Below are 72,089 nucleotides of genomic sequence, written 5' to 3'. Positions count from 1 at the left end.
GTTTAGATTTTTGGAAGCGAATCATTAACCGACTCACCACATAATTGAAATTTTTCAACTTCACTTAGACCATTAATTTCCCTCCAGGCAAGACCATTATTTTCCACCCTTATCACGCTTCTCTTGAGGACACCTAAATTTTGCTCAACCAAACTTGCTGTATTATCCAGAATTGAATCGATCGCGTTTTGACTGAGTTGGTTTTCTTCTTTAGTTTTTAAAACGAATAAAGCTATAAATCTGGTCATTTTTTCAATATCATTTTCATCATTGACATCGCGTCCAAGTCCTTCATCCTCATCATCATCGGATGCATTGCCATTGGAATCTTCATTCGTGTTGGTATCTGGCTCAGGAAACATGTCTTCGAGTACTTGGACGTCTTCATTATCTATGCCTTGTTCGTTGATATCATGCTTTCGTCTTAGATGTGACTTAAAAGATGAAAACTTTTTAAAATACTGACTACAATATTCGCATGAAATTTGAAAATGTGACGAAATATTATCCCCCCAAGGGAAGATATATCCCGAGGGCTTTGCCCGCTGCAGCAGGGTATTCAACTTTTATAGCATAATGTGAAAAAATTCGATGGAACTCCATGATTAATTTACTGATCACGTGGTACAAGTCGAGCTTTCTGATTGGATGATTTACAGTTGAGATATAATATATATGTATATATACTGCCATGTTGATATAAAAGCAAAAAGATATATCCTAATAAATTGTATACACTATATTTACAAAATTTTTGAGAGTGCTGATTAGTAATTTCATAACTGTGGATTCATCCATTCCTTGTCTCTACAGCAAAATATATAATACGTAGACCTGATACAGACAGCCATTATTCTCCTAATTAGGTATTTCTTATATGCTTTGAGCGAATGCAAATCAACGAGAAACGAGAAAAGCCGTACATGACGTGTGTACTATCACTAGAAAGGATTACACCTACCCTAGACCGCGCTTGAAATCGCGTCCATCTTTTGAATCTGGCGTATTTGTTAGGTCTATTAAGAAATCCTCTAGTTGATTTTGACGAGAAGGTACAATTTCGGAATTATCATCTCGCGGGTTCGTGGGAATGGCTGTTGGCGGCTGATCAACTGCGTTGTTTTGTGTGTGCGTTTTTTCCGATAATATATCCAGAGATCTAAACGATTGAATCATGAAATAATATAAAATTAAATTACTCCTAAGATTCTTATACACATTTAAACTTTACACAAAAGACTGAAGTCAGTTTGTTCGATGTATCCCAACAAAAGACAAAATTCTTTTTGTTAACTTTTCATATACGTATCGTGGAAATTATAGTCATGCGGAAGTTCTATAAAAAAAACTAATTAACTATCGCTATAGCTTATTTAAAAAGAAAAAGTACAACGAACCATTCCTCCATGTTAGGTCTTTCAGAATTTGCATCGTTTTCATTCTCGGTAATAAGTTTCCTAAATTCATTGGTAATTTCTGTTGCTGTTGGTCGGGAGAGCTGGGGTCTAAAACTTTTTGGGGAGAAAAATTTTTGCTGGTATAAGGAAATTATTAATACTTTTCTTTTCATTCTTGTGTTAATTTTTTGACATACTCTGTATTCAAACCAGCTGTGGCGGTCGATTGTTCAGTCGATTTAACTGACAATGTCATTGTCAAATGTCTCATTACCATATTACATTATACTTTCTTTGCTTGACGATGCATTTACTTTAATTAGTGTGTTTTAAATTGATCTATATTATTTGTTTTACATTAAACCACTGACTGTCATCACTAATTAACGACTGGTTTTCGACATTCTTTGCGCACTTTGCCCGCTTCACGATCTTTAGCATCGTGGCCTTCTTGTTGACATTTCCGACAGGTGCGTCTCTGGCTCTGGTACGATACCCTTACGCGGTATTTTCCAGCGTAAATATGAAGGTCGGGATGTTCTCCTTAAGGCTCTTGAACTGCGAAATTTTTATGCCCGTTTTGATTTGTGGTTGTCCATCCATGTTGTCCACTAAGGACCCTAGATCGCCGTATATCTCCATGGTCTGCTGTAAAAAGGAACTATTACAGTCAAAGGAGTAGCCGAAGATCCCGACCCATATGTATTTCACTCGTTTGATATCCGTCCTGACTAGTTGGTAGTGTTTGTCGTATAGCGTTATTTGCCGATTTTCAGCCCTTTCTTTCTGCTGGCGTGTTTTCAATGCCACGTACCATAACACTTTGCTAAAGCGCTTGATACCTTCTGTTGTTGCATATCGATACCTGCTTCGCTTAGGCTGTTGTAGATTTTTTTCCGAAGGACATTTGGTTCACCTACGGTGGGCTCAGCTTGTAAACCCTCCAGGTTAAGGTAGAGAAAGTGCGGTTGTTGCATATTGATGCGCGCGCATCTCCGTAACCGTGATAATTCATAATTTTCTCCTATAAATTCCAAAGCTGAATAATCTGAATAATTTGTTAAACGCAGATATGTTAGCGCTCGTAGCTTTAAAATAACTGACCGATCGTCGTGTAACACATACCAGAATAACGAAAAAGTTGTGCCGATTCCGTTGATACTATATAGAGCGTCCACGGCCCAATATTTGCGATATGCCGATTTGTCATCGCGCGACCAATTATAGACGCTTATAGTTTCGTCGAAACTCGATCGACGAAATTTTAACACTTGATCTTAGCCAAAAAGCCGAGAAGCGATAGCTTTTCATTATTATTATTATTATTATTATTATTATTATTATTGAAAAATTACACATCAAATAGCTATTCTAAAAAGCTAAATTGCGATGCATATTACAATGTTATGCTAAATTGCGATGCATATTACAAAAATACTATAAGCTAAGTATTGCAGTTAAAATTTGTCCTATCATATCTTATATCTATAAAAATTGGTATATTATATATTAAGATCGTAAAGTATTAAAAAGTTATTATATCATACATTAAAAGAGCTATTAATAGAAATATTTAAAATTTTATATCATATATTAAGAGAATTATTAAAAAGTTCGATTGAGGAAACAATTGGGCTGTTCCTAAAACGTTCAGTTTTGCAATAGTAATTATAAAACAAATCACCATTCTGCCTTGTGTCCCTTTGCCGTGTCTGGCAAAGTTTATTTGGGAGAAGATGATGCAATTTGTGTTGAGGATTACACATTTTAGTAATAAGATCAATGCACATCGCACTTCGACGCTCCTGAAGTGTTTCCAGCCCAGCTTTTAGCAATGTTCTTTCATAGTTCTTTTCGGAGTAGATTATCCTCAAGGCTCTTACTTGTATTCTTTCGATACGACTACTTTGTGCTTTAGTAAGTCCCCCGTGCCAAACTTGCGCCCCTTATTCGAGTGTGGGCCTGATGGCTGAGGTGTAAAATCTTTTCATATCTTTGATGTCCGCGCCGTATTTCTTTAAAACCTTTAATAGAAAAAGTCTTTTTGATGCCTTCCTTGTTATGTAGTCAGTATTTGTGTCCCACTTTAAATTATCATTCACCCATAAACCAAGTAATTTGAAAGTAGAGACCCTCTCCAAAGTTATATTATTAAATGTAAGTGCTGGGATGACCGTCTTATTCTTACGAAAGTCAAACTGCATTTCTTTGCATTTCTTAAGGTTTGATTCCATTTTTTGAGACGAAGCAAAATCCATGATTTTTCTAACATTATCATACGCACTACCAACTTGTGATCCCGAGACATGGTCGCTGACGTTTTCGTTTAAATTAGCCCCACCTTTTCTGTGCGAACTGTTTGATAATTGAAGATATACTCGTTGGCAACTGGGCCTTTATAAAGCTTGAGAAAATTGGCTTGACTGCTGTAAAACTTCACTTAGACCATTAATTTCCCTCCAGGCAAGACCATTATTTTCCACCCTTATCACGATATGAAAACATGCTCCTACTACATGAAACACTAACAACTGGTAGGTTATCTACAGATAAAAATTGGACACCTGGGTCTAGACCTATTAAGCCACTATTTATAGCACTAAGGTACATTTTGTCTCCTTGCAGTAACGCATTATTAAATGTAATTTTTGTCCAATCTACAATTGGGATATTCTGGGCTGTTAAAATTGCCGATAAACTCATGAAAGCACATTGCTTACCTCTAGATTGAACACTGAAATGTTCATCACCTTGATGTAGATTACTAGCAATATGTAATTTAGCCATATTTTTTTGCAATTTATATTAAATCTTTCGACTTTTTATAAGCACATGGAAGGGGAAACGGAACAAAATCTTGCTTGACAGTCACTCCCCTTCATTCCGTAAAAATCCCCCCCCCGAAATGTTGACCGACAGACAGACACAAATCGAGATCTCGGCAACATATAGATCGCGCGTAAGAATGTGCCCGAAGTACCAGTGAACTGGGAACGTCAAGAATAGTGTGCTGCCACGCTGGTGCGTGGTACGCTGTGCACTTTCTTTTTCTTTATCGTGAACTTTATAATGTATTGCGTTGCTTGACTCAAAGGAATCACATGTACGAATCGAGTACTCGATCTTCTATTATGTTAATATTACATGAAGTTATATTAAATTTAAATTATATGGATTAAAATTAAATATGTGTAAAAAGTACGGCTTGTAACTTTCAATCTCCATCCTTCAAATTGACATCACCAGTAATAAACATACACGAGGCATCAAACCAATCATGGTATTCAATCCAAAATTACAAACGTCAGTAAATCATTTCTTGCAATTCTTTGTCCCGGACGAATGCTATTGTTTAGGTTGCGCAGCTGTTTCTGAACGATTTCTTCGTTTTGGTAAAAGTCCATCAGATAGTTAAAGGCTATGTGGACTTCCATTTGCTGTTGCCCAGCACTTCGTAACCGCCTCGCATTCTTCCGAAAGTTTTGCGACTCTTGAATGCTGGTTTTTAACGTGTTCCTACCACTTGCCAAGTTCACATCGTGGTACAAACAAAGAGGAGACTTGTGAGGGTTCACAGAGTTGTAAAATTTGTCGCCAAGGACAAAGTGGTTGTCGGATTTGTTGACTGGATGCTGAAAGCGTTTTAAGACGTTGTAATCCTGATGGTAACTTTCAGCTTGGAACTCTGGGATGATAAATTCTGGAATAGATTGTCCCTTTAAAACAAAGTAAAAGTTTATTTAACGTATGTGGAAACATAGTGCAAAGTAATTATAGTTGATATAGTTAACTTTATAGTTAATTATATTTTAGAACATCCAAAAGAAATACATGAAAAACTATACAATATACTCACAGATGTTCGCTGTTTGTCATAAGTAGGTGTTTCAAAGCAACCTTCTTTGTTTCCCCATAGTTCATCTGCAACATCTAGACAACGGACATGTCTGACAAAGCCACAAGGAGTGTCACAAACAAATACTGTTGGCTTGTACTTCATTGACATGTACAAGTCTGCAGCATCCCGAACGCATTCACTCAGACAGAGGAATTTGGATGCATATAGGTACACTAAAATCAAATGTATACCATACATTATTACATGTACCTGCAAGGAAGCCTTAACAATCACATGTGTTTGCTTAACTTTAATCTTTAACACTTTTAGTGATTGCTTAGAAACAATTACCCCATGTCTGCATACAATATGATAAAATCCTCTTGTGCGGCCTGGAATCTTTGAAAATCCATGGCATGGGCTGTTTCCTATCAAAATACTCAAATACAGCATTTGCAGGTTTCCAATCATTAGTTCCTAAAACACAATTGACGGCAATTTTCATTACCTGGGCAGTATTTCTCGGGCCAACCACTAGTGATTCCAACCATGGAGCAAGCGTCCTGCTGCATTATATGACGTAACATCGTGCGTGGAACATTGTAATCATATTTAGCTTCTACCTGCGCCAGATGGATTGTTGAAACCCTGCCCTGCGGCTCCTCTTCACAATCATCGCCATTGGGCACAGCTGGTCTTTCGTCTGTTGTCGTAACCTCATGATCTTGATCATGCACATTAATAGCAGAAAAGAGGATGTGTTCGTGTAAGCAAATTGCTTTGGTCCGTGCATGTTTTCCCTTAGACGAAATCCCGTTGCACTCCTTGCCGCAACATACAAACGAACTCCTTTTCTCAAAAAAATATATGTAACAGTAGTCAACTGTGTTACTTGCCGTGGGACGACCGTAAACACAATACATGTTGCACGACACTTTCGCCACAATTGGGTAAAAATTTGCAGCCATATCAAGTACAGCTGCAATTTCATCTTTCACTTGCTGGCTACATGGATATTTATCCAGGCTTAAATTAAGGAACGGTTTTGTTTGCACTTCTCGGAAAGCACATCCACATTTCGCCATCTTTGCACACCAAACATCGATCCCCTGGTTACTGGTGCGCACAGAAAGAATATTTTCCGTAATTAACACGGCATCTGGTACGCTTTTTCTTGGTTTTTCAGCCCCTTCAAAGCTTCCACCAAGGTCATATTCAAAATTAGGGCATTTTGGAGGTTTTTGTCTGTTGACATAAGTAAATCTCTTACATGAGGGGCAAGTGCCAGTACCGCGATTTGACCACTTTTTGCCTTCCATGATCAAGGCTGCTACAATATTCCATAAAAAACAGAATAGTATAGTACGTTCATAATGCTGATTTATAATCACCAATGATTAGAAAGGTTATAGATAAACTAAGGATAATTGCAACAATCTAATTATTTTGCTTCGAGCCTTGACTTATCACTGTTATCATCTCATGTCATCATTAGTAAACATATTGACATATTATGAGTACTTTAAGGACTTACCATAAAATATCTTTTAGTGTGACAGTGCCCAAGCCTTTTGATGTAAGTTTTTTGGATGTTTTATTGACCTTTACTGATGTGCCGTTTAGACGCAGACAAAGAGATTATGCTAGATGCACAACTACACGGATTCTTTTTCTTCTTATATAGCTAAAAAGTTCGTTGCGCGCTTTGTTTATACCGATTGGAGGATTTGTTTATGGATCATACTCCTATACATTACTATTTATGACAAATATTTTGATTTTCTACAAATGACATCCCAACGAAACACTTCATGTATATGCGCTATACACGCTGAGATTGTTGGATTCATTAACTTCTCAAATTACAAGTGACATCCCAACGAAACGCTTTATGTATATGCGCTATGTATATCGCTGAGAACTTCTATGTATGTAGCTGAGAAGTTCGTTGTTCGCTTTGTTTATCACAATTATATCGATTCGATCATTGTAGAAGTACGAGACAGCGTATATTTTGCATTTTTCATTGCGTGATTTTACAGCGCGGGCATTGTAGGAGCCACCTCAACCAATCACAATCTTGCAACTCTTCGCAACGCTTAATTACACTTTGGCCAATCAGATGCATCGTTCTTCAAGCTGAAGGTCTACTGCACCTTTTTGATCTATCTAAACTTTTGTACCTGAACACCTTTGTCATCCTTCAGAAAAGGATAATCCTGTAGATTATTCCAGACATTTGTATTATGCAAGACAATTTCTTGTCTTCTCTTTGCATAAGTGTTATCCATTAGGTGTTTCATTAGGCTGTAATCTTCACTGCCTTTTTGATAAATTCCCTGGAATTTTCTTCTTTGCTGCTCCATAGTGCTTTCAGTTTCACCATCAGGAATGGCTGGCACATTGGAGCACTCTCTTTCCTCTTCTTTCGCCTTAGTTTTCCTTTAGGCCATCAATTTCTTCATCAAGCAATCTTTTTGTCTCTTGCTTTGGCAATCTTTTCTCGACACTGGCAAAGCCTTCATGAATCCCAGCAATAGGATATGTCCTCTCAAAAGGGCTGACGCTCGGACTACGGTCTTGTGGAGAATTAGGGTTGGTGTCATCTGATTGATAGTCATCCCTGCATTTTGACTTTGCTTGATTTTTAGTTCTGTTTCATCACTATTATTATTATTATTATTTTGTAGCAACTCTTTCGCAAACCTGGATTTCAGAAAACCTAGATTCAATAGTCAACCAATATATCCGTAAATGGCTTGAAATACCTATTTCTGGAACATTGAGTAATGTGCATTTAACAACCAACAAATTTCGTCTTAACATCATTCCACCATCAACAAAATTTATACAGTGTCAAACAACGATTCGAGCAGCATTAAAAGCATCACCTAATGAATCAATAAAGCACCTCTGGAAAATGACGAATAACCACACTAACATACAATATGAACAATACAGCTCGACAAAGGAAGTAATCAAATCATTTCATGAAAATCATGAACACAAACTACGAACTCAATTAATCTGTCAAGGATCATTCTTCTCCAGTATCTCGAAATTCTCTTTATATAGGACGATTACAAGATTACAAGATTGATATAGGACGGTAATTGTCCTTTCGAGATTTATCGCCTCCTTTAAACAATGCCGAAACCCTTGCTGATTTCCATATCTTAGGGAAAATCCCATCTGAGAACGATTTATTTATCAACTCTGTAAAGACTAGAGAGATAACATCGGAGGCAACCTTTAATAAGCGGGCGCTCAGCTTCTCCAAACCAACGGCTTTATTCATTTTTATTGATTTTAAGGCGTCCCTAACAAAATCGTCGGAGACATTATTCAGATTAAAATTAATGGACGGTGAGCAAACAACAGAATTCACACGGGTCATACGACCAAAGGCCTTTGATAGTGTTTTACCAATAGACACAAAGATATCATTCATAATTTTTGCAACAGATTGTTCGTCAGTGTGCAATCTTTCTTCAACAAAAACAGAAAATACAGCTGACCCTTTATTACTTGGAAGTATTTTTTTGATTACTCGCCACATTCTGCTGCCATCTTCCTTCGCGTCTTCGATCAGCTGACAGTAATATTTTAATTTCAGGTTCTTTTCTTCACGGTTGGAAAGGTTTTGCAACTTTTTGTACATATTCCAATGATACCTACTATTCGAACAGCGGGCTATTTAATGGTGATAGTCTCGATCACGCTTTATTTCTGTAAGTTTAGGTGTGTGCCGAGCTCTTCTCATCTTCATCTCTGGTCAGATCGAAAGCAATGGCCGAGTTCTCTTCTCTTGCTGCATGTTGTAACATTATTGACATCAGTATTAACAACAATGACGACAGAGCCAATTATCAGGTAAATTAATAGATATGCTGTATAAAGTTTTCGGAAGATGGAAAATTATTGACGGACCCATTGGCATTGTATTAAAAGAATTAACTTGAACGATGATCAAGAAGTAACTTGAACGAGAGAGTTGCCAGCCTTAGGATAATCATATACATAAGACAGTACGCGGTGCCCGCATTGACCGCGCTGCCTGTAGTTTTTCCTTGACAACTTGGTGAGCGTCGCCTAGTAACATTATTAGATGACGTCACAAACATTGCTTTCAAACTACAAAACTTAACGAACAAACTTTCGCAATTCCACGCTCAACTGGAAATCGCAGTATCAATCTCCCTCACTTTCTTTTTGCTCGAATGCTCTTGCTTTATGAAATCATAGATGACACTTGCTTTCTCTTCAATGCCACGATCCAAATTAACCAGGAGATTGAATCCCATAAGCTATTTTAAATCTCATGTTATTATAATTAATTATTCATGTCTTTAGAAATTTATTTTTTTCATATATTAGCTTAGCGGGACAGAACGTCAGGCTGGCTACGCCACTGAACCAAGCGAATTAGCTATCGCGCAATCATCCACGTACAAAAGGAGGGCAATAGATCTTCCATTTGAAAGAAGACATGCCCACGACAGAGTTACCGATCGTGGAAATCTCGCATAATACAATCTCTACTGGGTTGATGTGCTTTTCAGTAACTCATTCAAAGGGGTGTACTGGAATGTCGCATTTCTAGCTACCTGGTAAACATGATTAGTGCCCGGGTTGTGAAATTTCTCAATTGACATTGTCGAACACAGTTTGGCATTTCTTTATCTAATTTTTTGAGCTTGTAAAAGTAGAAATGTGGAAATACTTCTGAATAAAAGGCTAATATTATATTTTTAACGTCGCCATGTTGTTTTGTGTTGTTCTGCTAATATATTACGCCATTAGTTACCAGGAACCATAGTGCGTCGCTAGACGGGGAGTGACATGTCAGGTTTGATACAAACTTAAGAACAAATCAGGTAAAATATTACATATAACTCACGTCGAAAGATTGTATCATTTTCTCCTCATCTTTGTCAAAATATGCGAGATGTAGAAGGCAGATACCACGTGCAGTCGTTCTAGCAGCTTTAGGCTATCGGAATTCCACAGCATTCTTGATCAGTTTCTCTGAATCTTTAACTTTCTTTCTGGACACCTGCTTTATATAATCCTAAATCTTTAGCCTTTCGTTCAATAGTTTCCATCCATCACAAATAATTCTCACCATTTCTCTGTGGTCGCTTGGTTTTGAACGAACCTTTGCTTACATGCTTACATTCTTTCTACCCGCCAGGGTCGAATGCCTTTTTACATCCATCACAAATAATTCTCACCATTTCTCTGTGGTCGCTTGGTTTTGAACGAACCTTTGCTTACATGCTAGAAGTAATGTCTCTGGCATTTTAGACCATGCAATTTAGAAATCTCGAACCCTGTGTTTTCCATGAATATTGGAGTGTTCTTATTAACCAGAGTTGAAGGACTATCTACCTCCCTAGAGCTTGATGAAGTACTGGACCCTTAGGTAATTTACTGTAACATTACAAGACAAAATCGACACATGTGATCCACAAATCTTTCTCAACTCCTAAACATCATCTTTGAGTGCTGCATGTTAAGACACCCTTACATCTAAGCGCTGTATTTCTTTAATAACCCCGCTCGGATCTTTCTTCACATATAGAAAAGACACTTTCGAAAGCCGTTGTGTTTACACGATCCTATGTCGTCACACTTGATGTCGTCAGGGTGCTCCAAATAATTCGTGGTGAATTCAGGAAAGAAACGTTGTGGGAGATGTTAATAGGCTGAGATGCGGATGTTTCATCCAGTTTATATTCATTTATACTATACCAACAAGTTCCTGACTTGAATAGACTGTTAAAAAAAATTCTGTTGTCTTACAGTAAAGAATACTGGCAGCTTGAACGCCAGAGAAAGTACTGTAAATTAACGGAAACTGTTAAATTAAAAATCACTGTAATTTTACAGTAAATCTACTGTTTATTTTAACAGAAAAAGACTGGGTTTTGAGGTGAAACTGTTTTTTACAGTTTTTTGTAATTTTACCGGCAACCCTGCAGCGAAATACAGGCAATCGTGCTGCGAAAATAGCATGTACATAGCAAACTGCAGAAATATGTGTGTGCAGTTTTATGAAATTTCGTTTCTGAAAAAGGAAATCTGATCAATTTTCTCCAATAAACGTTGGTGAAGGTTTTCTAAAACATATAGATTTCGTTTCTGAATGACCCACATTTCACACAACTACCTATACCCTAGAGTTAAGCAAAAGAGGGCAATAAAGGCTGTTTTCGAGTGTTGAAAAAATTACAAATGACTATAAATAACAGATAATCAACCAATCAGCCAACAATGTCTAACTTTTACAGTAACGTTGTGCGCAATATTGTGTGTAAAATACAATATCATGGATATTCAGAGTGGTGGAGCAATATTGGGAAATCTAGCTGAGGACACATCATACAACAAAATAAGCCATGATTGATTTAAAACAAGCAACACCACAAATATACGGTTTATTGGGCCGTTAAACAAACGTGAGTTTTTACTTTTACATACGTTTTAACTATATATATTAATTGAGATCAACTAGTAGAGTAGCAGGGAGCAAATGTCTGTCCATGTGAACTCATGGTGAACTCATGACTGCAGAGTTTGAGAAAAGTTGTCGCAAATACACGTACTCCTACAATTACATATTAAAGCTCTGACACCAAAAATTTTTATTGATTATATCAGTTCAGTATAGGCTAATAAAACGAAAAGATTAGATATTCATGCTTCCAAGTTTCAAAATTGACAACATTTCTTTTGTTTAGCTAGGACTTCATTACGTGACATATTCTCCCCAACGAAGTGTGAGGAAACTGAGAATTTTACTCTATACTTTAAGCCACAACTTTGGAATGGACAGGTTATTTCATTTCCCTCCATTATGTGACTTTTCAAATGTTAAAGTAACTCAAATACGTTATCAACTTGCTTAGCACAAAAATGGAATGAGACACTGCATGCTGACATTCTCGCCTAAATTCATTAAAGTCTTACTCATGCTCGAGTGATCCCGAGTCACATGAAAATTGAACGCTATATGCCTAACATACGAACGTAAAGAAGCTGTCCTGTGTTGACACGATTTACATGAATGCATATTGGCTATTGAGTTATATAACCAAATTAATAAACATTGTTTGTTTTTTTATTTAAACATATTTAAATTCTCAACATTTTCTCCAAGAGCTAGGCTCATCGAGGGAGATCATGTTGAATTATTTAGAACTAAGGAGTACATCGTGTTTAAATAAAAGATACACAAATATAGGATGATTAATAAAGAGAAAGAATATAGTTAGCTCTGAGAAGAGATTTCAAAATCTAGAGATAAATTATTGCATATTAATATTCAATTAAACTGGTGAATCTCTTGGTTTGAAGGATATACAGTTGAACATTCCGCATCAAAATTTGATTTTCTTCATAACCAAGCGTTTCTGAACCAAATAGTAATGTTTCAACTATCTGATCCTCCGATAAACTTAACCAGGTGGCGTGGAGCAACTGTGCAGACGAGGAAAGTAAGCATTGTCGCTGAGCAGCATATCGAGGACAGTGCAGAAAGAAATGTTTAATTGATTCAACTATTCCCCATCTACATTTACAATATGGAGAAATTGCATAATTAATACTATAAAAATAGGAATTCAACGCACAGTGACCTAGACGAAGTCTGCTATGTAATATTGAACTGAATCGATTTAACGAGGTATTATAGAGAGTGTTATATTGCATTCCATGAAATGTATTACGTAGTTTACTTTTGAATAGTGATAATGGTTCCACATTGCACACGTTTTTATCAAGCCCGTTCCAGGCTGCAGTTGCTGACGGGAAAAAAGATTTTTTAAAATATTCGGTACTAGTAGGAATATAAGTAAAATTTTCATTAGATCTAAGATGATAATCAGATCTCTGATGGACTTATGGAGGTAAAAGATCGCGAAGGTAGGGTGGAGTGAGGCAGTTTATTATTTTATAAAGCAACGATAATTTATGTAAAAATCTTCTAGTTTTTAGATCTTCCCAACATAATTCGTTCAATAATCGTACCCTATTTGTTCCTTTCATTGCTCCTGTAACTATACGAGCCGATTCGTTCTGTATTCCTTCTAAAAGATTTGCTTCGCTTTCAGTACATCCGTCCCAAATAACGTCAGCATATTCCATCAGAGGTCTAATAAGACTTTTATATAATGATATAAGGGTTGATCTATGAAGCTTATATTTTACACTTTTTAAGAGATTTATCATCTTGCTAGCTTTTTTGTGTATACTTTGAATATGGTAATTCCATGTAAAATTTGACGTAAATTTCAGCCCTAGATGAGTATGAGAATTAACTTCTCGTAAACTTCCCATTTAAATATAGTGTGGGATGTACTTGTCCATAAAGTTTTTTTGAAAATGTAATACTTTCACATTTAGAAGGATTCATCTCCATTAGCCACTGTTTACACCACTGGCTAATTTTATTAAGATCCGAATTTAATTTTAAGGAAGAACTTATTGGGTCGTCAGTTATGTCAAATAGAGATGTGTCGTCAGCGTAAAGAAAACAGTTGGATACAATATTATTATTATTATTATTATTATTATACATAAAACATACTCCCAATAGGGCTTTTCAGTATGTACTAACAAGGCTAAAAATAGGTATATTTCTATCTACAATTACGTTATTGACTATGCTATGTTTATAAAATATGTTTACAATTAAGAGAAATCCTAGTTGTATAGTTATACTAAGATTTTAATACTTTAACTAAGATAGGTTTCCGTTAACGTTATTTGTTAACATATTTTTCTTTAAGTGCTTCTTAAATGTTTTAAAAGGTAGTTTTTTAAAATCTTTATCTAGAATGTTCCAGATTTTTATTGCTCTATAGCAAAAACTTCTTTGACCTGATGTTGTTTTGCATGGGGGAATGTCAAGGTCGTCTTTATTCCGGGTGTTCTTGTTGTGAACTGCATTTCGTTTTAAAAACTGGTCGCATAAGTACGGCGGTGCAAGTTCGTTCATGCATTTATAAGCCATTAGTGTATCTCTGTACTGTAAATGTTCCTTGACTGGGAGCCAACCGATCGCCTGTAGTACTGGTGTTATGTGGTCGTATTTCCTTGTATTTGTTATAATCCTACAAGCAAAATTTTGTACTTTTTCGAGTTTTTTTATGTTTGTTGCCGATGTATTCGACCACACCGTAGAGCAGTAATACAATCTGCTCATCACTAGGGCATTGACAATCGTGTGGAGGGTTTCGCTATCGAAGCTGTCCTTTACTCTATTTATTTGGTACAGTTTTGCCATTGAAGATGATATGACGTGTCGTATATGATGATCATAACTTAAATAACTGTCCATGAATAGCCCTAGGTCTTTGGCGTAAGAGGAAGGTGTGATCTCTTTTCCTAGGAACGAGATAACCAGTCCTTCAGTAAGGTTTCCGATTAACTGTCGAGTGCCTATTAGCATTAATTTTGTCTTTTCAGGGTTAATTAACAGCTTATTTGTGAAACACCATGTTGCAATCCTCTTAAGATCCTCTTCTATGTTACTTTTTGCATCGATTATATTCGTGATTGGAAAGGACATGAATATTTTCGAATCATCCACAAATGATTCTAACTTAGCTGTTTTTGGTGCTGTTGGAAGGTCGTTTATATAGATGCAAAATAACAGAGGTGACAATATTGCCCCTTGTGGGACGCCATGAGTGATTGAAAGAGTTTCTGATACTGAAGAGCCAATGCGTACGTATTGCTTTCTGTCTGAAAGGTAGCTTCTAAACCAATTTAGAGCCTTACGAGATACTCCAATATTGCTTAGTTTTTGAAGCAATATTGTGTGGTCGATGCTATCGAAGGCTTTTGACAGATCTAACAGAATAAGGGCAGATAGCTCTTTGTTATCCATTGCGTTCAGGAAAAAATCGTTTACTAATATATTGAGGGTTTCCGTTGAATGGTACTTTCTGTTTCCACTCTGGTGTGCCGTAAGGTGGCCGGTCCGATTTAAAAAACTCGTGAATTGATTTAAGGCCGCTTTCTCACATACCTTCGAGATTACATTGAGCATTGAGAGGGGACGGTTGTTGGAGGCTATTTCGTGATCCCCTTCTTTTAATATTGGTATGATTTCTGCTATTTTCCAGGCTTCTGGAAACGTATTAGTTGTAAATGAACTGTTGATGATATCCGTCAGGGGGCCTAAGATTACTTATCTACAATACCTAATATCTACACCAATATCGTTAATATATATAAGAAAAAGTAATGGCCCGAGCACTGATCCCTGTGGGACACCAGCTTCAGTGTTTAACCAACCTGAAGTCTGCCCATCGATAACAACTCTTTGTTTTCGGTCTGTTAAATAACTACGAAACCAACTTAGAAGAGGGTCTTTCAGCCCAAGAGTTTGCAATTTGTAGAGTAAACCCTTATGCCATACCCGATCAAATGCTTTAGTGAAATCAAGAAAAACCATACGTACTTCTTTCCCCATATCCAAGGCTTGGTAAATTACATGAACAATATGAGTTAATTGGTTAACAGTACTATCCCCAGGTCTGAATCCAGACTGAAAATCGCTAAGGAAATGTATTTCTAATAAAAATTCATACAGCCTTGCAAATACGATTTTTTCTGATATTTTTGAAATAGATGGAAGAAGAGATATGGGACGGTAATTCTCTTTATATTGGCTGTCGTCTTTTTTGTATATAGGACTTACATTAGCTCTTTTCTATTCAGTAGGATATTCTCCTTTTTGAAAGCTTAGATTAAGAAAATTTGTAAATGATTTATGAATGCCACTACTGCATAGTTTGAGGATCTTGTTTCCAATACCGTCAGGACCACAAGCTTTTGTAATATCGACCCTCTCCAGTAACATCAGAACTTCTTGTTCTGTTGTATGAATTATTGATAATGTTTTATCAGACTGGAAATAAGTTAATAACGGTAACTGACAATTGTTGAGTAAACAACTTACCCAATCAGTATTCTTTATTTTTTTATCACGTTGTTAATATAACAAACCGAACGCCAATTTCCAAAAGACAGACGTCTACAACACAGTTAAAATTTGTTCTGCTCGTGTTGAATAAATCTGCCAGGCTGTATATAACGGTGTCACGCGTAATGTGCCAAGAACACCTACAGTTGCAAGAAAACCAGGGAAAAATAAAAGAATAAAAATTATAACACGAACAAAGTTATCTAGTAAAATCCCTGGGGATCTATTGCATAATGCATGTTGTGTATAGCGCCGTAAAGTATATATATGCCATATCAATATATATTCGACTGCATGTATGAGTAACTAATTTTTTATTACTCTTGCGTGAGCGACGGAGTTGAAAATTCTCTTTGCCCTTGATTTTGTTTTTTGGTTTTGGTTTTGTTTTTTTGTTTTTTTTATTTTTCGTCGTCGCAATTGTGTTTTGGCGCGAAATCTACTAGTATTTGAAATGTGTCTGTGACCGTATTGATCTGCGACCCCCAATAGTTGTGGTGCACAGCTTTGGCTGATTTTTCGATGCGCGATTCGATTTCGCTCGCATGATAACGCAATTCCTGCAAGAAGAACAAATAAACGGTTCTTTTGATGTTTTTTAAGTACGATGTGCTTCTGAGTTTCGCGATCGAGCAACATTTAGGTTAGCAAGGCATCTAAATGAGTATGAACTGTATATATTGTTTATGTTCAGAAGCTTTATATTGAAGACTGGCACGTGCGCAGCACGCCGGAGTTAACGGGCGTCTTGTTGTATATAATATTTAGCTGTAATCATGTTTTTTTATTCTACCGTCTCTTTTATTTTACTTTATTGAAACTTACTTTATTGGTACCTCTCTAGTGGCACATGGTGTGGTGCACACTGTAAAAAGAAGAAAAGAAAGAAACTTATACCGGATTCACTCTTCGTCTATATAATGTAATTTTTTAGATATTTAATCTATTTTTTTTTCAGTGCTCGCCCCATTACTGAAATATTTTTTTCAAAATTTCTTTAACAAATCCATTTACTATTGTTTCTAAATAAAGTAACTTGACTACAATAAAATAATAGCGAGCTTAAGATGCGAGAACGCGCGCTGACGATGCGGCTGCATTAACGGAGAAAAGGCTGGGGAGAGCAACGGCGGCGTCACAACAACAAAAGTAGTTAAGATTTCAAATTGTGACAACGCGCCATCAAATTACATCAATGTAAACATTAAATTGCAACGCGCAGTGGTTTTCAAAGGTTTTTATATGCTTTGAGCAATCTCTTTGTTGCAATTGTTGCACATCAATGCTTGCTTTTGTGTTGTCAAAATACCTTTATACGTTCTCTCCGGTGTGGTTTCTTTTTATATGTGATGCAAGGGAACCAACCTTTTCTCTTCATTATTCTCTATCTCCAAAGACTCTGTTATAGTCATTACATCCGGAGCGTCCATTTCATTACTGAACAAACTGGAAATAGTCATATTTGAATGAAAAAATCTTTGAACAAAATAGTACCTGGAAGACTCGTCATTTAGGCTTTCTGACTTTCATGTAGGAATGAAAACTGCAGTAAAACATTTGTGGCATTTGTACTAGAAATAATCCAAGTACAATTCGTGTTGCGTGCATGAGTATCGTAAGGATAAAAAGGACTTGTGAGTCTGCCAGGGGTATACCGATAGGTTTTTCCACATGAACCTGAATAAGAAAAAGAAATTACTTAGAACGGATAAAACTTCAGTTGCTGCAAGTATTGAGTTATATTGTAAGGTAAGTTGTTAATTTTTTTTATGAAAAGACGATGTTTTCAAAACCTCAAAATAAGATATTCGTTTATTGTCAGTATTTCTTTCTGCAGTTTTATTCACAGCAATAACATAATCACTGTACATTAATTATTGTAGAAGGAAAACGACATGATGCAGGCATGCTTGCAGAGTCTGGCTTACTCAATGATCTGGAGGAGCATGCCTTTTCACCAACAGAACAACCCATGTGTCTTTATGGAGATCTAGCGTATCCACTAAGAGTCCACCTACAAGCTCCATTCAGAGAGACTTCCATCACCCCGGAAATGGCAGGTTACAACCAGAGTATGAGCAGTGTGCGAGTGTCTGTGGAGTGGATCTTCGGAGACATTATTAATTATTTCAAGTTCATGGACTTTTAAAAAAAATCTGAAGATTGGCCTTAGTCAAGTAGGCAAAATGTATATAGTCTCTGCAATTCTACGAAATGCACTTACATGTGTCTATGGCAACACAACCTCAACATTCTTTGGATTAGAGCTTCCAACATTGGAGGAATATTTCTCTTGAACTCCATGTTGATAATGACTTATATATTTATATAAAAATATATATACTGTACAGCTTTATTTATTTCAAAATATTTTTTTCTAATAATTTTGTAAAAATAACACTGATAACAATCTTTATAAATTTCAAATTAACCATTAAAATTATATGATTGACAAGTGCCATTATACACATATTTTCAATTTTTAATTAATTTAAAAAATGTACCTTTTTATAAATAAATCAGATATACAATTAAGCATTGTTGGAGGCAAAACAAATGTTTCAAACAACAAGGAACATTATTGAGTTAAAGGTTATAGAATGAAATATAAATATCATAGCAATGTGTGGACTTGTTAAACACTTAGACATTCTTTCTTAGATAGTTGAAACTGAATTTTACAAAATGCTAGGGTATTTTACATGGATACCTACAGATTGTTGAGTTTTTCAAAAAGAGCCACCAATGCCTGATTTTGTTCCGCTGTTGCTTGCTTTTCTCCAAATCAACTTCTGCTTTCTTCACTTCCATTTCCTCTCTTCTTATCTCCATTTCTGCCTTCTGACGTAAATATGCCACTGCATCATCTCCACTTCTTCGTCCACGAAAAGTTGGCTGCCTTATGACATATAATTTATCAGCAATCGACTCTCAAACTTTGCCCCTTTCAGTGGATGATTTTCTTGTGCTGAAAAGGTTTGACACAAGTATTTCTCGGCAGAGGATTAAATCTTTATCCGATGTCCATGACATAAACGGAGGTTTCGCAACCCTATACAAATATACAAGGACAAAATGTGATGAAAATGCTATGACTATGTAGATATTTAAAACGCTATTTTAGCAATACACATAAAAAGAAAACATAAAGAGATAAAGGCCTTTTAATAATATCTCATTTTCCGGGCTAAGTTCCGTCTGTGCTTTAACGACAAGAAAATTTATAAATAAGAAAGTAAAAAACTGCCGCAAGTTTATCGATATACGAGCAAACCAAAATGTAAGCAATGTTTATGTTTATTGAATACTGATCAGATACAGATCACAAACTTCCGGGTAACCTTACTAGCTCTCTACTTCCGTTTTGAATAAAAAATTAACGAGTAGTTTTTCAGATTGCATATAAGTGAATAATTATTTACTTACTTCTTGCTTGTTCAAGGTACAAGTTCAGCCATATCAACAAAAATTACCAGAATCTAAATAAAAATTTACGACGCCGTGAAATCTGTAAAAGTACGTCGCCAACAAGGTGACGACGCGCTTGTTTTGCAGGATATTTATGCGCACTCAGCAAAAATTGGAAAATTTACTTCCGGTCGGCCGCGTCGTCAGCGTGCGTTGTCGCATCTTAAGCTCGCTAATGTTAAAAAGTTACCGCGCGTTATGTTTGTGGTGTTACCTGTAACAAAAAAGGTCAGTTTAATTTAAACGTCTTATCATTAGATTTTCGGACCTGTGGCCTAGATCCCTTCAGGCACAAAGGACATCTTCAACATTTGTGTATAGCTAGCTACAGTTTGATGTTGGTGAACTTTCAACTCTGTTCTTCAAGAGTAGTGACCGTAAAGCATATTTGAATTGTAATGCATTTGGATTATTATTCCAGCCAAGTCGTCCTCTTATTTTACTGAAAAACATTTCTAGAGGGTCTTGTGAGAACCGGTATGTCAAGACAATGTCATATGTGTTGCTCTTTCTGAACGGTATAGATCTTTACTAATGGCGAGAATTGATTTTGCGGAGATTGCAGAGATTGCAAAGCCCAAAACAAATGTTTTCCTTTGACCACTGATAATTTTCAAATTTCAACTTCAACAAATTTCAAATTTTGCTTTTAAAATTTCAACCCCTTCTGTTAAAATATGCTGAAACTTGGTAATAATTTTCTTTGGTTATGGGTGTTTTGTTTTATTTACTTTTAACTTAATTTTAAAGTTGAGGTCAAAAAGGTTGTTCATTAGCAAAAGAAAGTCACTTTTCTGGAAGTTTGAAGCATTGATATTTCGTAAAAAAGTAATAGCAGCAGACACAGATGTGTCTGAGCAGCAATAGAAACTTTCATTTTGTGTTTGTGCCATTGAATGCGCTTTGTTCTTAATTTATTGCCTATATGCTAAATATCATCTTGTTGGATATTGTACACAGCTTCAAAATGTGCCCATGAAATTTTTTCCCCAATTGATCTCAAAAAGACCTTCATATCCCCTAAAGCATTCCGTTCTAATTTTAACATGTTGCATGTATACAGTTAAATCAAGTCACTAATTTTGCAACCAAGTTTTCTGGCGGTTGCAATTTTGCAATTTTTTTTTGCGGCCCATCAAGAGTTATAGATCTGACAATGATACTTTCTTTGTATAGAAGCTTTATAGTTTCTTCAATAAGGTTGGCTTGTATCTCACTATTTGTTTTACTTGTCAGGAAATAGGCGATTGGCCATTGCCAAGGCAATTTTAGGCCGACTGCCATAATTACTAAAACATTTGTTGCAATATTTTCAGATTCTTCAGCTATAGTATTGCCATAGTTAACGTTGCCAACAAATTTAGATTGCTTTTGCCCCATTGCGTTTCTTTCCGGATGGACATTTCGACATTCCTTACTATTTTTCAATTTTTCAGATAGAGTGTAAACGTGTTATTCACAAAACCAGGCTCGCACGTAACGTTGAACGCGAGGTCGGAAAATCCAAGTCTGTAATCCAAGTCACAATAACCTTCGTAACTGATTTTGTGAAAGGATTATTTCAATTGAGTACTCATTAAATAACATTTTTCAGACGATTCCACTTTTCTTATAATGTACTTTACACACAAGACTGTCTCATTTATACCAAACCTTTCCGAATGTGAAAAAAGTCGTTAATAGAATGAGCAGTTCATGTACAATACTTGGATTACCTTTTTTTATACACCCGGTTGTTAGAAAAGTCAGATCCACTGTTATGTGGGTGATCTCAGTAGAATAACTGCAGGTATGGAACCGTCGAGTCAGCTTTTTTTTTTAAGGAGCTCTTACCCCTGTCAATTAGTTTCCAGGTCGGCCGTGTGAGGGATATGCGTGCGCATGTTAATTGAATACGTCACAAATGGGAAATGATTGATTGAGAAAGGATGTATATTAATTGAAATATGTCGCAAATTGAAATATCTGGTTGAGAGCGGGTTTATGTTATCATGATAGATATATTTTATCTTTGATAACAATTCGAAGTCAAAATCCGTACAATTTTACCTTGATTGTGCCTTTCGGTTTAGGTGAAGTTATATTTTTGAAGAATATATTTTGAAATGACCATGTTTAAACAATTTTGAGAAGAATGTTTTAACTCTGTGGACAACATACGTTCTGTGTGTACTCTTTGAACATTTGAACAAGACTGATATTCAAAACGATAGCTTACAGTTGAAGGGATTAGATAATAACATGCTAATGAGTTTTTTATTAACAACTAGGGATTAATGTAACATTTCCCCTGTGTAGGTGTTTATTATTTCCCCCTTGTTTAAATCACTTTGAGTACATTAATTATATTAGTTTGTCCTGTACTATCATTTGTACATAATACAATTTCCCCTTGTGAAGCAACGACCGAGTAATTAGTTCTTTTTTCGTGAGAGAAAATCGTAACGGTTTTTTCAATCTGTTCCAATACCATATTCTGAAACGTATATGTCTAACCGGTTTTCAATTTGAAGATATAAAAGAGCATTCATTTAATTTTACTTTACACTTATCAGAACTTCAAAACCATGAAATGTTTACACGGAGAGCCCGCGTCTTGTTCACAAACGTCCAATGGACTTTTTTTTAATGTGGTCAAAGTCCCAAGTTGTAATTTCTTTTGCCCACAGAGTGATTGTAGCTACTTTCAAAATGCTATATATCTGTGGAAAATTTCAAAATGTCCTCAGCCGCAATGTCATGAGCATAAGAGGTTGTGTAAAATGAAAGTCGTGAAAGATATTTTAAAACCTAACTTTGGTCGACCATTTTTTATTTGTTCGGTGAAGGGAAGTCGTTGTTCATTCTGGCAATGGGGTGATGTTTTGAAACCTAATTGTTATCATGGTATCCAATGTTTTGTGCGAAAAGTTAAAAAGGACGGACCTAACCATGGTCGTCTGTTTTACTCCTGTTCAATGGGAAAAGATGAATCGTGCGATTTTTTTGAATGGGTACCCGAGAAGAGGGACTCACTCGACACGTACCCTTCAATCTGTAATTCAGGTTACTTTTAAAAACCTGGACAACCTGTAAATCAGGGTATGTTAATTACGAAGTTGAGATATGTAAACACTCATTCGAACCTATAGAGTTTATCAGTGTTGCTTTGATTGTTGAACAGACAGGGTGTGTTTTAAAATGTCTTCAAGAAAAACTTTGCCAAAATTACTTACTCCATATGACATTGGTGATGAAGAGATGTATTACAGTCATCGTCAAAGTCTCATTGAAGAAAAATTGCTCAAGTGTTACGTTGATGAAATTGTCTCTATCATATCTAACCTTGTTGTTGAGAATTGTTACGGTTGTGAAATTCAACATTGTAGCCAACGCCAACACAATTGTGTGATGATGGAATCGGATGAGAGAATTTGTATGTACTTTGACGAAGCATTAGAGAGAGTTTGTGAAGCGACGATCGCTGAAAACTTTATGAAAAGCTTACAAGACATCAAACCAAAAGTGAACGGACGTGAACTTTTGAAATATACATGCAAGGACTGGCGAATATTATTTTGTATCAAACATAGACAGTTGTTAAAAAAGAAAACACGACTAGAATTTCAGTAATATTTTTTTTTTTGTAAATGGAAGGGGTGTGTTAGTTGATTAGACAGCTGTTAAAAAGAAAACACGACTAGAACTTCAGTAATACTTTTTTTGTAAATGGAAGGGGTGTGTTAGTTGATTTGAAATAAATGAATTTTTTTGTCAGATTTTGTATGGCTTATACTATTAGGTTTCCCTTAGAATTATTAGAGGCGACACATGATATTTTATTGAAATAAATTTATTATGTTTCAACAAGAAATGCTGAGGCGTTGATCATTCTATAGGGAGAATAAAAGGAAAAGCAATAAGTTAAAGGGGAAAAAAAAAGGTCAATACAAATAAGGTAGCCTGGAATTTTCTATACTTACTCCAACATTGCCATCCAAAATATGACGTCATTCGCCCAACGAATGGTTTCATTACCCACATTTTTTCTACAAAAATAATAATATTAATGAGGTCATCTGACATGAAACAGTGGTGTGATTGGTAATAAACACTAAACTACATATGAGTGTTTTCACATACCGACATATTGGGCACACGAAGGGTATGCCTTCCAGGAGATGTATTTTTGAGATGTGGGGTTTGCAGCCGCATTCCAGGTTACATGTATATTTTTGACACTGTCCGCAGATGTCTACAAAACAGTAATATACATTCATTTTAAGTCAACCCAGCGACAAAAAATAAAAACAATTAGAAATAACGACATTTGAAAGCTATTGTATTATAACGTTAACTAAGTACAATATCAAACTAATAAAGCGAACTCATTATGTTTTACAACAATTTTATTGTTTGTTCATTGGGTCGTTGTACTTAGCTAGACTATAAAAAGGGCTAGGTACGTGCTGAGTTTTAACAGATTGAGACGTGCGCAACAATGACAGGAAACCTAGATGAACGAATCGAGAGGCTTAGAACGAGAGCCATTCGAAAAAACGTACTAGCACGTCGATTATTGAAAAAGATAGACAGAGAATTGACTAAAAAGAGAAGCGATCTTTCAAAAGTTCTATCTTGGCAAAAGAAGGCTACTAAGCTTTTAAATCAAGGTTTAAACAATGTTAAGAAGCGAGAATACTTAAACCGCTTTCGCGCAACAGACACTAAACCTATTAATTTCAATCTGGAGAGAGTTTCAGAACGTTATGTTTTGAAATATGGTGCTTCTTCTTGCGTTTTCCGAGCAAAGATGCAAAGTCCCGAAAATCCCGGTACAGTCCATGTCAGAGACATCACAGACAAGCTTAACTCAGTCTTTGATGATGCCATAAAACAGGTAATTTCTCGTAAAAATGCGGTTCATTATTTGATCTAGGATTTGTTATTAAGCATAGTTTTCCTAATTTTGTAGGTGAAACGTCAGTGTGACCTACAAAAACCTTTAGAAGATAAAATGCGTGTTATGGTCAGATCTGATTAAAAGCACCTATCAGTACCAAGTTGGTTCCAATGATTCAAATGAATTCGGACAGAGTTCTCAGCGAAGTAACCAAAGTTCTTCAAAGCAATGAAAATTTACCCCTAGACCAATCTTTTGTCATAGACATCATACCGGTGCGACAGCCGAAAGAGTACAGTACATCTTTTAAGGTACTGGATTATAGCTTAGACAGTTTAGCTAAAAAAATTTTTATCACTCAGAAATAAGAATAATTTATGCTGTGCTCGATCCATAGCTACTGGTCAAGCGATTGCAGATAGTCACCCGAAATTGAAGCAATTTAAAAATGGAAAACTTATTCAAAAAAGGTTAGCACTTGAACTGTACAGAAAAGCTAATATTTCATCTGGTCCGTGCGGGCTTCGCGAAATAAACAAATTTCAGGGGGTCCTAACTGGATATCAAATTATTGTCATAGATTTTAATGCGAGAAACACAGTTATTTTTGAAGGCCCCCGGGGAGATAAAAAGATCGTTTTGTACAGGCGTGGCGATCATTACAATGTTATTAATCCAAAGAAACTCCCGGCTTTCCATGGCAAACGATTTTTCTGGGAAAAATGTAAGTCTTTTTTTCAAGACTTTTTTGGTCATCCCTGTAACGATCCATGTCATACTTCACTTGCACAAAGAATGCAATTGGGTCTCTAGCGAAAAACGAACATGTCTAGACTGTTTTAAGATTTGTCGTTCGTTTAAATGTTTTGAGCATCATAAAAAAACCCGTAGATTGAATGGTGTCAATCTTCCTTCGAAATGTGAAACATCATTTAAATGTCGAACGTGTTTTTCAACAGTTCAACGAAAACGTCAAAATGAACACAGATGCGGCGAACGCGTCTGTCACATATGTAACGAGTTTGTTTTGTCGGACCATTTGTGTTATATGCAAAAGGAGTCACCAAAGGAGCCTAACGAAAATCTCATATTTTACGACTTTGAAACGGATTTTTCTTCAGGTGAACATATTGTGAATTTTGCAGTAGCTCAGTATTTTGATGGATCAGAGATTATTTTCAAAGGTTACTCTGCATTGAATGAGTTTTGTGAGTTTTTGTTCTCCATGAAACATAAAGGCTTTACGGCAATAGCTCATAATGCAAAAGGTTTTGATGCGATTTTGATTCAGAGATGGTTGATAAAACACAGACCAACTTCGGACATGTATGTTATTCATTCTGGTCAAAAAATTATGCAACTCACTTTAAATGATTATAGGATCAGACTTATCGACTCGTTGAATTTTCTTCAAATGCCACTTTCAAAATTTCCGGTGACGTTTGGTTTGGATCCCAACAAATTTTCAAAGGGCGATTTTCCTTTTAAATTTAACACGTTTGAAAATCAGAATTATATTGGTCAAATACCCGATATTGAATATTATAGCCCGGACATAAAATCAGAAAAAGAACGAACTAGATTAATCGCATGGCATCAGGAAGTAATGACGAATGATTATGTATTCGACTTTCAAAAAGAAATGTATAAGTATTGTTCACAGGATGTCACAATTTTACGTCTATGTTTAGAATTTTGCGATTTGTTTTTGTCTGAAACGAAAGTTGATCCATTTTGCTATTGTACAATTGCATCTTCAGTTATGAGCGTTTATCGATCGAATTATCTGAAAGAAAGTACGATTGGCATTATTCCAAAAACATGTATCGTAATAGCAATAAGCCATATTCTAAAAGTTCGATTGAATGGCTTGAATTTGTGGCAGCCCAAACAAACTCAAAAATCCAACATTCGTGTAACGGTGGAGAAAAAGTTAAACGAATACGGTATATGAATTTCATGGTTGCGTTTTCCATTCATGTCCTTTGTGTTTTTACGGTGATAATAAACACCCTTATCACAACGAACGTAAGATGTCTGAAGTTTACAGTGAAACAGTTGAACGGGAACAACGAATCCGTGAACTCGGTTACCAGGTAAAATCTATCTGGGAACATGACTACAGACAACTTAGGGAAACGAAAGAGATGAAAACATTTCTGGACACGTTCGAAATTGTTACTGATCTTGAGGCTCGCGATGCTTTCTTCGGAGGTCGAGTGAATGGATTTAAGTTATTCAAAGATGCTTTGCCCGGTAAAAAGATAGAATATATCGATATTTGTTCTCTCTATCCTTTCGTTAATAAGAATCGCCGTTATCCCATAGGCCACCCGACTATAATTCGCGAAAACTTTCAAGATATTTCGAATTATTTTGGTTTGATAAAATGTCAAGTTTTAGCACCGGGTAAATTATATCATGGAGTTTTACCTGTCCGAGTTAAGGGTAAGTTATTTTTTCCATTGTGCAAGCAGTGTGTCTTGGATGCCTGTTCAGAATGCCGGCATTCTGAAGAGGAACGTTCTTTTGGGGAACCTTTACTACGATAGAAGTTCAAAAAGCTATCGAAAAGGGATACAAAATCATTAAAATTCATGAGATTTGGCACTTTGAAAATTCATCCAGTGATTTGTTCAGCGAATATGTTAATAATTTTCTTAGGGTAAAACAGGAGAGCTCGGGGTTTCCTGATTGGGTACAGACACCCGAGGACCAGTTAAATATGTGAACGATTACTATGAACACGAGGGAATTCGATTAAGAATAGATAAGATTGAATATAACCCAGGGTTGAGAGCTCTTGCTAAATTATGTTTAAATAGTTTGTGGGGGAAATTTTGCCAGAAAGACGATCGATTAAATAGTGAGTTTATTAGCGATCCTCTGCAATTCTATAAGCGTCTTAATGGGGCCGATATAGAAATGCACGATCTTTGTATTTTAAACGATGATTTAGTTGAAATAGTCTATAAGCGAAGGCATGAATATGCAAAGGAGAACAAACTAACAAACCTATTTATAGGCATTTTTACTACAGCATGGGCTAGATTAGAACTTTACAAGACAATGGATATCTTAGGAGAAAATGTATTATTGCTGCGGAGCGAGCGAGCCTGAAGCGAGCGAGCGTAGCAGCAGTCTAATTTGTGCAGAGAGGGGGTTCTGAACTAAATTTTATTTAGCGCAAGGAATTGTGGTCGTGCGCGTTTTTTATGCGTAGAACACACATTTTAAACTCGCTCATATACAGGATCTTCAAATTTTTGTTAAATTTCAAAGCTTCTGTTCTATTTTGACTATTCAAGGTAAAATATTTTCATCTTTCGTTCATATAGTACGTTTACAGTTGTTTACAATTCTAACTGGTATATTTATGAAACGCTAAAAGCATACAATCGATCACAGCTAGATTCATGCTGTATATATATACGAACTATATAAATCATTCTAGAATATTAAGATGTACTATCCAATTTGCTAATTCGCTTTACTTTAGCAGTTGAGCTGTCAGAGCTGTGAAGCAAATCAAGTCTTACATACAGATGCTTTAAAGTCTTTTTTATCCATTGACATTTGTATTCTTTTGCTGATTTCCATATTTTGACATATTTTGCATCAAATGATGTTTTTAGGTATGCGGCTTGACGCTTGCGAGTCGTGTTTAATAACATGACACAGTCGCAGATAAAATATGCAATTGAATTGATCATCTAAATTGCCTGACTGAATCGCTCAGATTCGTGAAATGTTTGACTTATTTAAAATTAGGTTACTGTAAGCATAGGCATATGTTTTTATTCCTATTTTACAATGAGCTAAATGTTTTCGTTATTTAGTGCTTTTACCGGATCTTCACGTGGTTTCTGATTACACGTCTCCTCGAGCGCGTTCAAAGTTCAAAGTATTAAGTAATGTTTTGTTACTCTTCACATGAAGCGAAACATTTACATGGACACAACAAAGACAAATAGCATATTTAAAAAACAAATATCCATGTTACCAAAAAATGTTCTATTTTGTTAAACATGTGCTACTGGGCCTGTATTTTCGCTTTGTTGTGGGGAAAATGTCGCTACGCGCGCAAAATTCTACCTAATATTACTCTTAGTGTTAATACTCCTGTTGTGATTCGTATGTTAAAATATTTTTAAAACTAGCTGCTTCTAAAGACTTTGATTAAACGAGCTGCAACTCGCAAGACAGCATTGATATAGCATATATTGAACTAAATATTGACGTCATTGACAGTGTTCTCGCTAATAATGACAAGATATTCAGCTCCGGGTTCGTGGCTCCGGGTTCGCGAACCCGGAGCTGGCTCCGGATTCGAGCGAACCCGGAGCTGGAGTGGCTAGTTTTCATACAAACCGATGTGGCCGCTTCGCTTTTGATGGGAATCGAAAAATTTAAAAAGGCCATTTTTCTTTGTTATATTATCAAGAACATGGCCTAAAATGAGAGTTTTATTTTATTTGCTTTGCTCGCAATAGCTCCGTGAAAATGGCCATTTTTTTCGCAAAGTTGACTGGTCAGCGGCACGGGAGACCGCCAGGCTTTATAAAAGTTCGATTTACTAGCTTTACGACGAGTTTTTGTAAAAACTAAAAGATGGCCATTCGAGAGAAAGCTTATGAGAATATCCTTATAGTTCTAACCTTCTTCTAGCTTGCGAAACCACGACAGGCAACTTCTGTAAAGTCTAGCTGTCTGATTTAAACCACGCACCCGTGGCATAAATTTAATCCCTTCGCAAAGGCAACTAACCCGGTTTCTGCAAATTTTCGTTTTTCCACATTGGTTTATTGAACTGTAAATGTCATATAATCAATGCTAACAATTATTCGAATACTCTAAGCAAAAAAGATCTCTTCTACCTGTAATATGCTACGGAAACAACACCGTCAAACAAGTGTACACAAAGCGGCTCAAATCGACAAACGGCCATTGCATGTTAAGTACGCTTTTCATCGCCGAGATTTTTTCGCTGATTTCTTCGCTAATTTGACTTTAAATAAAATTCTAAAAGATGGCCATTTGAGATATACATTCATACTCTTCCACCACAAAGATTTGAGGTTCTAGGATTCGTATCCAGTGAGCAAAACTCCTGAGAGTGCAAGCCGTCAGAATTCTGTCACGACCCGACATCATTCACATTACAACCCGGTGGACACAACCGCCGTGTTTAAAGCAAATTCGCGCTGTAGCGGACAACGCTGGTAAACCATAAACCCCATATTATTATTGTTAGCCATTATTCGAATGCTTTACGTTAAAAATATCTTTACTTCTTGTACTACACGGCGCAAACAGCGTCGCTAAACGATGGTCTTAAAAACGGCTCAAGTTCTCAAACGCCAGAAATATGTCAAGTAAGCTGAACATCACTCGGACTGTTTCGCAAATTTCGTCGCTGTTTTGACTTCATATAAAATTCTAAAAGATGGCCATTTGAGATTTATATTCATACTACACCATGAAAGTTTTATAGGGCTTCGGGATTCATATTCAGCGCCAAAAACTCACGAGAATACAAATTTTGTTGACAACAAACTCTCAGGCGATGATAATTAACATTGTCATTGTTTTGATCTCAGGGAAAACCCATCAGGAAGATCGGGTGATTATTTAATTCTGTACTCGGGTAGTAGACGTTTTTAACCGCGTGCTTTTGCGTTTAATAATTTTTAAATTTGATTTTAAACATCGAAAAAATCCGATTTATTTGTATTGGTCAGATTCATTCTAATACGATCATACGAGTGCTTCTATCTAAACATAAAAACTTGGAACGCTTGCCGGTTATGAGCATGAAAACAGCAATCACAGAGAGAAAACCGCGTTCAAGAAAGGTTAGTGATAATCAGTTTAAAGGTCTAAGCTTAAGTGGTAAAGTAAAAGCGCTGCTACCCGAGTACAGAATTAAATAATCACCCGATCTTCCTGATGGGTTTTCCCTGAGATCAAAACAATGACAATGTTAATTATCATCGCCCGAGAGTTTGTTGTCAACAAAATTTGTATTCTCGTGAGTTTTTGGCGCTGAATATGAATCCCGAAGCCCTATAAAACTTTCATGGTGTAGTATGAATATAAATCTCAAATGTCCATCTTTTAGAATTTTATATGAAGTCGAAACAGCGACGAAATCTGCGAAACAATCCGAGTGATGTTCAGCTTATTTGACATATTTCTGACGTTTGAGAACTTGAGCCGTTTTTAACACCATGGTTTAGCGATGCTGTTTGCGCCGTGTAGTAAGAGAAGTAAAGATATTTTTAGCGTAAAGCATTCGAATGATGGCTAACAATAATAATATGGGGTTTATGGTTTACCAGCGTTGTCCGCTAAAGCGTGAATTTGCTCTAAACACGGCGGTTGTGTCCATCGGGTTGTAATGTTAATGATGTCGGGTCGTGACAGAATTCTGACGGCATGTACTCTCAGGAGTTTTGCTCACTGGATACGAATCCTAGAACCTCAAATCTTTGTGGTGGAAGAGTATGAATGTATATCTCAAATGGCCATCTTTTAGAATTTTATTTAAAGTCAAATTAGCGAAGAAATCAGCGAAAAAATCTCGGCGATGAAAAGCGTACTTAACATGCAATGGCCGTTTGTCGATTTGAGCCGCTTTGTGTACACTTGTTTGACGGTGTTGTTTCCGTAGCATATTACAGGTAGAAGAGATCTTTTTTTGCTTAGAGTATTCGAATAATTGTTAGCATTGATTATATGACATTTACAGTTCAATAAACCAATGTGGAAAAACGAAAATTTGCAGAAACCGGGTTAGTTGCCTTTGCGAAGGGATTAAATTTATGCCACGGGTGCGTGGTTTAAATCAGACAGCTAGACTTTACAGAAGTTGCCTGTCGTGGTTTCGCAAGCTAGAAGAAGGTTAGAACTATAAGGATATTCTCATAAGCTTTCTCTCGAATGGCCATCTTTTAGTTTTTACAAAAACTCGTCGTAAAGCTAGTAAATCGAACTTTTATAAAGCCTGGCGGTCTCCCGTGCCGCTGACCAGTCAACTTTGCGAAAAAAATGGCCATTTTCACGGAGCTATTGCGAGCAAAGTAAATAAAATAAAACTCTCATTTTAGGCCATGTTCTTGATAATATAACAAAGAAAAATGGCCTTTTTAAATTTTTCGATTCCCATCAAAAGCGAAGCGGCCACATCGGTTTGTATGAAAACTAGCCACTCCAGCTCCGGGTTCGCTCGAATCCGGAGCCAGCTCCGCCTCCGGGTTCGCGAACCCCGAGCCACGAACCCGGAGCTGAATATCTTGTCATTCGCTAATAGGTGTTAATTCATGTACAGCCCCAGCGAGTTAACGCTCAATAGAGGTTCACTTTGCGTTTTTTAAACCTGCTATTGCTATTAGTTAAAACGGATTTAGTTTACTAACATTTCATATAACAATTCACTTGGACTCTAAAATGCTCGCAGCAATCTCTACCTTGCAGGTAACCTAGTATGTTGATACAGATAGCGTTATATACGTTAGCAGGCCAGGGCAACCCAAACCACGACTTGGAGATTTTCTGGGAGATTGGACTGACGAAATCAGACCAACTCATGGGGAAAATAGCTACATCACCAGGTTTGCATGTGGTGGGCCAAAAAATTATGCATATGTTGTAAATAATGGTAAAAAACATTGCAAAATACGTGGATTCACGTTAAATTTTAGGAATAGCCAAATTTTGAATTTTGACTCAATGAGAAATATCATTTTCAAATTTGTAAATAGAACAGTTCGTAACGATGAGAAAAATTACGTTCCCCACATCTCACAATATGGCAAATGAAATAAATATTCCATTTCGAGTAAATCGTAGAACATTTTTTTTTGGACATATGAGAAAATATCATCACAAAAATCAAGCAAACCTATGTTTTAATCAAGTATATGAAAGTGTAAATTTTAGAGTTGCTTTTGACAGCATCACCTATAGGCAGAACAATAATTACTTCAATCATTTTCACATCATCATCTCCCCCACAGCTTTTTTCTCAGTTGTTTTCTTCCATTATAAACTTAGAAACGACGTTAATCAGTAAGCAAACACATGTGATCGAAGCATATATAAAGAGCGACATACATTAAACTCGCAAAGAGAACAAATAGTTGCAAAATGGTGAAGACACCAGTGTTAGGTATGTATATATAATATAGTTAGACCTATTCTTGTTACTGTGGAACATAGTTTTTGTCGCTGGGTTGACTTAAAATGAATGTATATTACTTTTTTGTAGACATCTGCGGACAGTGTCAAAAATATACATGTAACCTGGAATGCAGGTGCAAACCCCACATCTCAAAAATACCTCTCCTGGAAGGCATACCCTTCGTGTGCCCAATATGTCGGTATGTGAAAACACTCATATGTAGTTTAGTGTTTATTACCAATCACACCACTGTTTCATGTGAGATGACCTCATTAATATTTTTATTTTTGTAGAAAAAATGTGGGTAATGAAACCATTCGTTGGGCGAATGACGTCCAATTTTGGATGGCAATGTTGAAGTAAGTATAGAAAATTCCAGGCTACCTTATTTGTATTGACCTTTTTTTTCCCCTTTAACTTATTGCTTTTCCTTTTATTTTCCCTATAGAATGATCAACGCCTCAGCATTTCTTGTTGAAACATAATAAATTTATTTCAATAAAATATCATGTGTCGCCTCTAATATTTCTAAGGGAAACCTAATAGTATAAGCCATACAAAATCTGACAAAAAAATTCATTTATTTCAAATCAACTAACACACCCCTTCCATTTACAAAAAAAAATATTACTGAAGTTCTAGTCGTGCTTTCTTTTTAACAGCTGTCTAATCAACTAACACACCCCTTCCATTTACAAAAAAAAAATATATTACTGAAGTTCTAGTCGTGTTTTCTTTTTTAACAACTGTCTATGTTTGATACAAAATAATATTCGCCAGTCCTTGCATGTATATTTCAAAAGTTCAAGTCCGTTCACTTTTGGTTTGATGTCTTGTAAGCTTTTCATAAAGTTTTCAGCGATCGTCGCTTCACAAACTCTCTCTAATGCTTCGTCAAAGTACATACAAATTCTCTCATCCGATTCCATCATCACACAATCGTGTTGGCGTTGGCTACAATGTTGAATTTCACAACCGTAACAATTCTCAACAACAAGGTTAGATATGATATAGACAATTTCATCAACGTAACACTTGAGCAAATTTTTCTTCCATGAGACTTTGACGATGACTGTAATACATCTCTTCATCACCAATGTCATATGGTGTAAGTAATTTTGGCAAAGTTTTTCTTGAAGACATTTTAAAACACACCCTGTCTGTCCAACAATCAAAGGAACACTGATAAACTCTATAGGTTCGAATGAGTGTTTACATATCTCAACTTCGTAATTAACATACCCTGATTTACAGGTTGTCCAGGTTTTTAAAAATAACCTGAATTACAGATTGAAGAGTACGTGTCGAGTGAGTCCCTCTTCTCGGGTACCCATTCAAAAAAATTGCACGATTCATCTTTTCCCATTGAACAGGAGTAAAACAGACGACCATGGTTAGGTCCGTCCTTTTTAACTTTTCGCACAAAACATTGGATACCATGATAACAATTAGGTTTCAAAACATCACCCCATTGCCAGAATGAACAACGACTTCCCTTCACCGAACAAATAAAAAATGGTCGACCAAAGTTAGGTTTTAAAATATCTTTCACGACGTTCATTTTACACAACCTCTTATGCTCATGACATTGCGGCTGAGGACATTTTGAAATTTTCCACAGATTTATAGCATTTTGAAACTAGCTACAATCACTCTGTGGGCAAAAGAAATTACAACTTGGACTTTGACCACAGTAAAAAAAAAGTCCATTGGACGTTTGTGAACAAGACGCGGGCTCTCCGTGTAAACATTCCATGGTTTTGAAGTTCTGATCAGTGTAAAGTAAAATTCAATGAATGCTCTTTTATATCTTCAAATTGAAAACCGGTTAGACATATACGTTTCAGGTTCAGAATATGGTATTGGAACAGGTTGAAAAAACCGTTACGATTTTCTCTCACGCAAAAAGAACTAATTACTCGGTCGTTGCTTCACAAGGGGAAATTGTATTAGGTACAAATGATAGTACAGGACGCACTAATATAATTAATGTCCTCAAAGTGATTTAAACAAGGGGGAAATAATAAACACCTACACAGGGGAAATGTTACATTAATCCCTAGTTGTTAATAAAAAACTCATTAGCATGTTATTATCTAATCCCTTCAACTGTAAGCTATCGTTTTGAATATCAGTCTTGTTCAAGAATTTCGTCCTGCCTAAAACCGCACATATTGTTAGAATGAATATATTCATTCTATATCCTCAAGATATTACTTACTATAACCGCTACATGCCCGAGATGAACAGATTGAAGCGCTACCGGATGAGAAGCAAAGAGAAGGAAGAAGAGAGAAACCCGGAGCTTGAGAGGCTCGGCGAGTTCTACCAGTATGTCTTTGAGAGACATGCTGAAATACAGATAGAATTCAACAATCAGCAGCTACCTGAAATGGATGAAGAAGATCTGATCCGTGACATTTGAAAAGAAATGTTATAGAAGTCAAAAACAGAATTCAAAAACGGTTCTTTTAAGAACCATCAAATTCAAGGAAAGAATACGAGCGAAAATCTTGCATAATGTGTGTATATGTGCTGGTGTGCGTGTACGTGTGTGTGCCTATGATTTTGTTTTGCTTGTTATCTTGATTTTAGCAGAATGTTTTTACATTTGTCTCTCCAATCATAACCCATACGCTTCTACTTCAAGTTTAAAACAATGCTGATCGTTGATCTTTTAAAAATTGCAATATGTTGTATGTTTCTCTTTGAAAAGCCCTTCACACATCCAGAGCTTTAGGGACTAAAAAAGTCCCGCAAGGGACAAGCAGTCCCGCAATATGTTGTATGTTTCTCTTTGTATGCTCCTTTCTTCTATTAACCTTCAAAACGACGCTCATTAGTATGCAAGCACATGTAGGCAAAGCATACTAAAAAGGGTCTTTCTAAAGTCAAAAGTATAGATGTTGTTGAACAGAACAAACATGGAATTAAAGCTTGGTATGTGCTCTTATTTTTTTCTTCTTTTTCTTACAAATTAACCCATTCTTATTTCTATGGTTGTTAACCTAAGTCCCTATGAATGAACGTTTCTTGGTTTTTTCTTTGCAGAAACATGCGATGAATGCAAATTCTTTAAAACAAAATTGAAATGTGGGTGCAAGGCCCACATTTCAGAATTTCCTATTCTACTGGGCATAACATTTAAATGTCCATACTGTGGGTATGTAAAATCTATGTCTATATCTTTATAAATCTTATCGTTATTGTTATTTGCATCACTGATTCTTTATGATCTTACTATTATTATCTCTGCAGAACGCCAGCTGATGAAAAAGCTCTGAAATGGTGCAATGATGCACAATTTGGGTTGGGGATGTTGGAGTAAGTAGAACAATTTCAACTACCTTTCATTTGTATATTAAGGTGGCTCGATACAATTTTTCGAAATTTTTAGATGCACATTTTAAACAGGGATATTAAGCACCTAAATATTTCACTATAAGGCTAAAAGTTAATATACTTTGCAGGAGACATATCTAGAGCGGAAATATTCTCAGAATTTTTGCCTGGCACCCGTTACCATGGCAACAGAGACGTTTCAAAATGGCCGCCAAACAGGGTTTAATCGTGTTTATATCGCAAACGAGTTCGGTGACCCCCAATTTTTTTTTCATTAAACGTTTACGCCATAAATGCTTTATCTATAAAAAAGTTTTAAAAAAATTCTAACATGGGGAATTTTTTCTATTTACAAAAACATCATTTTTGCTTATTAAAAAATTCCCCCATGTTGGAATTTTTTTAAAACTTTTTCATAGATAAATAATCTATAGTGTAAACGTTTAATGCAAAAAAAAGTGGGGGTCACCGAACTCGTTTGTGATATAAACACGATAAAACCTTGTTTGGCGGCCATTTGAAACGTCTCTGTTTCCATGGTAACGGGTGCCAGGCAAAAGTTCTGAGAATATTCCCGCTCTATATATGTTTCCTGCAAAGTATATTAACTTTTAGCCTTATAGTGAAATATTTAGGTGCTTAATATCCCTGTTTAAAATGAGCCCAAAAAAAATTCGAGAAACTGTATCGAGCCACCTTAACCACACGTTCAATATTCTTGCAATTGTTAAATGGTACAATACTACAAAATTTTGGATGGGCATGTTGGAGTAATTATAAATTAAGCAGAAAAATTTAGATCACCTTTTATATGCATATTAACCACACGTTCAATATTCTTTTCGTTTCCCTTTATACTTATAGTACCTTTCTCTTTTTTTCCCTGTAGTGTGATCAGTGCTTCAGCATATTTAGTAGAAAAAATTAAAAAAAGAATTTATTACTAAAATATCGTGTATCGTCTTTATGATTTCTAAGGGGAAAACGTAATATTAAACAACCCAAAATCTTACAAAATCCATTTTATTTCAAATCAACTATCAAACAATTACCCATACAAAAATAATACTGAAGTTCTAAAAATATTACTGAAGTTCTAGTCATGTTTTCTTCTATAACAACTGCCTATTTTTGACACAAAATAATTGTGTTTTAATTATTGTATGGTAACCACACGTTCAATATGCGCTACGGTGCGCGCTACACCTACGCGTAATTATCAACTGTCGGCGTTTTCGTGTTGCGCTATACCATTTATGCTACACCTATGCGCAGTTATCAACAGTTAGAGTGTCGCTAATATGTTTTGATGATCGCCTCGAAACACATGAACACACAAAGAATTTCATCCTGCCTGTTAGAATGAATATATTCATTCTATATTTCATTCTATATCCTCAAGATATTACTCACTATAACCGCTACATGCCCGAGATGAACAGATTGAAGCGCTACCGGATGAGAAGCAAAGAGAAGGAAGAAGAGAGAAACCCGGAGCTTGAGAGGCTCGGCGAGTTCTACCAGTATGTCTTTGAGAGACATGCTGAAATACTGATAGAATTCAACAATCAGCAGCTACCTGAAATGGATGAAGAAGATCTGATCCGTGACATTTGAAAAGAAATGTTATAGAAGTCAAAAACAGAATTCAAAAACGGTTCTTTTAAGAACCATCAAATTCAAGGAAAGAATACGAGCGAAAATCTTGCATAATGTGTGTATATGTGCTGGTGCGCGTGTACGTGTGTGTGCCTATGATTTTGTTTTGCTTGTTATCTTGATTTTAGCAGAATGTTTTTACATTTGTCTCTCCAATCATAACCCATACGCTTCTACTTCAAGTTTAAAACAATGCTGATCGTTGATCTTTTAAAAATTGCAATATGTTTTATGTTTCTCTTTGAAAAGCCCTTCACACATCCAGAGCTTTAGGGACTAAAAAAGTCCCGCAAGGGACAAGCAGTCCCGCAATATGTTGTATGTTTCTCTTTGTATGCTCCTTTCTTCTATTAACCTTCAAAACGACGCTCATTAGTATGCAAGCACATGTAGGCAAAGCATACTAAAAAGGGTCTTTCTAAAGTCAAAAGTATAGATGTTGTTGAACAGAACAAACATGGAATTAAAGCTTGGTATGTGCTCTTATTTTTTTCTTCTTTTTTTTTACAAATTAACCCAGTCTTATTTCTATGGTTGTTAACCTAAGTCCCTATGAATGAACGTTTCTTGGTTTTTTCTTTGCAGAAACATGCAATGAATGCAAATTCTTTAAAACAAAATTGAAATGTGGGTGCAAAGCCCACATTTCAGAATTGCCTATTTTACTGGGCATAACATTTAAATGTCCATACTGTGGGTATGTAAAATCTATGTCCATATCTGTATAAATCTTATCGTTATTGTTATTTGCATCAATGATTCTTTATGATCTTACTATTATTATCTCTGCAGAACGCCAGCTGATGAAAAAGCTCTGAAATGGTGCAATGATGCACAATTTTGGTTGGGGATGTTGGAGTAAGTAGAACAATTTCAACTACCTTTCATTTGTATATTAACCACACGTTCAATATTCTTGCAATTGTTAAATGGTACAATACTACAAAATTTTGGATGGGCATGTTGGAGTAATTATAAATTAAGCAGAAAAATTTAGATCACCTTTTATATGCATATTAACCACACGTTCAATATTCTTTTCGTTTCCCTTTATACTTATAGTACCTTTCTCTTTTTTTCCCTGTAGTGTGATCAGTGCTTCAGCATATTTAGTAGAAAAAATTAAAAAAAGAATTTATTACTAAAATATCGTGTATCGTCTCTATGATTTCTAAGAGGAAAACGTAATATTAAACAACCCAAAATCTTACAAAATCCATTTTATTTCAAATCAACTATCAAACAATTACCCATACAAAAATATTAATGAAGTTCTAAAAATATTACTGAAGTTCTAGTTGCGTTTTCTTCTTTAACAACTGCCTTTTTTTGACACAAAATAATTGTGTTTTAATTATTGTATATTAACCACACGTTGAATATGCGCTACGGTGCGCGCTACACCTACGCGTAATTATCAACTGTCGGCGTTTTCGTGTTGCGCTACCACTTATGCTACACCTATGCGCAGTTATTAACAGTCGGAATGTCGCTAATATGTTTTGGTGATCGCCTCGGAACACATGCGCACACATAGAATTTTGTCCTGCCTAAAACCGCACGATCAACGAAGTTTTGAATCATTTCAAATGAATCCAGCTATTTCATTAGATGAGCCGAGGGATGATTCCTCTTCGTCCATAGAAATTTACACACCCTTGTTTCTTTCTTCTATTAACCTTCAAAACGACGCTCATCAGCATGCAAACACATGTGGGCAAAGCAGACAAAAGGGGGGTCTTTCTAAAGTCAAAAGTATAGAAGTATATTGTTGTTGGACAGAACAGACATGGAATCAAAGTTTGGTATGTACTCTTATTTTTTTCTTTTTCTTTTTACGAATTAACCTAGTTTTATTTTTATGATTGTTAACCTAAGCCCCTATAAATGAACGTTTCTTGTTTGTTTTTTCTTTGCAGAAACGTGCAACGGCTGTAAAACGTTCACAGTAAAAATGAAATGTGGATGTAAGGTCGACCTTTAAGAGTTAACCATTTTATTGGACATTCCTTTTGTATGTTCAATTTGTCTGTATGTAAAAAAATACTCATTTGTTGATAACTGTAGATCATCTCTTTGTTACCAAAGTCACTTGGTATATACATAATATATACAAATTAATGTTTCATTTTTATTATTCACATCAATGATTCTTCATGATCTTACAATTATTATCTCTGCAGAACGCCTGCTGATAATGAAACATTAAATTGGTGCAATGATGCACAATTTTGGATAGAAATGATGGAGTAAGTAGAAAAAAAATTAAACCACCTTTTATTTGTTTATTAATCATACGCTCAAAATTCTTTTCCTTTTCGTTTCCTCTTTGTACTTATAATACCTTTCTTTTTTATCCCCTGTAGTGCTGTAGTGCTGGTCAGTGCTTCAGCATTTTTAGTTGGAAAAAAATTAGAGTAAATTATTTTTTAATAAAATATCGTGTGTCGTTTAGGAAAAGAGAGAAGGAAGAAACGCTGAGCTGGAGAGGCTCCGCGACTTCTACCAGTATATCTTTGAGAGACATGTTGAAATACTTGTAGAATTCAACAATCAGCATCTACCTGAAATTGATGAAGAAGATCTGATCCGTGACATTTTAAAAGAAATGTCATAGAAGTCAAAAACAGAATTTAAAAACGCTTCTTTTAAGAACCATCAAATTCAAGAAAAGAATATGAGCGAAAATCTTGCATAATGTGTGTATATGTGCTGGTGCGCGTGTACGTGTGTGTGCCTATGATTTTGTTTTGCTTGTTATCATGATTTTAGCAGAATGTTTTTACATTTGTCTCTCCAATCATCATAACCCATACGCTTCTACTTCAACTTTACAACAATGCTGATCGTTGATCTTTTAAAAATGGCAATATGTTGTATGTTTCTTTTTGAAAAGCCCTTTTGAGCGCTTTTGGACAAATAATAAGATGATCACCTAAGAATAATTAGCATGATCATTTTTAAATAATTTTGCCTCATTAAAAAATGATATGTCTCATTATTATGCGCATAAAAGGGATGTATTAAGCCCATGATATTACCACTAACTCGTGTAAACCAATGTACATGCAAATCAAGTATGAATGTCAGAAGCACTTTTCTAAAACAGTATAACAATTAACTCAAGTAAAAGAAAACAAAACAATCTAGTCTTATTACCATCGTTCATAACTTTAGATCCCTATGGGGATTTTTTGCACAAACGTGTGATCAGTGACAAATGTTCTCCGTTACATTAAAATGTTGGTGCGAAGCCGGCATTTCAGATTTGCCAATCTTACTGGGAATCAACTTTGTTTACCTCATTTTTGTTTGGTGTGTAGCGTAAATTGATGTTTATAATCGTTATATTATATATTTCGATGATTCTTCATGTAAGATAAACTTAGGATTACTCTTATCCCTGCAGAAAACACGTTGATTACGAAACATTAATGTGTGCTAATGACGCCCAATTTTTGCTCGCCATTATAGAGTAAGTGGGAAGAAATATAAACAAACCTAATAGAAATTCAAATAGAAATACAAACAAACTTAATATGGAACTAATGTTTGCTATGTGGTTGTTAATTTTTCAAAAATTATCACTCTCGTTCGTAACCTTTTCATATTATTCTACATCCTTAGAAATGAGTATTACCTTCTTTTTTTGCATATACGTGCATGTGACCAGTGCGAAACTTTCTTGGTGAAATTAAAATGTGAGTGGAAAATCCAAGAATTTTTAAAAATCCCAATTTTTGAGGCAAACAAAATGCACACGCTTATATACCATTATGCTTTACAAGTGTAGATTCTTTCGCTCCTAATCAAGCTAACTGTTTTCTAGAGATTAAATTCAGACTCATATTCAAACATTCGTTCAATCGCATATATGCAGATTAGCAGAAAACTGAAGAAATTTATAAGCAGGTAAACTGGACAATAGATGTATAAAAAAGGGCAAGGTAAGAAAAAAAAACCTGGAGCCTCATATTCGAAATGAACCACGCACTAAATGTGGAGAAGCCACACGAACCTTATAATTGCTCAGAGTTAAGCACAAGGTCTAGAACTTCACAATTTAGCATTAAGATAGGGGAACGTTCTACAGTGTGACTTGAGGCCAGACGCCGAGAGACAGAGGAAGCACTTTCTGGGATTGCCTGAATCACAAGTTAAACAATGTGTGTTAGGAGTGTGCTGTGACAATTCCAACATTCAGTTGCTCAAATGTCTTTCGTATTATCAATCGCCATTCCCTATAAGACGTCAAAATTTGGGATCTTCATCATCATTGTTTACATATTAACCAGTGTCTATAAGGATGAATACTGTTTTGGACGAACTTAACTGAACACATCTTTTTACTGCGTTATCATTTCAGACATCTTGGGTACATCATTATCATCACATTCGAAATCCAAAATATACCAACATATTTTAGCTTTACCCCAAATTACATCCAAAATCTGTCTTTATATATGTTCGTATACACAAGAATACACATTGTCGATCGGCGATGGATAATCTGAAAAGCTGGAAATTGCTGATGATGTTTTTAACATTAAGGGAGGAAGTCAATGTTGATCGGAATAAGCACTTTAGGTCGATGAAGTGTTCGATGGTGACGTTTTTCTTGCCGTGGGTTGAAAAACTTTCAGTTTATTGTTACTATATAGCCAAAGCGTTGAATCTTTCTCAACAAGTTTCTAGGGAGGATAGATCACCCGTTGATTTAGCAGAGGGTTGTGTCATTGAGTGACATATATCTTTCCGTTCAGAAATTTCTCTTGTTAAGAGTGAATGTCACTTGAACTCTAAGATTTCTTGACTATTTAATATTGTTTGATTCATCAACATATCTCCGCGACGTGGTGTCTCAGGGCCAGTCTTTTAGTTGGGTATAATCTTTTTGAGGTTTAATAAACAGATAAACTGGGTTATCATAGAATTTGATTGACGTTTTCTTCTAGTTGGCTTCCAATTCGTTTTGTTAGGTGTTTCAGAAACACCAAGCGTTCTAAATCAGTGTTTTTTAAGATGGTCGCAAAATCTTTCCACTTTACTATGAACTCTTTGCAATCCTGATGGTTTGTAGGGATATTTATTCCCTTTTCTTTATTTACTAACAGTGTAATCAGAAACTGCAATAATGCGATACGATTTCTCCAACCTTTTTCTACGACAGGATGTATAATAGTTTCTTTCATTCTCAACGTTATTATAAGAATGTTTTATAGGCCACGAAGTATTGAGCATTTCCTCCAACACAATTTAGGTTACAAACATTTGTCTTCTTAAGACAGATACTACCACAGTTCTTTGTCAAACACACACTTGTTACAGGACAAGAGAGGAAGGGACCCGAGTCAAGCAGAAGTTTCAGATATTGATACACAAACAAATATCCTGACAAATTGAATATAGGCGTGTACCAAAGGATGGACAAACAATACAATACGAATGTTAGTTACTAAAAGATAAACACACCAATTATTTGATCTTAACGAAAGCAACGCACACAACATATAGTGGAAAAGAAAGTTATGCTCCGGGAAGGTTTATTTCCTAACAGATATTCAGGGAAAGACGAAACTAGAACTAATCAGATTTTTTATTTTTTTCATGAAACTGTTTTGTTTTCAAAACACAATTTTGAAATTAAGAATCCTGCACGAAAGTATCTACAATTGTAACGCAAAATATCGGTTGCATAATTTCATGGTTATCGGATTTGTTTTCTCAAAAAGGTTATAAATATCTTTGTTTACATTGAGATGAATATTTCTGATGGATTAATCTAAATGAAAATGAATATCTGAGTCATCAAAGTCTCTAATAATTATTCGTTTATAGCTAATTTTAGCTTTCTATTAATTTGACTTTAACTTTAAGCATACCTCTGAGGCGCATAAATATAATACACATAATTTCTTTCTAAACCGAACAGGAATCACGACAAGCTTACTTTCACTTATTTGGAAGGATAAGGACTGGAATACGCTCCCTCAGGAGATGACTTTAAGAATTTCAAATTGAGACTTAAGAAATTCTTGTTTGTCTGATTTCCTTATATTGCATGTCTTTTTAATTTTCTACCTTAAACGTAGTTTAACATTCTAACTTTCACTCTATATATTTGTACATGTTTGTACTTTATTTTAATCCAGGACCCCGCTGAAAATCACTTTTTGAGTCGAGCGCCCAGAAAAAATATTGTCTTAATAATAACAATAATAATAATAAACAAGGCAGGTTTCACTATAAATAAACTAGTGGTTGTAATGTCACAATTTTGCTGCTTAACAAATATCGCATATCTGATGAAGACAACTTTAGACAAGTCTCTCATTTCTGATGGTACCATTCGTTAAAAAGTCAGTTATGCTTTAAAAAAAAATAAAATGTTCTTTCTTAGATTAATTCGAAGTTAGGAGTAATTCGCCTTTTTAAAAAAGATTTACACTTTATATATAAAACCTGAAATTGATAATCTTTTTTACCTTTATTGTGATATGAAGTCATCAATGGGGATATGGCTTAATCCCATGATGATGGGACCCTGCATGGTTGACATTAATTTCTCCGCTATTCAAAATCATGCTTTAAGACAAGTTATCACAAAATCACATCATGCAGCACGTACGATATTCCTAGCAATACCAAGCAGTGTTTTTGTTCCAAAGGATTAGGCAGGCTGCATGTGAGAGAAAAATATATGAAATTCTGAATACAAGCGATCTGCTGAGCTCACCCTGATGTCTGAGCTTAATACCAATAGTATATGTATATAATGTGAGGAATTTTGCCGGATATTAATCGTTATGTTTTGGGTTGATTAATCGTTATTTCGCAGTAATATGTATCGACAAGAGATATAAGTAATATTCCAAATAGTAAAAGTCTACCCTCGAAAAAAAAGGGTTTTGTGGTTGCTACCACACGGACATAAATTCATTTGAAAATGATTGGAACCAATTGTTCCAATCATATCGTCTCACAACACAACAGTTTAAGAAACCAATTACTTTTAGTTTCAGTTCAAACCAAAAGCTTTGCGCTGCCCTAGGTCTATCGTATGCAGTTTTTAACTATTTGAAATCGTATTCGGCTTGACTTTGGACAAGTCCCTATCATAACACAGTCAATAGCTAGTTGCATGTAAAGGTAGTTAACGTCTAGAACTATACACACTTTTTACACAGTCATGCAATTGATTCAGTATTCAAAATCGAGAATTTTGGAGTTAACTATAGATATGCGATTTGACTATATACGCAAAATATAGTTAAACGTTTTATGCAACTTCCCCCAAAGCCAAAGGTTTAACGACTTTATAACTAGATATTTGCGCCGAATGCTACTGTGAATTAAGCAGTACAATTAAAAAATGAATAAAAAACAAATTACTTAACCATGACGCTAGATTTATCATCCCAAATATCGCAGCATGTTGTTCTACGTCACGATCTGCCTCACCTAAAATTGCATATTTTTATTGTTGAATTCCAAGTTTTAACATGTCCATCAAATCGCACTTAAAAAAATTGTCCCAAGTTTATTATCCTTGATTGCATTATTATATAGCCAATATACAGAGAGTAGAATGAAAGAGATGAAAACTGCGTGAATTAGGAAAACTTTACCGATGCGCACATATTTGACACGTGCAGGGCCATAGCCAGATTAACTATCAATTTTTTAACACGTTTATATGTATATATACATTAAATAAAACTTACCCAACTCAGTGGCTTTCTTCCTTTTATTAGGCTTTCAACGTCGATGCTAATATTATCACTCTACGACATTAAGCCAATGACAGTCGCAGCACCAAAGGTACGATTTCGGTCAAATTGTCGGTCAATACGAATCCACGACCGTTTGCCACGACTACATGGCTGAGAATGCTCAAATGTTGACAACTGCGGCACAGTATAAAGATCATTCCAGTAGCCCACTCATATCGTAAACTTTTCACCCCCACGCATACCGGATTACAGGCTTTTGTCCGCCTCCATTTTGGCCAACCATTAGCAGTCAATGATATGTTAATTGTTTTTTTAATATACGTCAGTAGCGTCCTCACTTTATCCTAGACCTAGAAGATTACTTAAAAGCATATCCGGAATTAACAGAAATTAATAATTAACGACTGATTTCAACCACAAACTCATCATGCCGTTTCTTTCTCGCAGAGTTCATTCACGAATTAATTCACTTAGATTTGTTCTTAGAAAAATCTGCATAACAAGGATTTTGAAAAACCAAATTTTTTTAAAAAAACTTTTACCCAAACGCGTTGTGTTTCGTAACGTATGGAACAGAAAAGGACGAGGCGGCTTGAGCCGCGCTTGTTACCAAACCTTTTTAACTCGTCTTCTCTAGCCACGTAGTGAACCGTGAACTCTCTATTAAGCCTGTTTTCCACTAGGCGGAATTTTGCTCGCGGAGCGGAATTTTTCTTTGTTTTTCTCACATTAGTTCTGCGTGAAAGCGCGCAGACAATTATTCCGCCTAGTGGAAAACAGGCTTAAGGTGAGCTGAGCGTCATTCCTGAATGTTGGCGTAAGCAAGTCCTTCTAGTGTACGATGGCGTTTTGGGTGGAACAACATTTGCATTTCTGCTTATGCTCGTGTGAACCAGGCTTAATTAAATGTTTGACTTGAGCAATTTTATTCGTAATGACATGCATTTAACAATTATTGGATGAGGTTATTGTATTGAGTGTGATATCGCGAGTTATCAAGCTGAGGCTAACGCAAACTGAGGCTTGATAATTCTCGATATCATGCGAAAACCGATTCAATAATTGTTTTATTATGTATTTCCTTTTTAGAGAGGAAGCCTGCGCCATTATTGACAACAAACTAGAGGATGATTTTCAATGTCGCGTAGGTGGCAAGACATTGAGAATTATCTGTGGGTTTTTAGCCAATCACAGTCGAGATTGCATTAGTAATGCATAATAATAAAATTTGTTTGTGCCCACGAATGATTTTTTCAAATAATATTTACAATTTACAAATATGGATAACCATATTTAAATTTACAAAACAAGCGCCATGGCCATCGACATATCCCTCTTTTCTAGCAAATTTTAAATTTTGTATTTAGCATTTTAAAAGTCATTCAAATTGAAACAATAGGTGATTGCACTAGTTTCAACTTTTTAGGATACCCAGTGTATGTGGTATTTTCATCTGATATCTAACCTAAAATAAATATTAGATTTCTAGTATCAACCAGCGGGGATCAATCGGCTATCTTTAAAGCTAATTATTTTTGGACCAGGAACTGGTCCCCACACGCGGCTAATCTTCTTGTTGTTGTTGTTGTTGTTGTTGTTGTTGTTGTTGTTAGGGGGTGACGCTCTTTAAAAAAGCCTAAGGCTCCGTCAATTCGCATCAGATCGCAATAAAACTTCGCACAACTATTCTTAGCGATATTCCCCATCGATTGACGGAGTTATAATTTTGATTTTTTTATTTTAAAGAAATTTAGAAGCAACTCAAAATTGTAGCGTAGTAATGCGTATAGATTATATTCAATATTAGTATGCATAACTGAAGCAAGTTCGAATGGCTAAGGCTCCGTCATTTCGCACCAGATCGTGATAAAACTTCACACAACTATCTTAAAGGTTATTCTCTATCGACTTACGGAGTTAAATTGTTTGTGCTTGTATTCTGCAGAAGATTTGCAAGCCATGTCAGATTGTAGCGGGAGGCAAATTTTGATATTATTAATATTCATATCCTATGAGTTCAAGCTAGAAGGTCGTGTATTTTCGTTGTTTTGTACACAATATATATTCATGACTATAGGACCATTGCGTTAAATGCGTTTCTCTCTAGGCCATTTCTTATTTTTTATTTATTTGTTTAGGGTTTGCCCAGCATACATATACATAAAAAACGACTATAATGACAGTGGCACGGTGCACGCAACGCTAGCTTCTCGCCAGCTACAGCGGCATAGATTAGGACATAGATGTGCAACTCGGCATATTTTAAATGTCTTTGAAAAGGCAGATGAAAACTGTAGAAAAGCGATAATTTTAACATAACTGCAAGATTGCCTAGGTTCATAGATATTTGAAATTTCATCCTGGAGAGAAAGATTGAATCTATACTTCACCAGTTCCTGGTCCAATAGTACGATCGTACTTGTTCCACTAGGCATTATTTTTCGCGCAAGCGACTTTATGCCTTTGTATTTGTGTAATGTGTTCCAGGTGGAACAGGGAACTGGGAACGAGGAACCATTAATTAGAATTAACAGACCTTAGCAGTACCATTTACTCATTTTAATTCAATGGCCTCATTTCATTAAAAAATAAATTATTTCAAGGTTTGAAGCTCAACTTGCATTTTTCTTATAACCAATCTTTACCTTATATGAGGCAGTTACACCTTATATTTGGCACAACCCACTAAGCGTTTTCTGCGACAAATATTTTAATACAAAGTGATGTGGAATTTCTCTAATAAAACACACAGGGCTAGATCCAGTTATTACCTATACATATTACATACACAATACACTTGATTCATTTCATAGTTCATACTGGTCAGCTCTTATTAATGTGATCAATACTTAAATTCTTGCATAAGACAATTTTAACTAAACTGATTTATAGGACAGACAGTGACCATTATTTTAAAACCTATTCCTTTCGAATTTATTAATTGCAATCTGCTTCTATAAAATGCCATTGTCCATGGAAATCCTTTTAAAGAAGTAATGATATCAAACGCATCTTCTAATTTTTCAACCGCTAAAAAAAAATGCGAGGTGTATGTGACTTTTTCCTCGACGAATCCGACAAATCATGCATGTGTTGGATCTGGAAGAAATTGCTTCCGGATCTGTTTAATAAGAAATTCGCATCTGAAATATGTCTACGACTGTTTTACATAGCTATATTTATCTCTGTCGCACTAAAACCGTCGTCGAAAATACTGAAATATTTGTTTCCGATTAAGTTCATTTGAATGTAAAACAGGCCCCCAATGCAGTGGCGTCGCCAGCTTGATAAGTGGGGAGGATTTATTCATATATTTGTGTTTTACATTATTCATTTCTTTTCAAATTGATTGATTTAACGGTCTGTGAATATGGATATATGAATATGTCTACCCCACTTATCGATGCTGGCGACGCCACTGCCCCAATGTTCTTGAATGTGTGCTTTTGTTTTAAATGGTATGTTTGATTTCATAGCCCTCTATCTCGTGACAACAAGACAAAAACAGTGGAAAATATCACATTTTCGCTATAGTTCACTCCTCAAGGTCGTCAAGGTCGTCACAGTCATAGAGATTATAAATAACACTAGAGGAGGCGTTGGTGTCGAAAACATCAGTTGAAAAAGGGCGCACGATAAATGGGGGGCAAATTCAAGTCCCGGATGCAAAGCCAAGCGCTGGTTGGCTAGATCAATGCCTCCTTAGCACTGATCTGAAATAAGACTGGATAAGGCATCTATAGAAGGCAAAAGTGAAGCCGGAAGTGATCGGCCGCCACCCGATTCAAAGGCCCCACTTTCGTATCATTTAATATAGATTTCTATTACAGAACCGGAGTTTTTTGCGTTTTTTTACCTTTTCCACGTTTCTGCCCGGGCCAATTTTACAATCACAAACATAGAAGCATACGAGAAGAAATTTGAGCAAAAAATTTGGAATATTTTGGCCTCAAAACGCCGCGAATTGATATTTTGGTACAAAATCAACTCAAAATATAGAATTTCTGCTCTTGGACAAATATTCTCTGAAAACCTGAAGAAACGAAGCGGCTTTATTGCGAACAGCAGTGTACCGAGAGGTTAGTTTTCAAAACACTGTCTAGTATCCTCAGAGGTTACTAGTTTCTACAATAATTATTATTGATGGTTAGAGAGAACAATTCAGTTCTTTCCTATGTTTCCAATACAAAAAACCTTGCAATATGTTTGACCAGGTTGTGAATGTGGTTATATTCTGCTTGTGTGTCAAACATGAAACTTTGTGTTGGTTTAAGAATTCAAGGCTGCCCTGGTATTTTATAATTGCAATAACTTTGTAGTTGGTGCATCCAAAGTAGAACCAAGAGCAATCACAGCTAATAGAATATCATGTATATTCTTTGGAGACCACATAAAACTATAATACAACTCACAAACTATGTTGAGGTAGATTTATGCAAAAAATTGTTCCTTTGTCATCACATGTACATGTCTATTGTATTTTCCGCAGATAAACCAATAGCAATCTTATAATTAACATATTTTTCAAGTCAAGGTTGAGAAGCTTAGCAAGATGAATGCTATTGGTAAATTTGGCTATTTTTTAAGGAACTAGGCTATATCATCTTAGATGCCTGTGGAAACATAGGAAAGAACTGAATTGTTCTCTTTAACCATCAATAATAATTAAAGTAGAAGCTAGTATCCTCAGTGTTTTGAAAACTAACCTCTCGGTACACTGCTGTTCGCAATAAAGCCGCTTCGTTTCTTCAGATTTTCTGAGAATATTTGTCCAAGAACAGAAATTCTATATTTTGAGTTCATTTTGTATCAAAATATCAAAACGTGCTCGCTTTGAGTGGTGTTGATATAAAACGATGTCCAAGACGCGAAGTTGTAAAATCCGTTTTCGCGGCGTTATGAAGCCAAAATATTCCAAATTTTTTGCTCAAATTTCTTCTCGTATGCTTCTATGTTTGTGATTGTAAAATTGGCCCGGGCAGAAACGTGGAAAGGTAAAAAAACGCAAAAAACTCCGGTTCTGTAATAGAAATCTATATTAAATGATACGAAAGTGGGGCCTTTGAATAGGGTGGCGGCCGATCACTTCCGGCTTCACTTTTGCCTTCTATAGATGCCTTATCAAGTCTTATTTCAGATCAGTGCTCCTTAGCAACACGTTAGCAACAACTAGAATTTGTATTAAAAAAATTATATTTGTTTTAATTTTTAGCTCGTTTGGCGGTTTTTTAAGAAAAAACAGTGCTTTTTGGAACTGGTTTTACACCTTAGACATCCTGAAATGATATTTTAGGGAAAAACCTTTATAGAAATGAAAAAAAAACTGGTTAAAAACGACTTATTTTGCCTCGGACATCGTGAATGAGTGAACATCCGGGACTTGGATTTGCCCCCCCATGAACGCGCTTTCCGCACCCCAATTTCTCTTCTATGCCCCCTCTAGTGTTATTTATAATCTCTATGTTCCCAGTAAGATGGCGGCCACACGCTACTTCTGGCTTCAATTTTTGTATCTATCGTTGCTCTCTACATTGTATTATTGCTCAGTGAGACGACCGGACAAGTTCAGAAGCCTTTAATTTGGGTACCCTCAAACGGTGCATCTTGTTAAGGGAAATGGGGTCGGTTACAATCCGAAAGATACTTCCACCGATGTTTCCAATTGCATATATAGACTCCACAATTAGTTTGTGGCACAACCGGGCACAATAGGCTGTGTATAAGCACGCCATTTTTTTCTTCTTTATTTTTTGGAAATACCTGAGCTCAGCTATTTGCATCTTGGTAAAACGTTTTAAAGCACTATATAGGTTGTCAACTTGTCACACTGACAACATTAATAACACATTTCCAGTGCATTTGCCCAGTGTACCATATCTGTATACAAATGGCTTGTTGTGCATCACATTGTCATTGACCTGGCAAATTGGACCGAATGTGGTGGACATAAACTGCTTTTGGATGTAGTTTTGAGCAACCATGGTGTGTTTGTCAGTCAATTTTGATCCCCGAGCCGGCGCGAAGCGCCGTGCGAGGGTACTAATTCCGCCCGGAGATTAGGAATTACACCCGGGTATTCTGACAGAACATAGGCGAATCCAAACATAGACAATCCAGAAGACTTCTGGATTGTCTTCTGGATTGTCTATGATCCAAAGCAGTGATCCAAAGTTGCCAAAATCCGGACGTTCAATGGTCATGGTAGTTGTGCGCACGCGCGAAATTTGAACGAAGAAAGAACCGGGTCTACAACTTGCTGATTGGCTAAGAGAAAAAGAGAGCATGCATGAGAGCGTCAGCATTTTAACCGTCATTTTGCAAACTATTTTTTAAAAATATAAAATGAAATCATGGAGTGAAATATTAAAACAATAATAAAAGATTTAAAGATCATCACAGCACAGAAACAGTTGGTGAAATAGGAATGACTCGTAGTTTATAATCTTTGAAGTGGTAGGTGTCTATATTTTGCTTATTCAGTGTTTGCTGTAAGAATGCATTGTTTATATTTTGACAAGTACGAGCTTGGTATGTCGTTTTACAGGGAGTTAAAGCTTTTACAAGGACCGTTTAAGGCTTTACATCATCGCTTAAACTTTAAAAAGAGTTCTCAAAAGTGTACTTCAAAGTTTTGATAAAACAAATGACACTTTGCAGCTTATATAGTCGCTAAAATGAATGAAATAAATAATCGAAAAACAACATTCGACGTTTAGTGCTTGTATGGTTATTAAAATTATTTGTGCTGTTTGATGTTTTGAAGGTTTAGCTATAGAAAAGTTTAACACTCACTTTAACTGCAACGTAATGCAGCAGGCTCACCTTTACGACTGTCTTTGTTTCCGAAAAATTTGCACGAGTTATTTCATAATATTAGCGTAGAAAGTTAGGTCTGGGTAGCGCACGAAATATTTTGCTTCGTTTAAAATGGCGAGGGGTTGCTGCATGCATGTATTTCTAGTTACCTGTCATAAAAGGCTCGATTGAAGTAGGGTCTTATCTAAAAACTCTATATTTCATTATTGTTCAGGTTTTAGCTCTGTTCTTGTGATGTGCTCACGTCATCTTTCTCAGATGCATGCTGTGCGATTATGCTGTGCCTTCTTTGTGTATTTTTTCTTTGTCATCTTTTATCTATGGCCATACATTCCACTGCCCTCTCTTTTTCACTTTTCTCTACCACTTTTCCTCTTCTCTACCACTTTTCCTTTTTCCTTTTCTATTCCCTCAGCTTCATTGACAGCAACCCATAATCCCATATTCATACCTTACTGTCCAATTGTCTATCTTAAACACTATACTGACATTGCACAAACTTTAATTTCTACACCACCTCTGACCACTCTGCACTTCGTATTTGTTTCCCCTCTTGGTTCCACTGAACACAACCACGCCGATTATTTCTTTGCACAAAAAACTCGTATAATTTCATGCCCTATTTGAAATTTAGCTACCTGTTCGCGTTTTTGAAGACTTCTTTAAAACATATGCATTTCTGCTACGCCGGGAAATAGTATCACCTCCCGTTGAAGCGTGCGATGACAAATGAAAAATGAAAACAAAACCAGCCGTTAGTTATAAAAAACCCTCAGCTATTGGCAGTACTGAGAAGACTCGCGTAACCGCGCGAGCGCCACGAGAGGTAACATTTCTGGGCTAAGGAATTTGACCATGTGTTCGGTTAACTATCACTCTAATGATTCTGTCAATGTATTTGGATTTTTATTGATCCATAATTAATATCAAGTTACCCGATTTGTGAAAATGTAAAGACATAGAAAGTTTCTTCACACACTGATGAAATTTTGTCGAGAATAAACAATTCAAACGGTATAAATTTTGATCAAAATGTTTGCTTCCTAGTTGGGCCGATCAACGCCCTTATGGCTGATTCTTCGAAGAGAGACCGCGTTGTAGAACGATGGAAATATTCCCCTTGAGGTTGAAAGTATAGTGAAAGAAAACAAGCTGTGCTGGGTGAGTAGTTTTTGAAAGTGAACACATAAAAACACATTAAGTAAAGATGCGATGTTCATGCCCTCACGTGTCAGATATTTAGAAGTACAGCCGTTGCCATGGCAAAGACATAGTTGACTTTAATTGTTGACTTGTTGTCATAACAAAAAAGAATAACCATAAAAAAATTACTCAAATATTTATCAAGAATGTCTTTTAGTTCAATGAATGGATATCTTTTACATTAAAAGTGATTACTCAGTTGCAGAAATAAATACAATTTAACAATTGGTTATTTCATGAATGCTTAATAATCCTAATATCAGAGCTCATCACTCATGCCAGTGGTTTTTGAAATAATCCTGATTTCTGATGCAAATTTGCATTTATTTTCTGTGTTCAAATCAGTCATTGATGATTACACACTCATAGGAATATTCTAATACATCAATCATCACATGTGTACAACAATTAGACTAAATGAAAACCAACCTTTTGTAGTAATTATGCACTTTCAATGGCCCTAGTCTGGCTCAGAGATGTAAAATGTTGAACACGGTCTAAGGTGATTTACATTAGCTTGATCCTAAGAATTGGCCTGAATCCACTGTGGAACCAGGCTTAAACCTTGCATGAGAAATTTATTCTTGAGGGAAAAAATAATATGCTTTGATGAGTGATGTGCTTTCAGTTTATAAGTAAGCAAGTATACCCATAGGATTGCATGCTGCGATTATTCTGAATTCTTTGACCTTGAAAATTTGTCTATTGACACTCAATCTTGAAGAATTTTGTTGTTTATATAATCATGCATTTTATATTGTTAGGATTCTTTAGTAATTAAGTTGGAAGGATAAAGTTTAAGTGCAGTTAACATGATTGTATCATTTCTACCTGAGGTCAACAATGCTTCATATTGTATAAAATATTATTTACTATATTAAATATTGACTATAATAAATATTTTTGTTATATTTGATTCTGTCATGAGACTGAGAATTAAGTTATGTTATAATTTGCCACCTTCAATAATAATAATAATAATAATAATAATAATAATAATAGAAGCTAATTTATCTCAGGAACATATATAACATGCATGGAGAACTTCAACCTTTCAAGTAAAGGCCGTTGATAGGATGCATTGAATTAGCAAGATTGGTGAACTAGGTTTGAAGATTATATTTATACAGAATTTTAAAAGTATTGTAATTTTTTTGTTTATGTTATAGTATTACATATTTACTTTTATAAAATTATATTCCTCTCGTGCAATATTAAAGCCATTTTGCAGTTTTAGTTATGCTAATTATCTTGCGCAATTTTTTGACTATTTTTGTCGGGGGGGCTGCACCCGTTTTGTGACGTCACTTCTATTCGCGTTCTTCTGTTCGCGTTCTGCCTTGTTCAATTGAGTATGTCTTGAGCAGTTCATCGCAGATATTATAAAGTGTGTCTAAATAAAAATATATACGGTTCAAATATGTTATTAAGCGAATTAAGGAGAAAAACTTCAATAACAATCTCGCAAGTCATGGCGCTCCGTACAAAGTCAAAGAGGAATAATCCCCGAGCCGGTGCGAGGGTACTAATTCTGCCCGGAGATTATGAATTGCACCCGGAACCCGGGAGAACATAGCGAATTCTGAAGTTGTACAAAATGTCTTGCAGCTTGGACGTTCAATGGTCATGGTACTTGCAAGTATGCGCAAAATTCGAACGATTAAAGGTTGGTAATCAGCAACCTGCTGATTGGCTAAGACAAAAAGTATTTCTATGAAAAACGTCAGCAATTTAATTGTCATTTTGGAAACTATTTTTTTAAAAAGAATTTTCGTAAACACGATATGAAATGTGGAATCAAACAAAATGATATAAACACTCGGAAAATTCAATGCTAGCGGTGAAAAAGAAGGACTTGTAGTTTATAATACTTGAAGTGGTAGGTCTCTTTTGTTTATTTCGAATTGCTGTAAGATGCGTTTTATTTTCATTGAGTTGTTTGAGTATGAGCTTGGTATGTCCGCGTTTTGCGATGACCTAACCGATTATTTAAGGCTTTACATCTTCATTTTAACTTCAAAACGCCGGAGTTCTTGAAAGTGTAATTCGTAGTTTTGATATAACAAATTACACTTCAAAGCTTTTATGGAGTCGACTGCAATCTCTGCATGAATTCATTGAATTCAATGGACGAAAAACAACATTCGACGTTTAGTGTCTGGGGATTTTAATTATTTGTGCTGTTTTGATGTTTTGAAGGCGTAGTTATAGTGAAGTATTAACTCTTACTTATAATTTCATGCAACGTAATGGATGCAGCAGGAAAACGGGTGATTTATCATCATCATCATACTGGACTACTTTACAGGTGTAGCGCACAAAATATTATGGCTAATCTTAGGAAGAAGAAAACAGTTTTATTCAGTCTATACTGTAATTGAACTACCCACATGCACGCGTGTATTGATTGATTGTTCACGCTTATCGCGCTATTCAAAAAATTTCAAATTACAATTATTTGAATACCATTTTTAATGCCATTAAACGCGTATTCGAAGCAAAACCCATGCAAATGTTTCATTTAATATAACCTTTTCATGTGGTATTGACTGCGCTGTGTCAGCGTGACACATTCTGTGCAATAATAGTGATTTTTTAGTGTAGGTTTGAAAGTAGATTTGAAAATTCATATGTTGCCATTTCCATTGTGACATAACGCATGTGTTATTAAGGTCGGTTAGCTTCGTGTATCAAGTGTCAGTATATTGTAAGTGAAAGGGGGCGAGAACGCTATACAATCTTAGTACATATGTGCGAGCAGATTCTATCTTATTCAAGTTTGATGTGCGCTAACCAAAGTAAGTTGTAAATTATCTTGTTGTGTTAATCTTTTGTTATTCCAGAGTCTTGTTTTTAACCGTGTTTAGCGTAAATTGTATTAGTTATTCATGCTTATGTTTGTTGCGCGCATGCCGTAAGCTATGTAATTATTTTACACATGTAGTCCGAACCATATTCTATTGATATCCTATAGCGCAACCATACCACAATCTATTTACCTCAATCTCAAGACTCAAACTGAAGCCCTATGTAGAATCAACCATGTCCACAGAACATTGTATCATTTAAAATGTGTTGTTATATAATGTTTGATCTGCGTATAGAGTTCGTTATTCATTCCTACACATCACACTTGAATGGACTCTTGGACTTTTAGAGTCCAAGAGTCCATTGCAGTCCCTTTTAGTAATCAGCCCGGTTAGTTTACAAACAGTATGTAAACGTTTGAATACAAGCGCTGAATAGTGTTGCGCTTATGTCATAGCTCTGTGGTATTTGTGGTATTTATGTGGTAGTTCACGAATTGAGATATCCTTTGCTTCTAGCTGTCGTACAGCGCTACCTACTGTACATTCGGCTTTATGTCTGCTTTTAACGCGTTCCTAGGACCGCCAGTAACAAGGATTTGCTTCTTTGTAAGATAGATAGCAAGAATGTGACGTATAGCACGATATCTTCCGAGGAATAAAAAATTCGTGGTGGGTCGGAAGCTATTATCCACCATTAGCTACCGTTTGTCAGTTTGTGGATACCCGTATTCGCGAACTTTCTCGCAAAACAATCTATATCTAATATATCGCTTATATCTAAGTTCTAACCAATTATTTTGAGTTAAAGGAAGGGATAAATGTATATTTTCTGTAGAGAAATAAGTGGAAAAGTTCCTAAAAGCGAAATTCGCTCAACTAAGGAGCGGGGTTATAAAATAAAATGGAAGGCGGTGTTTCCATTTAATAGTGAAGGTATAGGAATATATCGTTCCATTTTAGAAAATGTAATTGCTGAAACTGCGCTCTGCGTTTATCGTTTTATTCAAGTATTTTGTCTTTAAAACCGCTGAAATACTCGTTCGATTGCTTAACCCTATATTGTTAGTTCGAAACTTACGAACACTAAGAAAGGAACCACTTATATTTTGGACTTATATTGTATTTTGGCTACAAGGTAAAGAGAAATTGAGAAGACCAAAGTAAGACAGTTATTATACAGTATGTTTTTTCTTTATCTGACCATTTTTCGGAATTCAAATTTCATTCATCAATGCAGACAGGTGTTCAAAAGAATTCAAAAGGAGCTATATACAACGTTTAAGAAGGCTATTTACACATAAAAAACTACAAATTTGTTTCAAAAGCACTCTAGCGAGTGCTCTCTCGTCAGGTCTAAAGTGTGCCAGCTAACTTCGGTTTTATTTATACTCGTTCGCTACACATTCTGTAATGAAAGCTTTCCTCCGTCACGGCATTTGTTAGCAAGTTCATTTCTACTGTTTAATGTACACAGATGGGGTTTACAAATTATAAAAAATTTCTGCTTAGCTGCGTCGCATTCATTTTGTTTTTGTCCCTAAACGATGCTAAGTGGTTGGTATATCTGGTTTTAAACTTGTTCTGTGTCAATCCAATGTATGTTTCTTTTGTTATGTCTGTCTCCACTGTCGCTTGGTAAATTAAATTTGTTGTTAAGCATTTTCCGTCCAGGGGACACGATGACCTATCTCTGCAATTACATGATTGGTTTTCTTCCTTATTCCCATCGGTCTTCCGTAATAACGCCTTGTTATGGTTACTGATCTTAGCTTGTAAATTGGGCATGCATGAATAGCTTAGTTATACCAGGCATTCCTTCTCCTAGATGTTTATCATACTTGAGGGTATAATTATGTACGCTTTTGTGCAAGGTCTGTTGGTAAGTGGGTGCAACTGCGTCGAAAGACTGTTGGAATCACGACGTCTAGTATAGTAATGTCTGCAGGACATTACTACTACGTCTCTACATTATCGTCCAGTATCGTGTATATAATATACACAAAGCAATGTCATGGATGCAGTTTACGCATACAGCTTTGCAAACGTGGTGGCAACATTTTGAACTTTAAATTGGTACAACTTTCCCTCTTTTTTGTGTAATTGACCAACACAAAATAAACAATTATTTACTGTTTAGGTTCGGAATACACAATGATTTGGAATATGTCCGCAGTATAGCAGGTGAATTCATAATGGTGAGTTTTTAAAGTGAAATATTATGTCAGTGATTGGTTGAGAGAAAGTTTCAACGGCGTTAGCGGCGATCCATTACGAGATGAAAAGCAGGGAAATTCTGAATGAAAAAGGCACAAATAAATGCACCAGAGAAAAATCTAATTGCTTTTGAAATTAATAAGACGTCTCCGGACAGTTTAGATAAAGTATATTATTCAATATTTTGTTTTTGTTTTTGTACTAATACGAATTCATATGCATTTCTTGTTTGTTTCAAGTGCAAATACATGCCTTATGCCATATAATAAACTTTTTATAAAGACCTCGCTAAGATGTTTGTAATAGATGTATATCGCGTATAATCGCATTAAATGTGGTGCAGCGAGTCATACAGTGTTGATGCTGTACAGTCTTGATGCGAAAAAAATCAAGAAAATCAGACTATAGAATTTCTATGGTTTATATTTGTATTATAAAAAGTATTATTTTTGAAAAATGGAATGTATTTTCTTGAGGTCATGTTTCGTATTGCAATTTCCTCAGGTAGTTAAATGATGTCCAGTTCTTTGTGTTATCCCGCTTTGTATCGAATAAAAGCGGACTCCATTTAAAATAGCTTTCTTTACCCTCTGAGGCAAACACGAATTGCAGTGGCGGACAACATGCCATATAAGAAGATTTCTTGTATTTGGTATGGGGCTGATTTTTATGTCAACGCGCGATTTCAGCTTTCACACTAGTTACTGTTGGTCGCTATTCTTTTCATTTAAGTACAAGCACTGTGCAGTGATTCGGTGGAATCACAATGAAACTACGACTATTTGTTAATGCACAAATCGTATTTGTATGCAAACCGCCTGTATATATATACGAGTTGCACGATGAGGCAGAAATTTAGAAAATATAACTCAAGGGACATATTAGATATTTCGTACTAAAAATTCCCTTTTTTAGGTAAAACGGATCATAAAGTGGACACAACACGATATTGACGATATTGCGTCTTGCGCCACAGATAAGTTAACTTGTATTTTCTTTCTTTCCCAATCGTACAGTATACCTTCCAGCAGCTTGAGCAAAATGATCTAGTTATCAATTTGTTTGGCTTTAATATTTGGGACAGCTGTGGCGATCTGTGATTGTCGCCGTGCTGAGATTGTAGTGACTCTCTTGTGCGACATTACTTCGTGACAATCAAAGGTTACAATCTCTGAACGCCGCATCGGTTGTATAAAACCTTTCAAGTATGTATTGCGTAGTTAAATCGTAATTAACTCCGCAATAACCAATTCTATTTAGTCACTAATCGTGGTTAAAAGTTACTAACCTTCATATACAACTGGCTCCTGCATGACTGTATAATTTCAAGGCATGCCAAATGCGGACGATGCATAATATAGTCCGTCCGTATAGGTCAAATCAAAGCTTCGAATGGCTTTTGGTGTGTAGTAACGTCGAAAGTAATTGTAACTAATCGGTTCATATAAACAATTGCAAAAAGAAATTGTTGCGTTGGCTGTAACATAAGCGTTAATCCCTGTTTAAGAGTTCAGATGTTATAACGTTGAGTATTTTATTGATTTTATGGCATTGGCCTTAATTCCCCCTCATACCAAAATTGTCTTTAAAAAATAGAATGCCTGAAAGGTCACATCAATTACATAATTAAACAAGGTCCAGAATAAGGCCTCCAGAAGGAAGTTAGAAGTTCGCATGAAACATTGATCTTTGTCGGCAATGAATGCTCAGAGCGCTTTATCAGGAAGCCAAACCAGCACAAGCTTGAATGCCACCATTTTTTCTTTGAAAAACTGATTGGTCTGTATCAAGGTCAAAGCAATTATGCGGTCTTCGCGATCATTGTTGAACGTAGTCTTAGATGATTATAAGTGCAGAAATACTTCGCTCGCATCCACATCACGTAATCGTTTGGTTGCCTAAAAACGGAAAGTAATTTTTATGTTCCTAAAACCAGTTCTCAAAAAAGTATCGAAAAATCTTTGTCTTTACTTTTAATTTTTAAAACAATTGTTTCTCACGATGCGTGTGTTCTATAAAAGACACATGTTTTTTATTGTCTTTAAAGTTTTATTTATGTTTTTGGAATTCAGGAAAGACCAGCAAGGATGGACAAAAATATATAGTTAATGCATATATATGTAAATAACCCGAATAGAAAATGGCAGACGTGGCCAACAAAGTGCTTCATTGAAAACTCTATGTACCGGGTATCCCAAAAAACAACGTTACCTGTTTGATTTAATAAAACGTAGAAGTTATAAAAGCAGGCAAACTAAAAAATAACCCAGTGTAGAAAGGGCTAACTTATATAGATTTTGATATATAACATTCATTTATCCGTGCGATATTGTTGAAGCAATTGATAATCAAAATTGAACTACCATTTTTGTAAATGTCAACAATTAGCATGAAACCGCATGGCCTGTATTTGTCACGGACAGAACGGTAGTTTGCAGTCACGTGTCGCGCGAGATGTACGTGGTGCGCTGATATTTCGAACTCGACAGAATAGAATAAGCAATCAATGCGGTAAACGACAGTTAATGATATCGAAATGATTTGTTGACTCTGCAAATTGACATCAGATCGGCGTGGTAGCAAAGGTTGTGTGGTGCGTAATCACAGTGGGTAGATATAGGTAGGCAGGTAGCAGAAATGTAGATACGTAGTAGATGATAGTAGATAGTAGCAGATAGTAGGTTCGAACTAGAGAACACGAAACAACAATAGCTATACTAAATACAGTATTGCGTGATCACATGCACATACAGCACGCAACTTTAACCATTTCATGCGCGGCCTATACATTAGATAGATAAAATAGCACGTCATGAACAGTAACCTGCATGCAAGACAACTTGACCAGTGTTCGAAGTGTTCCATAAACAAAATTAAATCTAAGGTTCGTAAATACGAAAATAAAGTCTTGGTAACAAACTAAATCTAAGTTAACAAAAGAACTAAATATAACTATGAATTTAACTCACTTTGGTTTACACGCGCACCAAAGACAACGATTTGAGCTTGATAGAGTATTTGCGCCAGCAGCGTCCAACACAAAACAAGTAAAACAAATAGCCACACCAGTAGCAGTTGTTATCGCAACAACGTCTATATGTTTCAACTGAAGGTGTTTTTGCCAAACGCATCAACTGATGCATGGCCGTCACACCCCTGCCAAGTTCTGCATGCGAATTAATATTGCTGGCGTCTTGTTGATGGTAAAATATATCAATATATAGAAATTAAATGCGTTTCAAAACTAACATGGCCAATTATGATTTAGTTTACTTTTTTTGAAAAGAAAGTAATTTAACTGTTCAAAGTTTACGTACGTGCAACTCGATGCATGTGGTGAGTTTGGTGTATATAGGACTCAAAATATTTTTTAACACCTTGAAACGGTCATGAATAGCCTCCGCCTACTGGGAAACCGCCTTGACTCCCTCTCTTCATCGACCTTCGGCTCCCACGTCTGGACACACTATTTAGTATCCAGCGAATGTCAATGAATTAACACGTGTTTATTTTTCTTCCGTCATTTCCAATTGACTTCGATTTTCAAGATGATTCTATAAATGGTGATATAAGTAAAACTCTTCTATAAATAGTGATATAAGTAAAATGTTCTCAGTGGAAAATTCATTCTATTATGGCAAATAAATTATTCACAATTGGACATGCTAGAATAATTTCTTTCATAAACTTGTAACAAGGGCAACTAGAGTAAATTAAAAATAACACTATACGGCAAACGGCGTTAACTAGCTTGTGTACAATCTGCTCGACGAGTAAATCCTTAAAAAGGAACTATGATTCGGCAACTGGGCTCGCTTTATATAATTTATTTCCGAATTATGTTTAACCTGGTACTCTAGTTTCTTAATAGCACTGAAAAGGGATACCCTGAGTATCAGGTTTGGTTTGGGATGATAGCAGATGTAAGTATGACTGCCCTGTCCTTGAGTATCAGGTTGAGTTATATCAGCATACACGCCCGCTGCTTTAAGCATAGAGAAAGCTTTAGGTTTCGAAACTGCACTATTCTTGGATCTTTAGTTTTGTTTTCTTCTAAACTAACTTGTTTTGCCAAAAAGAATGCACTTTACTACCGCATGTCGGCATGATATGGAAAATTAGAGTTGCTAACAAAATTTTTCTTGTTATCATAATGTACGATAATTTAATATAACATAAGTATAAAAGAGACATTTAAAATATAGTTAATTATTAAAAAAATGCGTGGTCAATCATGAATTAAGCGTTTTCAATGAAGTGAAGCGTGTTCTTTAAACCGCATGTTACGATTAGTTTAGAAAGTTTTGCAACACTCAATCCCCACTTACAATGAAAAAAAGCCATAAACCCTTCTCTTGTATTCATTTCTTTGTCAACATAACGTAAAACCAGGGACAACTGCTCCTTATGCATTGGAGGAATCTGAAGCCTCATCAGCAATTATAGAATACAATGCGAAGGTTAATAGGATGCAAATGATGCAAAACATTAGTTTTTAGTTTTTATATGTAGTTATAAGAATCGGCCCCTTGGAAAGCAGCTTAAGCTGAAGGGTTACCGTTGTTAAATAATTTATCATTAATAATAATTATTATATAATAAAAACAATTAAGACGAGGAAATAAGTGTCTATACAGCTAAACCTATAAGAAACTTTGCCTGAATTGTGGCATCTACACCTTCTGCATACCAGTTAATTCCTGAACCCTTTGTTCCAATTCTAAACAAGAAATGAATAAATATAAAATGAAATAAAAAGTTTGGGTTTGATTTAACTGTATGAAATGAAAGTTAATGTTTATATGATGGGTACATAAATATCGAAAAAAATGTATAGAAGTGCATGTCTAACCGGCGAGTTTTCGTTCTAGTAACTTCAGGTCTCTCATTGGCCATATAAGATGAAACCTGGATATGACGGTCTGTCACCAGTTTTGTCACGCAAATATTGTTTTCTTCCAAAACTTTTATTTGCTGTTTCAAGGAGTCCAGCTCCATCGCATTTGAGTTTTTCACCTCTGTTGACTGATGAAACATTGAAATGTATCAATAAGTTTGCAAAAAATAAAAATTGTAACAACACTGTTTACATGGGCTGTTTATAAAAATTACAAGTAAATTGAGTGACCCGTTTACCTTGATAACTTGTGTATCTAAATAATGTTCCGAACTATGTCTAATGTGCTGCCAGAACCCAAAAGACCACTGTGCCCGGGGCTATCAACACGCATATCAGATGCCACAACAATTGAATTTCACTTAATTTCTTCTAGTCTCGACAATTTCTCTTTTTTCCAAACCTTGTACACGGTTGGGATAACGTAATATTTTAAAATCTTCGATAATTCCCGCTGTCTTACGTTTAAGATCTACGACGAGAATAGCCGTAGCATTTTAGATGACTCCATCCCAGTAGCTAGAACTCCCGATGCCAAAATTAAATGAAATACGGGCATGCCATTTACTGTGGGACCAGTCATCCATTCGAAATGGTGGTTGCTTTTGCTTGTACAACAGCGGATTATTTTACAGGACGACCCTCGTTGGCTTTCCACTGTGACCGTACATTTCGAACCACATAGTCTGCATACCCCGAAAGCTTCCAAAACTGCGTCTTCAAAAACGACAAACTTCATTTGCTCTTGTCGGGGTTTCCCATTTTGCAACACAACCCGTGTTTTGGGGAAAACATCCTCGCAAGTGTCGTCACTTTCGCTAGTAGTCTCCTCGCTTGGTGAGTAGTCATGTTCTGCCGACTCTTCACTTTTTCTGCTTTCCTCGTCAATCTCACTGTGTTTTTTGCTTGTTTCAAAGACAGTACAGGAGTCCCCTTTTTGCTCTGGGAGTTATTAAGTAAATATTCTAATGGGGATCCTGTCTCTGATGTGCGAAATGACTGGAGAAAACTTGACGTAGCATCGATGAGGGTTTGTGTTTTTACCGACCTTATCTTTGGTTTGATTGCGGTCGTCTGGGTGTATTTGTTTCTATGAAACGCTTGGGAAGTTCGGGCGTACTTGCACTGCTGGGAATTGTATTTACTTCAACTTCCTCGAGGATAGTGTCGGCGTCTAATAATTGTTCATATTCGACTACGCTAACACTGCTTTCTCCGGAATCTTCTTCAGGACTCGCTTTCTCTTCAGACTTTTTAAGATCCGCAACGCTCTTTAAAAAATAATATTCACTTGAAAATAAGCAACTTTGCAGCTATTGGCACTGACACAAAGCAATTTTGAATTTTCCAACATGAATATTAAAATAACGTACCTTTTTTTTGTTGTCTTCTTACAGTGAGATCCCTTGTCCTACCACTAGTCGTGGCTGGATTTTCTAACGCTCCATGTAATGTTGGTAACGCATCCTTTGTACCTTGAGTGCATCACACTGAGAGTGTAAGTGAGCTTTTAGAATACAGGCGTTCGTTAAATGTGACCTCATTTAAACTGTGCATATTTGAGGACGATTACTGATGAGATGGTCAATGAACAGTTATTGTTACGAGATTTGATGTGCACGGGTATCTGGTGTTCAAGGTTTGATGTGTTGGATATCTGGTGTTCGGGATTGGATGTGGGTATGGGGTAAACGAGAGTTGCATGATGCAGGTATCATATATTTCGTATAGTTGATGTAAGCTTCAGGTATTTTGTTATATTGACCTCGTCTCCCCCTTGATGGTCGAAACGATAAAAACTCAATCAGGGAGATCCTTTGTTTGCGCAAGGCTCTTAGTCCTCGATTTAACCACTCAGAAGAGACACGGGCAATAGTATCGTCCCTTCGAACAGTACTGCGGTGAGGTATAAATCAGTTTCCGTAAAGAGAGGGATTACGGTTTTCAATGTGGCCTTGGAAGTATCTTATGATCACTTACTCGCAGAAAAAAAAGAAGATTTATACCATGCAAAATTATTATTTGGGCTTGTTTTAATTTAGTTATAATTGTGAGTTCAAAAAAACGTTACATATATTTTATGATATTTATCTGTTTAAACCTTAATTTATACTTAATTGCGTATCAAAACGGTATCTGTCAATCTGATACGAAAACCTATTCATTTGATGAACGCGCGAAATTCGCCTATCCCAGCAAAACATTTTACAAAGAATAGCTTTTTTAATCCATAAAAATATTCGTGTTTTTTAAAAAAATATAACCGTTCTTTGGAACGACACTTGCCATAACGTATGTGTGTAATCAATGGCATAAACGTGTGCAAATGTGGATTCTTTCATGCGGGATTTGTAAATTTAAATACAAAGGATTTCAATGAGTTCTTCTCCATTTCAAAATTGAAAAATAAGTATCGAAAATTGGATGCTTATTTCCAATGATTAAATGAACTTGAAGTCCAAGATATTCTAAGATATTAATCATAAAATATTCACCGCATTACAACAAAATTTTTTTTGGGTCCAGTTTGGTCTTTGCCTGAATATTTATTATGAATTAAAACTTCTTGTTGCTTACTTTTCACCATGTATGTCGTATATGTTTTTTGTTTTCTCTAACGTAACGTGCGTCCTTGTGTGTTCTTCAAATTTATGTTTTCATAAGTAGTATTTCTATTGCATTGTCCGTTGTTTTGTTTACGTTTTCAATTAGGCAAGTGACTTGTTTGTGTATATGTGCTTATTATTATTTGAGACTCTTTCTTGATTCTATACACTTCCTCTTTCGTGCTACAAAAAGTGTGTTCTCGGCAAATAAACTTAACCGTGAACAGGCAAAATGTTTTCAATCTTATTCTTCATGGTCCAGGCTCGACGTCTCATAATGGCATTGGGGTGTATAACAGAAAAGTGGTATGACGCCGACCACTATTGAAGTTCCTAATTACATTGTCTTGTGTTAGCAAATTGAAGAAAAAGTAATGAATGTCCATGTGGAAGTGTCCGGATTGCAATGAGTTAATTATTATTGCCAAAAGGATTTTGCGAACATTGTGTTTCAAGAAAACATTTATATATTTGGAACTCTTGTATCTTTTGACGCCCAGAAAGGAATCATCAATGCAAATGAAATAATGAACTAATTGGACATGAAGACGCTCTCCTGAAATACTGAGATCCTAGGCTAGAGTTGAAGTAATATTCTTTCTTTTGAACTTCATTAAAAGAAGTATCTACCTACCTCCCTGTATTTTCCCTCATCTATCATTGTAACCATCCTATCTAACACTGGCAGTTGGTGAACATTCAAAGAAAGTCGCACAACCATCATATTGTACTAGAAAGAATTGCAAGGTTGGTACGTATTATTATCAATGGCAATCGCTCTCCCAGGCATATTCCTTATAGTAAATGCTACTAACAGTTGCTCTGAGATTATAGAGGAACGTTTCACCTACCCCATTTAACACCTCACCTATCGTCAATAAGAACTCAATTCAACCCATGCACGAAATACCTCAACCACTATGCTAAAACAACACCCATGCTTAAACTGGCGCTTCTAATCAACATGGACCTCCTACCTCGTTAAAACCACCATCAACAACTATACCAACTCAAAAGTCCATCGTCGATCAACCGTGAAAGAGACGATGTATCTAAACATAAGTTTAGATTTTGGAAATAGTATTTAGTATACAGTCACAATCCCAAATGTCTTTGCCGTTTGTAATTTATCGAAAGCACAACACACAAGAATGAGTCATCTAAATCACATCTTATCGAGCAATATACCTCGAGTCAGCTCAAACAACAATTTTACAGAAAAAAGGCGCTACCAAGACTAAGCAAAGGTTGGAAAATATTATAGATTTCGAATGTGTTAATGGAAAAACCCGGCATAATCCTGCTTGTGGACATTGGTCAACTAAAAACAAAAGAATTGAGAGGATCCTTTTCAATCCACGCCGCATATTACATGGATGACATTTTTGAAAAATACGGAACAAATTACTATACAGGGCAAGACACTTGTAAAGATTGTCAATGTTGAAGAAGCCAAGCTGAATCCGGAACTATTATCACACTTCGCACACATCAACTTGTATTAGTACCTAAACAATGTTCAGGTTATCTCAAAAAGTGCTTCCTCTGTTTCATGGTGTTTGGCCTCAAGTCACACTGAAGAACGTGTCCCTATCTAATGATAAATTGGGATGTTCTTGTAATTTTGTAAACCTTGTGCTTCACTTTGAGCAATTATAAGGTGGTTGTGGCGTCCCCACATTTACTAGGTGATTTATTTCAAATACGAGGCTCCTGGCTCTTTATTATTTGTTTTTCTTTACACTGTATAAAACTTCTTCACCAAATTCTCTTCCGTTCCTTCTTTCTTTAATATGAATCATAATGTGATAAAATATGAATCATTCACTCCACCTGGCTGGAAAGAATCCACATTTGTAAAGCAGTTTGATACACCAGGAACCTGTGTATTTATTGATTAAATGGCAAAATGATTTTGTCTCGCGATCACGTATTTCACAACAGTGAAAGTAAAATGCGGAAGCACACAAATAATTTCGAGGAGCATTTTTTATTGAATGTTTTGCTATCCATCTTACATCGTATTTCGCAATGCGCACGATATTTAAATTGACTTGAAGGCCAGCAGGTGGTTCTTTTATAGGTCTTTATGCCGGCCTTATACGCTGTGCATGTCAAAGAATATTTCATAAATATTGGAGTTGTAGTAATTGTCTATGTTCCCTCAAAATTTTGTTTGCAAAATTCTTTATGATCTGCATGAATTATGCAGTGCAAACTTATCGAGAAACTTTGAAAGTGCAAACTTTACAACAGAGTCTTTATATATACATATATATGTATATAGATTATTGGCCACTACAGGGTTGTCATGGCTTGCCGAAATGATAATATCGTGAGATAAAAATCGGTTACTTTTTCGCGTATAAAACTTTGATTCATATAAAAAGAAATTTGTTTAAAATACATAACTAAAAAACAACGAGGAGAGTTTTTTTTTTAAAAAAATCGATGTGATCGAAAAAATGGAAAATATGAAAAAATAGGCATGGGGTATATGTTGTGGGGTTTATAGTGTGGGTTATATTGTGTGTGGATATTCAAAGTCGGATTTTCAGGGGTCAGGTCGTGTTTTTGTCTCTGGTGGTGGTTTTTGTTATTAATTTGTCTGAATGGCCGAGTTGAATGGCCAAAACTCCAGCTGCTTTACCGTCAGCGTTCGTGGATCATTATCATTTAATGAAGCCTCAAGGATATCTTTTTCGACGAGACTAATTTCCTCTAGCTTATCATGATAACTTGTCAAATGGTATTCTGTGTTGGTATTCAAATTATCCGCCATTGATTCAAATTTCAAAATAGTTTGTTTTTATAATTTTGCCGCGCTTTTCGATTATCAGGGGGGTGGTAGCCATTGAGATAGGTATAGTGCTTGGCCCCTTAGCCTCGCTTTCATGTAGTTATGACGTAATTACCGAAAGGTTCATTCTTATATTGCGCGTCGCTATACAAACAACTAATGCAGTCTAATGCAATTAATGCATAAAAAGTCACCCTACCCAGTCTCCCAATCGTTTTTTGGTTCGGCATGAGAAACACTGCACCTGTTTTTGAGCGACTTTAACTGTGGTTATACCAGCTTATCCAGGGTAAAAAACACGCAGCGTCAGCATTTTAGGGTTGTTGCTTGGGTTCTGTTGCGTGGGTTCCACGCGTGGGTTTTTGTTTTGTTTCGGAATGGTTCGGAAAACGTTCGGGCAAAGATTGGATAGCAGAAAAAACACGTAAACAAGGTTGAATTTGAAAAAAATATATATCTTTTTAATATGACAACAATAAATCAGATTTTTTAAACACAAATACGAAGAACAAGTAACCATAAGAAATAAACAAGTGTTCACAAAAAAAAAAGGTGAGCAAAACGTTTTTCTAGCCACATGCCGTACGCCTCCGTCTCTACTTTCGGGCAATGTTGATGGTTATCGGTGTAATCCACCAAATGGTTGCCACATGTTTCTACCCAACCCAGTTCCGTGAAAAGATGCTCTGCCTTTGGACAACCAAGATCCTTGATATTTGGGTAGGGAATTTGTAGACTCTTGAGCAGGTCTTTTTCATAATGGCCGCCTTTGAATGCGAGAGTTGACTTGTTATTCTTCTTCTTCTGTAAAATGTTTCGATGATGGAGGGGAGATGCTTTAATTGGTTTGTACTGGTTGGACTGGTGAATGGCAGGTGATGAATGTTTCTTGTTACGTAGCGGCAGGACTTCGGGTCTTTGGATGATAGAATGTTCCATGGCACCCCAATATTGAAAAGAAAGGATAATGCATATGTTTCGCCGATGGAAAGTAGCCCAAGTTCCTTGCAATGGAATTGTTTGTTGATGTTGAACCCGTCCATGTCGATGACACCGACGATGTCGTTTGCAAGGAATTGCAAGAAAAGGAATTCTTCAACAGTTATGGACGACCTCCGGAACACTACCCTTTTTGGGGGACTTTCTAAATCAGTATTCTTTTAAACACAACACACGTAAACTGCAAAGCGCATGGTCCGGTGTATGCGGACAATATTGTATATTTTACCTTTATCATAACTAAACATATACCAAAAAAAAATTATCATAACTAAACATATACAAAAACACACAATTTTACAAAGAAATCTTATACATCATGCAAGATCATAATATTGTGTCATCTACTGTCGTGTTGGCCTTGTCTCCCCTTTACCGGGCCAAACGACAGAAGTTCTATCTGCGAGGCCCTTTGCTCGCGCAAGGCCCTTCTTCTCCGTCTAACCATCCGGAGGAGAATCGTGAGCAATAGCATTATCCCTACAATCAATCCCAAAACGAGGTATAAAGCGAGTCCAGTGAGGGTGCCGCTGTGACTGAATAAGGTTGAGGTTTTCTTCGTTTTCTGGGTTGAAATACGGGAAGTTGCCGGGGTTAAGGAAGTGACCAGGGTATGAGCTCTTGAAGTGGTATCTGTTTCAGATATGGTCGTCGTGGTATCTGTTTGAGAAATGGTTGTAGTGTCTGTTTGAGAAATAGTCGTCGTGGTATCTGTTTGCGAAATAGTCGTCGTGGTTTCGGTTTGCGAAATGGTTGTAGTGTCTGTTTGAGAAATAGTTGTCGTGGTATCAGTTTGCGAAATGGTTGTAGTGTCTGTTTGAGAAATAGTTGTCGTGGTATCGGTTTGCGAAATGGTTGCAGTGTCTGTTTGAGAAATAGTTGTCGTGGTATCGGTTTGCGAAATGGTTGTGGTGTCTGTTTGAGAAAGGGTCGGGGAAAAAATTACGAAAGTGGTTCGGAAAGTTGCCAGGGTTGTGGGAATGACGAAGGTGTCGGTATGAGTGGATGGGATTAGGGATGTGGCTCAGGTGATGGTCTTCAGGCTTGTCGTTGTCTTAAATACACCTAATTGAAAGTTATTATACATTAAATAAAACGCAACAAATGTTATACCATATGATATAAAAAACAAACTTACAATCACTCGCTATGTTTATCTGTGTGTCGTCAATGGTCCAACAATCGAGTGCCGAGTTTTCACGAACATTCAAACGTTGTAAATTTGGAAATACTTCTAGTAGCTTCGTCAAGTTAACAGTCGATAAATGATTTCTTCTCAAGTCCAGTGTAGCAACCCAGGTTTGTCTTACTCCCAGCAGCGTACTAAGATCTCTTAGATCCTAGTATCTGCAATTAAGGTACTTTATAACGCGCCTCTCGATTCACGTCTCACTGCTCAAATGCACAAATAATAGTAGGATAACTTGTACCAGAGAAAACATTTTCTGTGAAAATACACTCGACTAAGGTCGCTTTACAACTCATCTGTTTAAACGTTCAGTGTTTGCTCTTTTATGCAATCGGATATTCAATCGGTTAATCATAATTAAATGGTAATTTTCCTGCCCCGAAAGAATAATACGAAAGCAATGCAAAAAGTGTGAGAACACATTTATCTCGGAAACGATAGTTGCCTGTAACCCCATGTCTATGAAAAACTTGAAAGCTATGCAAAAAGTGTGAGAAGGTTAAATCTCAGTGTGCGGCATACTCCCCCTCGCCCGATTAGATAAATAGATAATGCGCAAATCAGCATAAATTTTTTATTTAAACCACACATAATTCTTGTACAACGGTCTCAACGTATATAACTAACGTTTCTCAATCGTATTTAACGTTTCTAAAATAGAAATATCTTTGTGCTCAACTGCGTGGGCAATAGAAAAAATATGGTAAATGTAATATAATCACGAGATTACTGTCTCTCCTGGGAGAAGGGTTACATCCAACTCTTAATGTCCCTCCACGCAAATTGCTAGCGGCTTCTGAACCAACGGGTTGTCTCGAATGCATAATAGCATAGGGAAAGTTGCTGCACTCACAGAGTTCTTCTGCGAGCTGAAAATCGTCTCAAACACCGCAAAAATTCTTTTGTTGAGAAATCTCTCACGAAGTCTAAATGTAACGCTCTACTCACACAACATGAAAATAAAGCAATGTAAACCTTATCGGTTCCGTTGGTTGCATTTTGACAAACAATGGTCCGGCGAAATGTATCCCAATTTTGCAAATGGTTCGCTTTCTTTT

The 72,089-nt window shown here is 36.0% G+C and overlaps 2 protein-coding genes and 2 long non-coding RNA genes across 4 annotated transcripts; 2 read left to right on the top strand and 2 right to left on the bottom strand.

Annotated features, from left to right (window-relative positions):
* Positions 1 to 8,323: 8,323 nt before the first annotated feature.
* LOC114536497 lies at positions 8,324 to 8,896 on the bottom strand. The gene has a single exon (XM_028557843.1). The coding sequence runs from the start codon at positions 8,894 to 8,896 to the stop codon at positions 8,324 to 8,326; it is 573 nt and encodes a 190-aa protein (XP_028413644.1).
* Positions 8,897 to 23,821: 14,925 nt separating this feature from the next.
* Positions 23,822 to 45,229, bottom strand: LOC114536481. The gene is made up of 2 exons (XR_003688450.1): positions 45,162 to 45,229; positions 23,822 to 23,933 (listed from the first exon to the last, which is right to left on the bottom strand). It is a non-coding gene; the product is annotated as an uncharacterized LOC114536481 (long non-coding RNA).
* LOC114536480 lies at positions 23,889 to 27,776 on the top strand. The gene is made up of 2 exons (XM_028557829.1): positions 23,889 to 24,578; positions 24,654 to 27,776. Exon 2 carries the CDS (start codon positions 25,168 to 25,170, stop codon positions 26,533 to 26,535), a length of 1,368 nt encoding a protein of 455 aa, XP_028413630.1. The 5' UTR covers positions 23,889 to 24,578; positions 24,654 to 25,167; the 3' UTR covers positions 26,536 to 27,776.
* Positions 38,004 to 40,181, top strand: LOC114536482. The gene is made up of 2 exons (XR_003688451.1): positions 38,004 to 38,461; positions 38,557 to 40,181. It is a non-coding gene; the product is annotated as an uncharacterized LOC114536482 (long non-coding RNA).
* Positions 45,230 to 72,089: the final 26,860 nt, after the last annotated feature.

Source organism: Dendronephthya gigantea, unplaced genomic scaffold (assembly GCF_004324835.1).
Source record: "Dendronephthya gigantea isolate DGI-Jeju-01 unplaced genomic scaffold, DenGig_1.0 000137F, whole genome shotgun sequence".
NCBI classification, from domain to species: Eukaryota; Metazoa; Cnidaria; class Anthozoa; order Malacalcyonacea; family Nephtheidae; genus Dendronephthya; species Dendronephthya gigantea.
The sequence above is the reverse complement of the archived record's forward strand: the minus strand, read 5'-3'. Positions and strand labels throughout refer to the sequence as shown.

Coding starts and splice junctions, on each gene's coding strand:
- LOC114536497 (XM_028557843.1), bottom strand. CDS start 8,896: ATGTACAAAAAGTTGCAAAACCTTTCCAACCGTGAAGAAAAGAACCTG.
- LOC114536480 (XM_028557829.1), top strand. CDS start 25,168: ATGCGAGAAACACAGTTATTTTTGAAGGCCCCCGGGGAGATAAAAAGA.